This window comes from Cervus elaphus, chromosome 1 (genome assembly GCF_910594005.1).
Source record: "Cervus elaphus chromosome 1, mCerEla1.1, whole genome shotgun sequence".
Classification (NCBI taxonomy): domain Eukaryota; kingdom Metazoa; phylum Chordata; class Mammalia; order Artiodactyla; family Cervidae; genus Cervus; species Cervus elaphus.
In genome coordinates, this window is record NC_057815.1 from 97,704,421 (window position 1) to 97,776,509 (window position 72,089).

The following is a 72,089-nucleotide window of genomic DNA, read 5'->3' on the forward strand; positions in this document are numbered from 1 at the left end:
GAATCCAATGACTCTCTAAGGATAAAATATAAAATAATGATACAGTTCAGTTAGTTTGTTAAAGTCTGGGAGATCTGGAAACTCAACAGTCGGGAAAACCTGTTCTTTTTAACCAGACCATGGGACCAAAAATTTACATCCTGCTTCTGAAGACATAAATTGGTTAGAGCTGATAACCCTGCTTATCCCACAAACTATTTCCTTTCTTGCCCCTTGAGGTTTGAGGTTTCCAGGAACATATCAGCATTAAAGTACTTCTAACCATTCCATCTTGATGATTGTATTACCTGCATACAACCATAAATTTCTCGGACATGACCTGTTGAACACAGACAACAGAGAGGAATGTATATTGGTTTTTCCATATTGGCTTTTACTCTGCAACATTGAATATTTGGTAACTTTATTATTGCCATATATTCTCACACAATTCTCACATCAAATGTGTTCAGATGCTTGAAACAGCAGAAATTCTTTTTACAGTATGATCCCACTAGCTATGTCAACTAGGGGTAAATTTTCCAGACTTAATGAGGGAGGGAAAGAGGGGCTTGACTTCCATAGTATCAGAAATTGCTACTGACTGTAACATGGATTTTGAATATCATCCCCATCAGAAATGCCCACTGGAAACTACATACAAAGTGTTGCATCATCAGAATTATAAGTTAATAGCTCTGAAGGGGCCACACACGGCATTCCACCTCTCTTTATTGTTCAAATCATGTCCTCCTATTTAGACTACAACAGTGTTCTTGCTGGAGAATCCCAGGGATGGGGCAGCCTGGTGGGCTTCCATCTATGGGGCCGCACAGAGTCGGACACGACTGAAGCAACTTAGCAGCAGCAGCAGCAGTGGACCTAGAATGTGATCAGTAACTTATTAGATAATAAGCACTGAAAGAGGTGTTACTCAAATATTAGCTGTATCAGACTAGTCTTCCGGGAAGGCACAACTAGGCCAACCGTATACTTGTTTCTGTCCAAAGACACATCCTCTGTGTGTCCGTTCTCATTCCGGCCAGAAACACAGAATGGACATCAATGACCACCATGTCTGGATTATGCTGCGTCAGAATATTTGGGCGACAAGGTTTACACACTCCTGGGGCCTCTGTCAGGGGTATCTCTCCTTTAGGGTCAGAAGCCTGTCAGAAGCAGACAAGAAGCAACAGGTTCTAAATCTTGATGCTTCATGAATAATTCAGTTCAGTTCACTCGCTCAGTCATGTCCAGGTCTTTGCAACCCTATGAACCACAGCACACCAGGCCTCTCTGTCCATCACCAACTCCCAGAGTCCAATAATTGTTAATAGATTAATAAATGATGAGCCCACTCCACATGGAGGATAAAAACAATGAGTCTCTAGGACTTAAAGATATTGTGTTTGTGTAGTTTGATTCAGTTGTTGGTCCATTTTGGCATATTATCTGGGACAAATTAAGTCTTGTCAAAGGCAGAATGAACTTTGTTGCTGTCCATTCATATAAATATTATTGAGGGTTAAGGGAGGTCATTCTAACAAGACAAATCCATCGGAAATCTCAATCTGTGACCTCAGCAACACCCTCTCCTCTTCTGCAACCTTTTCAAGGCAACTTTGATTTCTTTGTTCCTCAGACTGTAAATCAAAGGATTCAACAGGGGAATCATCACCGTGTAGAAGACTGATGCAAATCTGTCAAAGCTGGAGGAACCACCAGAGGTGGAACTCAAATAGACAAAGATACTTGAGGTATAAAAGAGAGTGACTGCTGTCAGGTGGGAAGCACAGGTGTTGAAAGCCTTGGACCTGCCGCTTGCTGTCGTGATCTTCATGATGGAGATGACAATGTAGACATAGGATATCATGATGACTAAGGCATTTATTATCCCAAAGATCATTGTTAATATAGCAGTCAAGAGTTGTGCAGAGAACGTGTCAGTGCAGGACAGAACTAACAGCTGGGGCATGTCACAGAAGAAGTGGTTGACGACATTAGGCCCACAGAAGTGGAGCTGGACCATTGCACACAATTGGGACATAGAGCCGGAGAGTCCAGCCAAGTAGGATCCCAGCACCATCCGACCGCAGAGAGTGGGCGACATGATTGAGGAATAGAGGAGTGGGTTACAAATGGCAGCATATCGGTCATAAGCCATGGCGGTCATGAGGCAAGACTCACTCAGCCCCATGGTGGAAAATACAAAGTACTGAACAACACAACCCACGTAGGTGATCATTTTCCGCTCCTGAAAGAAGTCGTAGAGCATCTTAGGGGCTGTGGAGGTCACATAGCAGATATCTATGAAGGACAGGTTACTGAGGAAGAAGTACATGGGGGTGTGGAGGTGGGAGTCCATTCTTATTAAGATGAGGAGGGACAGGTTCCATGTCAGGGTCAAAATGTATATCACCAGGAATAGGACAAAGAGCGCTACTATGATTCTGGGAAAATCTGAGAAGCCCAAAAGGATAAAATGCGTGATCTTTGTAATATTTCCTCCCTCAATCATTGGCTTTGTACTCCTAAAATCAGAAAAGAGACAAGAGAATGCATCGCTGGCTCAGGTGACATGATAGCATCACAGTTCTCATCTATGCCATGTCTTTCTTCCATTGAGCACTGGATAAAAGGAAATGCTCCACTGCCCTGGAGAAAAGATCTCAGCTTTTCATCTTGAATTGTCAGGAAGTGCCTCCTCAGTGTTTCAGGTTCTCAGTGATTTCATGAGGTCTCATGATAATTAAAAGATATATTTAAAAAGTTGAAAACTTTTTTAAAAAGCAATACAAATCTTGTGACTATTATATATAAGGAAGAGATCATTGATTAAAATGCAGGGTTTTTCAAAGACCTCTAATAATGTATAACTGCTGCTTTATAATAATATAGCATAACTGGACCATCGCAGGATAAATTTGAAGCAGCTCTTCTCCTAGATGATCATCTAGAGAGATTTTTTATATTTTCTTCTTTTATCCATAGGAAAGTGACTCCATTTATAATTACCTCTCAATCTTTTTACAAATATATCTATTACAGTGGCTTCTAAATGGCCTAGAGAAGTATATCATGATATGTAATTCTGACTTGTTCGCAAGATACAGCATGTATGCCCATTTCAGTTATGTAGTAAGTGTTCTTAGGGAGGACATCATGTAAAATATCTCAAAAATAAGCTAGTACAACTCACTACTGCCCCCCCCATTGGCCTATTTTTTTGATACTTTTCTTCTTAGGAAAGAGCATAGAACGGTGGTTAAGGTTTCAGATATTAGAGTCTTAGTTCTGAGTGTCATAATCAAGATGGCAGTATAGATCATTCCTAATTTCAGTTCCCCTCACTTAAAAAGAAACTAGCAATTATTCATAGGAAGGATACCAGTGTGAAAATTCTAAAACACAGCGACGAATGTGAACCACCTCTCTGGACCACACTGACCAAGAAGGACCACATTAGGGGAGTAGAGAAGTTCCTCCCTGACAGCCTTGCCTTTCCCCACTACTGGTTCAATGTCACGACAAGAAAGCTCTTCTTGGTCTCTGGTTTTCCTGCCAAATTGGACAACCTAGAAAACATAGATAAATTTCTAGAAATATACAACTTAGGAAAACTGAATCAAAGAGAAACAGAAAGGCTAAACAGGCCAATAACGACTAAGGAGATTGAATCAGTAATTAAAAACCTCCCAGCAAAGAAAAGCCCAGGACCAGAAGACTTCATGGTGAATTCTATCAAACATTTAAAGAAGAATTAATTTCAATCATTGTCAAAGTCTCCCAAAAAGTTAAAGAGAAAATACCATTTCCAAACTCATTTTGCAAAGCCAATATTACTTTGATACCAAAGTGAGATAGGGAAATTACAAGAAAATAAAATCACAGGTCATTACCCTTGATAAATGGAGATTTTTAAACTCTCAACAAAATACTAGCAAATAAAATTCAGCAGCACATAGAAAGGATCATACACCATGATCTGGTAGGGTTCATTCTTGAGATGCAAGAATGGGTCGATCAATCAATGTGATACACTGCTTTAATAGAATGAAATGTAAAAATCACATAATCCTCTCAATAAATGCACAAAAAGCATTTGACAAATTCAACATCCAATCATGACAAAAGTTCACAAGTCAAGTGTCGAAGGACTTCATCTCAACATAATAAAGAACATAGTAACATGCCTTCATCTAACATACTCAGAGGTGAATGACTGAAAGCGTCACTCATAAGATTAGAAATAAGACAAGTAACTAACCATTTCCACTCAACATAGTGCAGGAAATCCAAGCGGGGTCAATCAGGAATGAAAGATGAATAAGTAATAAATATCAAGAGAACTGGAAATAACTGAAACTGTTTTTCTTTATAGACAACATGATTTTTTTTTTTCTTTCAGTTCTGAGCCTTTTTTTTTTTTTTTCCTTTACCTTGGAGAATTTTTTTTTTCATTTATTTTTATTAGTTGGAGGCTAATTACTTTACAACTTTGCAGTGGGTTTTGACATACATTGACATGAATCAGCCATGGAGTTACATGTGTTCCCCATCCCGCCACTCCCTCCCACCTCCCTCTCCACCCGATTCCTCTGGGTCTTCCCAGTGCACCAGGCCCGAGCACTTGTCTCATGCATCCCACCTGGGCTGGTGATCTGTTTCCCTATAGATAATATACATGCTGTTCTCTCAAAACATCCCACCCTCGCCTTCTCCCACAGAGTCCAAAAGTCTGTTCTGTACATCTGTGTCTCTTTTTCTGTTTTGCATATAGGGCTATCGTTACCATCTTTCTAAATTCCATATATATGTGTTAGTAGGCTGTAATGATCTTTATCTTTCTGGCTTCCTTCACTCTGTATAATGGGCTCCAGTTTCATCCATCTCATTAGAAATTATTCAAATGAATTCTTTTTAACAGCTGAGTAACATTCCATGGGGTATATGTACAACAGCTTCCTTACCCATTCGTCTGCTGATGGACATCTAGGTTGCTTCCATGTCCTGGCTATTATAAACAGTGCTGCGATGAACATTGGGGTGCACGTTTCAGATCTGGTTTCCTTGGTGTGTATGCCCAGAAGTGGGATTGCTGGGTCATATGGCAGTTCTATTTCCAGTTTTTTTAAGAAATCTCCACACTGTTCTCTATAGAGGCTGTACTAGCTATATTCCCACCAACAGAGTAAGAGGGTTCCCTTTTCTCCACACCCTCTCCAGCATTTATTGCTTGTAGACTTTTGGATAGCAGCCATCCTGACTGGCGTGTAATGGTACCTCATTGTGGTTTTGATTTACATTTCTCTGGTAATGAGTGATGTTGAGCATCTTTTCATGTGTTTGTTAGCCATCTGTATGTCTTCTTTGGAGAAATGTCTGTTTAGTTCTTTGGCCCGTTTTTTGATTGGGTCATTTATTTTTCTGGAATTGAGCTGTAGGAGTTGCTTGTATATTTTTGAGATTAATCCTTTATCTGTTGCTTCGTTTGCTATTATTTTCTCCCAATCTGAGGGCTGTCTTTTCACCTTACTTATAGTTTCTTTTGTTGTGCAAAAGCTTTTAAGTTCCATTAGGTCCCATTTGTTTATTTTTGCTTTTATTTCCAATATTTTTGGAGGTGTGTCATAGAGGATCCTGCTGTGATTCATGTCGGAGAGTGTTTTGCCTATGTTCTCCTCTAGGAGTTTTATAGTTTCTGGTCTTACATTTAGATCTTTAATCCATTTTGAGTTTGTTTTTGTGTATGGTGTTAGAAAGTGTTCTAGTTTCATTCTTTTACAAGTGGTTGACCAGTTTTCCCAGCACCACTTGTTAAAGAGGTTGTCTTTTTTCCATTGTATATCCTTGCCTCCTTTGTCAAAGATAAGGTGTCCATAGGTTCGTGGATTTATCTCTGGGCTTTCTATTCTGTTCCATTGATCTATATTTCTGTCTATGTGCCAGTACCATACCGTCTTGATGACTGTGGCTTTGTAGTAGAGCCTGAAGTCAGACAGGTTGATTCCTCCAGTTCCATTCTTCTTTCTCAAGATTACTTTGGCTATTTGAGGTTTTTTCTATTTCCATGAAAATTGTGAAATTATTTGTTCTAGTTCTGTGAAAAATATCGTTGGTAGCTTGATAGGGATTGCATTGAATCTATAGATTGCTTTGGGTAGAATAGCCATTTTGACAATATTGATTCTTCCAATCCATGAATACGGTATGTTTCTCCATCTGTTTGTGTCCTGTTTGATTTCTTTCAGCAGTGTCCTATAGTTTTCTATGTATAGGTCTTTTGTTTCTTTAGGTAGATATACTCCTAAGTATTTTATTCTTTTTGTTGCAATGGTGAATGGTATTGTTTCCTTAATTTCCCTTTCTGTTTTCTCATTGTTAGTGTATAGGAATGCAAGCGATTTCTGTGTGTTAATTTTATATCCTGCAACTTTACTATATTTATTGATTAGCTCTAATAATTTTCTGGTAGAGTCTTTAGGGTTTTCTATGTAGAGGATCATGTCATCTGCAAACAGTGAGAGTTTCACTTCTTGTTTTCCTATCTGGATTCTTTTTATTTCTTTTTCTGCTCTGATTGCTGTGGCCAAAACTTCCAAAACTGTGTTGAATAGTAGTGGTGAGAGTGGACACCCTTGTCTTATTCCTGATTTTAGGGGAAATGCTTTCAATTTTTCACCATTGAGGGTGATGCTTGCTGTGGGTTTGTCATATATAGCTTTTATTATGTTGAGGTATGTTCCTTCTATTCATGCTTTCTGGAGAGTTTTAATCATAAATGAGTGTTGAATTTTGTCAAAGGCTTTCTCTGCATCTATTGAGATAATCATATGGTTTTTATCTTTCAATTTGTTAATGTGGTGTATTACATTGATTGATTTGCGGATATTAAAGAATCGTTGCATTCCTGGGATAAAGCCCACTTGGTCATGGTGTATGATATTTTTAATATGGACAACATGATTTTTAACACAGAAAATCCTAAAGACTCCACCCCAAAACTGTCAGATCTTATGAGCAAATGTAAGTTGCAGTATACAAAACCAACAGCTAGAAATCAGCTGCATTTCTATTACTTAGCACAAATTATCTGAAAAAAAAAAAAAAGACAAATAAAGAAAACAATTCCATTTAAAGTAGCATCAAAAAGAAAACACTCAGGAATGAATTAACTTAGGAGATGAAAGATCTCCAAAGTGAACACTCACTATAAGACATTGACAAAACAAACTGAAAAAACACAATAGAAAGATTTTCCATATTTATGGATTGAAAAAATGGATATTGTTAAATTGTCCATAATGCCCAAAACCATAGATAGATTCAATGCAATACCTATCAAGATTCCAATGACATTTTTCACAAAAATAGAACAGCGATCCTAAAATTGGCATGGCACCACAAATACCCTGAACAGAGAAGTAATCCTGAGAAAGAGACCAAAGCTGGAGACTTAATGCTTCCTGATTTCAAATTACACTGCAAATTTATAGTGGTTTCATTTTTAAGTGAGATTATATCAAACTAAAAAGCAAAAGAAATAAACAAAAGGAAAAGGCAACCCATGAACTGGGAGAAAATATTTGCAGAAACATATCTAGTAAGGAATTAGCATCCAAAATACATAAAGAGCTCATGCTCACTAGAGAGTTATTTACAATTATTACAATAGCCAAAACATTGAAACAACTTACATGTCCACTGAGAGGTGAATGGATACAATGGCCATACTACCCTGAGTGTGTTTGATCTTGTCTGAAAGGTGAATGAATTTAAAAAATTACATATATATATACCCACACACATACCTATATATGTGAAATATTTAGACATGAAAAAGAAAATCTTGAATAGAAAGTCAAGAGGTAAATCCATGAACCTATGGACACCTTATCTTTGACAAAGGAGGCAAGGATATACAATGGAAAAAACACAACCTCTTTAACAAGTGGTGCTGGGGAAACTGGTCAACCACTTGTAAAAGAATGAAACTAGAACACTTTCTAACACCATACACAAAAATAAACTCAAAATGGATTAAAGATCTAAATGTAAGACCAGAAACTATAAAACTCCTAGAGGAGAACATAGGCAAAACACTCTCCGACATGAATCACAGCAGGATCCTCTATGACACACCTCCCAGAAATTGAAAATAAAAGCAAAAATAAACAAGTGGGACCTAATGAAACTTAAAAGCTTTTGCACAACAAAGGAAACTATAAGTAAGGTGAAAAGACAGCCCTCAGACTGGGAGAAAATAATAGCAAACGAAGCAACAGATAAAGGATTAATCTCAAAAATATACAAGCAACTCCTACAGCTCAATTCCAGAAAAATAAATGACCCAATCAAAAAATGGGCCAAAGAACTAAACAGACATTTCTCCAAAGAAGACATACAGATGGCTAACAAACATATGAAAAGATGCTCAACATCACTCATTACCAGAGAAATGTAAATCAAAACCACAGTGAGGTACCATTACACGCCAGTCAGGATGGCTGCTATCCAAAAGTCTACAAGCAATAAATGCTGGAGAGGGTGTGGAGAAAAGGGAACCCTCTTACACTGTTGGTGGGAATATAGCCAGTACAGCCTCTATAGAGAACAGTGTGGAGATTTCTTAAAAAAACTGGAAATAGAACTGCCACATGACCCAGCAATCCCACTTCTGGGCATACACACCAAGGAAACCAGATCTGAAATGTGCACCCCAATGTTCATCGCAGCACTGTTTATAATAGCCAGGACATGGAAGCAACCTAGATGTCCATCAGCAGACGAATGGGTAAGGAAGCTGTCGTACATATACCCCATGGAATGTTACTCAGCTGTTAAAAAGAATTCATTTGAATCATTTCCAATGAGATGGATGAAACTGGAGCCCATTATGTAGAGTGAAGTAAGCCAGAAAGATAAAGACCAATACAGTATACTAATGCATATATATGGAATTTAGAAAGATGGTAACAATAACCCTATATGCAAAACAGAAAAAGAGACACAGATGTACAGAACAGACATTTGGACTCTGTGGGAGAAGGTGAGGGTGGGATGTTTTGAGAGAACAGCACCAAACCATGTGTATTATCTAGGGTGAAACAGATAACCAGCTCCTGTTGGATGCATGAGACAAGTGCTCGAGCCTGGTGCACTGGGAAGACCCAGAGGAATCGGGTGGAGAGGGAGGTGGGAGAGGGGATCGGGATGGGGAATACATGGAATTCCATGGCTGATTCATGTCAATGTGTGACAAGAACCACTGCAATGTTGTAAAGTAATTAGCTTCCAACTAATAAAAATAAATGAAAAAAAAAAGGAAAAAATGAAAAAAAAAGGAAAAAGTAAAAAGAAAATCTTGGCATTGGCAACAGCTTGGGTAGATCTTGAGGGCATTCTGCTAAGTGAGATCAGTCACACAGAGAAAAACAAATACTGCATTATCTCCCTTTATGTGGAATCCAAAATAAATCTCATTTTAAAAATTCAGATTGTGCTTGACAGAGGCAGGAGCAGAAGACGGAGGAACTGGTTAGAAACGAGCAGAAGATGTAAACTCCAGTTAGAAGGCAAGTCCTGGGGACTCACTGCACAACTGATGACATTACTTAATAATACTGTACTGCATATTGGAAAGTTTCTAAGAAAATAGACCTCAAAGGACTTCATAACAAGGAATGATATCATGTCCATGGAAGGTGATGAATGCTAGCCATTTTACCATGGTAACCGTTTGGCAGTACATGCGTGTATCGAATCATTATGTTGTGTACCTTGTCACTGGCGTTTGCTTGCTAAGTCGCATCTGACTCTGTGACCGCAGCACACCAAGCTCCTCTGTCCTTCACTTCCTCACGGAGTCTGCTCAAACTCATGTTCATGAGGTTAGAGATGCCATCCAACTGTCTCATCCTCTGTCACCCTCTTTTCCTCTTGTCCTCAGTATTTCCCAGCATCAGGGTCTTTTCCAATCAGTCAGCTCTTTGATTCAGGTAGCCAAAGTATTGGAGCTTCAACTTCAGCATCAGTCCTTCCAATGAATATTCAGGGTTGATTTCCTTTAGGATGGACTGATTTGATCTCCTTGCAGTCCAAGGGACTCCCAAGAGTCTTCTCCAACACCGAAATTGAAGTGTATCAATTCTTCAGTGCTCAGCCATCTTGATAGTCCAACAGTCACATCCATACATGACTACTGGAAAAACCATAGCTTTGACTATACAGACCACTGTCAGCAAAGAGATGTCTCTGCTTTTTAATATCTGTCTAGGTTTGTTGTAGCTTTGTTTCTGAGAAGCAACATCTTTTAAATTTGTGGCTGCCGCCACCATCCACAGTGATTTTGGAGCTCAAGAAAATAAAATCTGTCACTGTTTCCACTTTTTTGCCATCTATTTGCCACTAAGTAATGGGACTGGATGCCATGATCTTCATTTTTTGAATGTTGAATTTTAAGCCAGCATTTTCACTCTCCTCTTTCACCACATCAAGAGGCTCTTTAGTTTCTTTTTGCTTTCTGCCATTAGAGTGATATCATCTACATATCTGAGGTTGCTGATATTTCCCCCAGCAATCTTGATTCCAGCTTGTGATTCATCCAGCCTGACTTTCACGTGATGTGCTCTGCATGTATGTTAAATGAGCAGGATGACAATATACAGCCTTGACATACTCCTGCCTCAATTTTGAACCAGTCTATTCCTTCAAGACTGGTTCTAACTGTTGCTCCTTGACCTGCATACAGGTTTCTCAGGATACAAGTAAGGTGGCCTGATATTCTCACCTCTTTAAGAATTTTCCACAAGTTGTTGTCATCCACACAGTCAAAGCCTTTAGCACAGTCAATGAAGCAGATGTTTTTCTGGAATTCCCTTGCTTTTTCTATGCTTCAACAGATGTTGGCAATTTGATCTATGGCTCCTCTGCCTTTTCTAAACCCAGCTTGTACGTCTGGAAGTTCTTGATTTACATGCAGCTGAAGCCTAGGTTGAAGGATTTTGAGCTTTACCTTGCTAGCATGTGAAATGAATATGGTTGTATGATAGTTTGGATGTTCTTTGGCATTGCCCTTCTCTGGGATTGGAATGAAAAGTGACATTTTCCAGTCCTTTGGCCACTGTTGAGTTTTCCAATCTACTGGTATATTTTGTGCAGCATTTCCACAGCATCATCTTTTAGAATTTTAAATAGTTCAGATGTAATTCCATCACCTCCTCTAGCTTTGGCCATAGTAATGCTTCCTAAGACCCAATTGACTTCACACTCCAGGATGTCTGGTTGTGGATGACTGACCACATCATCATGCTTAACTGGTCACTAAGAGTTTTCTGTACAGTTCTTCTGTGTATTCTTGTCACCTTTTCTTAATCTATTTTTCTTCTGTTAGGTCCTTGCCATTTCTGTCCTTTATTGAGCCCATCTTTGCATGAAATGTTCCCTTGGTATCTGTAATTTTCTTGAAGAGATTGCTAATCTTTCCTATTCTTTTGCTTTCCTCTATTTCTTTGCACTGTTCACTGAGGAAGGCTTTCTTATCTCTCCTTGCTCTTCTCTGGAACTCTGCATTCACTTGGGTATACCCTTCCCTTTCTCCTTCGCCTTTCACTTCTCTGCTATCTGTAAGGCCTCCTCAGAAAACCATTTTGCCTTCTTGCATTTCTTTTTCTTTGGGATTGTTTTGGTCACTGACTGCTGTACAGTGTTATAAACCTCTGTCCACAGTTCTTCAGGCACTCATGCTACCAGACCTAATCCCTTGAATCCATTTGTCACCTCCACTGTATAGCTATAAGGGAATTGGTTTGGGTCATACCAGAATGGCCTCGTGGTTTTCCCTACTTTCTTCAGTTTAAGCCTGAATTTTGCAATAAAGAGCTGATGATCTGAGCCAGAGTCAGCTCCCAGGCTTGTTTATGTGGACTGTATGGAGTTTCTCCATCTCTGGCTGCAAAGAATATAGTCCATCTGATTTCAGTATTGACCATCTGCTGATGTCTATGAGTAGAGTCATCTCTTGCGTTGCTGGAAGAGGATGTTTGCGATTACCAGTATGTTTTCCTGACAAAACTCTGTTAGCCTTTGCCCTGCTGCATTTTGTACTCCAAGGCCAAACTTGTCTGTTACTCCAGGTATCTCTTGACTTCGTACATTGAAATTCCAATCCCCTATGATGAAAAGGACATCTTTTCGTGTTAGCTCTGGAAGGTCTTGTACTTCTTCATAGAACCATTCCAATTCAGCTTCTTTGGCATTAGTGGTTGGGGCATGGACTTGGATTACTGTGATGTTGAATGATTTGCCTTGGAAAGGAACCAAGATCTTTCCTTCATTTTTGAGATTGCATCCAAGTGCAGCATTTCAGGTTTTTTTGTCGATTATGAGGGCTACCCCATTTCTTCAAAGGGATTCTTGCCTACAGTAGTGGATATAATGGTCATGTGAATTAAATTTGTCCTTTACCATCCACTTTAGTTCACTGACTTCTAAAGTGTCAGTGTTCACTCTTGTCATCTTCTGCTAGACCACATCCAATTTACCTTGATTCATGGGCCTCATATTCCAGGTTCCTATGCAATATTGTTCTTTATTACTCTGGAGTTTACTTTCACATCCAGACACAGCCACAACAGGGAGTTGTTTCCACTTTGGCCCAGCCTCTTCATTCTTTCTGGAACTATTTCTCTGCCCTTCCCAGTAGCATATTGGACACCTACTGATCTGGAGAGTTCATCTTGCAGTGTCATATCTTCTTACCTTTTCATACTGTTCATGGGGTTCTCATGGCAAGAATACTGAACTGGTTTGCCATTCCCTTCTCCAGTGGACCACGTTTTGTCAGAACTCTCTGCCATGACCTGTCCATCTTGGGTGGCCCTACATGGTGTGGCTCATAGCTTCATTGAGTTACACAAGGCTGTGATCTATGTGATGCTTTTGGTTAGCTTTCTCTGCTGGTGGTTTTCATTCTGGAGGCTGTGGGATTATAGTTCTTGCTTCTTCTGTCTGCCCTCTGATGGATGAGGATAAGAGGTTTGGGCAAACTTCCTGATGGGAGGGACTGGCCATGGGGGAAACTAGGTCTTGCTCTGGTGGGCAGGACCATGCTCTGTAAATCTTGAATCGAATTGTCTGCAGACGACTGGGGCTGTGTGCCCTCTCTATCAGCTATTCAGCCTGAGGCAGCCCAGTCCTTGAGTCTACAGGCTCTATGGTATGGCTAATGGAGACCTCCTCAAGAGGACTTATGCCAACATACCATGCCTCCCAGGACTGCGCCTGCCAGGGCCCCTGTACCCACAGCAGGACCCTGCTGACCGCGCCTCCACAGGAGACCCTCCGACACTCACAGGCAGGTTTGCTCAGCCTCCTCTTGGGATCACTGGGAGTCCTGGTGCACACAAGTTTTGTTTGTGCCCTCCAAGAGTCTCTCTTTCCCCTAGTCATGTGGAAGTTTTGCAGTCAAACTTGGAAGTTTTGCTATGCTACAAACTGCCTTCCCTTGTGCTAAAAGAGGAAATTAATAATAACCAAAAAAAAAAAAACAAGAAAATTTAGAAAAAAATAATTGGAAAGGACTTTTAATTTCAGATATTTAGAAGTCTTATGAACATTGGTATTTCATTATTCTTATAGAAATGGGCATATGCCAAAAGGATAAAGAGAACTTTAAGAATAAATTCAAATATGGCTAAGAATTTAATATATGACAAAGTTAGTTGATATAAATTGATAGAAAAGTCTTTCCTAAGTATTCTGTGAGGTCTGGCTTATTGTAAGTAAAAAGCACTGGGAAAATGAATAGATACACCTTTGTATAATCTTGGGATGAAAAACAAATCTCTCAAATATAACAATAAACAAGAAACTTTTAGAGAAAAAAATATGATATAACAATTAGAAACTTGGTTATGGTTGAAAAACCCACTTATATAATTTTGAAATACACAATGAAATGAGAAATATATTCAACAAATATACAAAAAGACAACATAGTAAGACCTTTAATATGAATACAAAGAGTATGTCACTAAGAGATGTGCATACAAATATAGTGATGATGAGTACAGAAAATAATTTTATCATTTCTGGAAGAAAACAATTATATAATTGCTCTCTCTCAACTTCTCTCTCTCTTACACACACGCATACAATACGTGTTCCAATTACAAATGCCAAAAGTAATCAGTGATATCATTTTGTTTTTCTTCTTTACACTTATCTGTTGGTTTTCAATTTTCTACAACTCATATTTACAAGAACAACTTATTAAGATATGCAAATCTCTAAACCTTAATTGTTAGGATAGAGAGAGGAAGAGGGAAAATGACAGAGAGAGAATTACAGTAAGAGAAGGACGGAGAATAGACTTTCAGACTTTCCTTTTATTAACACCTGCTGGCTGTGTGACCCCTGGCAAGTTTTAACATTTCTGTGCCTCAGTTGCCTCGTTTATAATGGGATTAATAATGCCTACCACCTCACAAGCCTGTTGCAGAGACCTAATGACATAAAGAGCTTATTAAAACCCTGTCCAAGTGTGATCTACTAAGGACATGGTCGTTTGGGAAAGTGGTACAGGGCACAAAATCAGGGAAGAAAGGCAGGGACGTTGCTGGATGAAGAACAAAGTAAGCAAAAGAAGACTAAAAGGGACGGTTATGTGCACCCTCCCTGTGCGTGGAATGGGGGCATCTCTGATATCTGCGTCACCTACCCTAGAGTCTCCAGTCCCCCAGGGTCTCCAAGGACGATGCTGGAGATCTACTTGACGTATTTCAAACGACCAGTGGAGTCAGAAAGAGAAAAACAATTATCGCATATTAACACATATGTATGGAATCTGGAAAGATGGTACTGATGAATTTACAGGGCAGTAATGGAGACGCAGGCATAGAGAATGAACTCACGGACACAGGCGAGGGGGGAACGAAGGAGGGGTGAGGTGAATGGAGAGAGTAGCATGGAAGCAAAGACACCACCACATGGAAAGCAGCCAGTGGGAATCTGCGGCGTGAATCAGGGATCGCAAACCCAGGATCTGTAACAACCTAGAGGGGAGGGAAGGGGTGGGAGGTGGGAGGGAGGCTCAAGGGGGAGCTCACACACGTATACCTGTGGCTAATTCATGTTGACGTATGGCAGAAACCAAAGCGACACTGTAAAGCAATTGTCCTTTAATTTAAAATAAATAATTTTTTAAAAGACCAATCGAATTGTACACGAGGACTTATTCCAATTAGTTAGCAACCAACTTGGCTTTACTCTTCAGAAATTATGACTCAAAACTATATATTGAAATGGAAATCCAATTGTTCTTATATAAAAGCAGATCCTCAAGGGAATAAATTAAATTAAAAGAGTCTTTGCAAAAAAGAAGAAAAGAAAGAGAGATGGTAAACATAGACAACTATGTTTGATCATACCTTATTCCCCTAAATTCAGGAAAATATTACCTTAATTCAGCATTCATTTAACCTTTCAGTTCAGTCTAGCTGCTTGGTCGTTTCTGACTCTTTGCCACCCCATGGACTGCAGCACGCCAGGCTTCCCTGTCCATCACCAACTCCTGGAGCATTTAACTTTCACAATGTGTTAAACTTTACAGACATGCCATTTGATTCTAAATGATAATTTGCCCCCATTTTACAGCTGAAAAACCACAAGACAACAGAGTTCAAGGCAGTATCCTTTAAAAATTGCAGGACTAAAATTCAACATTCATCCCTCACTGCAGAGTAATACCTGACATTTTAGGTTACAGATTACAAACCTTCCTCCACAAAAGCCCAACTGAAAGAATCAGATAGCTATGGAGACAACACAGAATCCACTGTTCTTTATAAATCATGCCCTCTCACCTTGACACAGTACCCAGGAAGACAGAGTTCTTCAGAAAGGTCGAAACTGTGTTTTTCTTTTGCCAAGAAATTTTCCTATTGCACCTCAGGACAGAAAATTTGGGCCATGAAATTGGCTGTCCATGGGCAGTCAGAGAGATGCCCTCACTGGGGAGACTCGTAAATGTGTTTTTAAGGGCAGAAGTGAAAGGAAAAAGACAACGAGGAGGTGAAAAATCTCCAGGTACTTTCTCTCTGGAGTCAAGGTTGTCATGGAGTTTTGTCCCTGCTAATTTCATACACCACTTTGCCATGTCCCTTCAGGTTCATTTCCCCCTCTTCCCCATATTCCTATGATGATCTCATAATTATAGCTTTCCCTTTAACAAACTTGGAATCATGTGAGCTGGAAGATTCATGGTGATCATCTAGTCCAGTAACTTCAGTTTCCCAGCTGGGACCTGAAGCCAGTGGAGCTAAGAGATTTGCCCAAGATGGCACAGATGGTATACCTATCTAAAATGAATGTGCTTTGTAAACAGGGTGTCTCTACGTATCAAGTTTATTGTATTGAAACTATTACCAGTTAGGTGTGCCATCTTGGGCAAATCTCTTAGTTAAACTGGCCTCAGATTGAAGTTACTGGACTAGATGATCACCATGTCTCTTCCAGCTCAAATGAATCCAAGTTTGTTAAAGGGAAAGCTACCAACTGATAGCTCAGTTGGTAAAGAATCTGCCTGCAATACAGGAAACCTAAGTTCAACACCTGTGTTGGGAAGATCCCCTGGAGAAGGGAAAGGCTACCCACTCCAGTATTCTGGCCTGGAGAATTCCATGCACTGTATAGTCCATGGGGTCGCAAAGAGTCAGACACAACTGAGAAACTTTCACTTCCACTTTCATATATATATACATACATACATCTTCCTAAATATCTGACCTGAATCAATCATCACAGCAGCCCTGTGAAGAAGATATGGTATTATTTACTATGCATAAGTGGGGAAATCAAGGCAATCAGGAATACAAGAAAACTATTCATGAGATATCCACAAATTATTGTGGTTACAAGTATGGGCATTGCTATCAGCAAATCTGGAGTGAATACCATCTCTTGACTGTTCTGTGATTTGAGCAAATTAACTTCTCTAAACCTCTAAATATTATCACCTATAAAATAGGGCTGATAATAGAACTGAATTTGAGAGCACTTATTAAGCTATTATGGGCTTCCCTGGTGGCTCAGACGGTAAAGAATCTTGCCTGCACTGCAGGAGACCCAGGTTCTATCCCTGGATGGGGTAGATCTCCTGGAGAAGGAAATGGCTACCCACTCCAGTATTCTTGCTGGAGAATGCCATTGACGGAGGAGCCTGGCAGGCTACGGTACACGGTGTCGCAAAGGATCAGACACGACTGAGCTACTAACACTTTTACTTTCATTTTCATTTATTATAAGAGTATGTAATCCATACCTTGCCTTCTGTTAATACCAGATGTAAGTTTTGGGTTCTGAGTTGGAGTTCTTTCCAATATATTAAGCTGTATTACTAATCCTTCATTTGAAATATCTAATTAAAATGATTCCCATAAACTTTTTTTTTTTTTGTCTTTTTTAAATTGGGGCTCAGTCAGTCAGTTCAGTCACTCAGTCGTGTCTGACTCTCTGCGACCCCAGGGACTGCAGCACGCCAGGCTTCCCTGTCCTTCACCATCTCCCAGAATTTGCTCAAAGTCATGTCCATTGAGTCAGTGATGCCATCCAACCATCTCATCCTCTGTTGTCCCCTTCTCCCCAAACTTCAATCTTTCACAGCATCAGGGTCTTTTCCAATGAGTCAGCTCTTCACATCCGGTGGCCAAAGTACTGGAGTTTCAGCTTCAGCATCAGTCCTTCCAATGAACACCCACGACTGATCTCCTTTAGGATGGACTGGTTGGACCTCCTTGCAGTCCAAGGGACTCTCAAGAGTCTTCTCCAACACCAGAGTTCAAAAGCATCAATTCTTTCAGCACTCAACGTTCTTTATGGTCTAACTCTCATATCCATATGTGACTACTGGAAAAACCAGAGCTTGACTAGATGGACCTGCGTTGGTAAAGTACTATCTCTGCTTTTTAATATTCCATCTAGGTTGGTCATAGCTTTTCTTCCAAAGAGCAAGTGTCTTTTAATTTCATGGCTGCAGTCACCGTCTGCAGTGATTTTGGAGCCCAAAAGTATAGTCTCTCCCAGTTTCCACTGTTTCCCCATCTCTTGGCTCAAACCGGGGCTCAAGTGCACGCTCAGTCACTGCAGTCGTGTCCGAGTCCTCCTGATTCAGGGATCAGGTGGTTGACTTTTCTGAGCCAGTGGATCAAAACTGCATCTCTTATGTCTCCTGTTTGGCAGGCACATTCTTTACCACTAGAACCACCTGGGGCTTAGGGACCCAGCCATTACTATGGATATAGAGGTGTTTTTGGAAGAGGGTATGGCAACCCACTCCAGTATTCTTGCCTGGAGAATCCCCATGGACAGAGAAGGCTGGTAGGCTGCAGACCACGGGGTCACGAAGAGTCGGACACGACTGAGTGACTAAGCGCAGCACAGCACACTTCCTTATCTACTTCAGCTAATCTTCCTGCTAGGGAGAAGGGGCTGTGTGGGCAAAGAGTTAATTACATGATTTAACTCCTGCCAATAAGGTAGTGTTTATATATTCCTCTGATTAAAGCTGCAATAGCTTAATCCTTTGAACTGAACAGATTCTTAACATAGCTTTGCAGACAGAAGACCAAAACAGACTTGGTGCACCATGGCCAAGCAATGGAGGACACGCTTCTGGTCACAAATCACACTTTGTGAAATTAAAGATGGGTTGTCGCCACACTAGCAGAAGCATGGCAGCTTTCATCCCCGAGGTCTGGCCGGGTCCCTGGAGAGTTTCTAGGACCACCTAAACCCAGTAACTGATAGCTGTGACTGCTTTCTATCTTCTTAGCTTCTCCCCTACTCTTAACCTTGAAAGTGACTTTTCTTTCTATCATTCCTTTCTGCCATCTCTTTTTCACAATCCACTCCACAAAAAGGCTCAGGAAGTCAGAAGGAAGGAGGAGGTTACTTGTGAATAAAGTAGACGACTTTGTCCTTCTCCTCTCGGCCTCTCCTTTCCTCTTCTTTCCTCTCCTCCCCCTTCTCTGTCTCTTTTCATCTTTCTCTTTCCTTCTCCCTTGTCATCTCGATGTATGTGTGTTTTTCACACTCACACACACATACACACTTTCTGCTCAAGATTAAGATTATAAAGTGTCTAATTAATTTGCATGTATTTAATTTTATACACTATTCTATTATATTTTTATTGATTATAAGTAAATGCTTAATTTTAAAAAGGAAAGAACAAAACAGTGAGTATAAGAATAGTGTGTTTGGTTTCCTAAGTTCTTGTCTTTTCATTACCCACCATATCTATCAGAACCCCTGTTTTCAGGGTCTGGTTTTGTCAGCCTGGGTCTAAGCACGGAAATAGGCTTTTAAATTAAACACAATGGCAGCTAAACACAATGGCACCAGCAGCCACCATGGAAAACAATGTGGAGTGGGTTCTCAAAAGACTAGATATAGAACTACCATATGACCCAGCAATTCCATTCATGAACATACATTCAAAAAATGAAAACACTAAGAAGAGATCCATGAACCCCAATGTTCATAACAACATTATTTATAATAGCCAAGGTGTGAAAGCAACCCAAGTGTCCATCAATAAATGAATGGGTTAAAAAGATGTGATATAGATATAATGGAATTCTACTCACCAAATTAAAAAGAAGGAAATTTTGTAATTTACAGCAAATGGATGGACTTAGAGGGATTCTTCTAAGTGAAATAAGTCAGAGAAGGGAAAATGCTATGTGATAGCCCTTAAAGGTAGAATCTAAAAAGTGAAACAAACTAGAAAACATGACAAAACCGAAAAGAGTCACATATATAGAGAATAAACTAGTGGTTGATGGAGTGGAGAAGGAAGAGGGAAAATGGAAGTGGTAAGATACATGGAAGGGGTTAAGAGAGAAAATTACTAGCTATAAAATAAATGAGCTACAAAGATGTATTACACAACAGAGGAAATTATAGCCAATATTTTATAGTAGCTATAAATGGAATAACAACTTCAAAAATTGTGGGCAATTATGTTGTACACGTGAAACATATAAAATATTGTACAACTATATCATAAATAAGTAAATCAATAAAAATAAAACATAAGAAAAACAAAATGAAAAAATAAACGTAATGCCTCCAAAAAACAAGGAAGCCGGACCTTTCCTTATCTCTCTACTTAGTTATTCCTGTGTCGTACATATATTCTCTTACGTATTCTTACCCCTGTTATCCTTATAAGAGTAATAACACCAGCACCAAAGTTACCCTTACTGATGCCCGCATGTGGCCCTCTATCACTCTCTTCTGGGCCTCTCCGATCTCTTTGTCCCTCAGACCAAACATAAAAGGGCTTTACACGGGGATAAGGATAACATGGAACACTGACATCACTTTGTCCTGTTTCTTGGGCTGGCTAGACGGAGGAAACAGTTACACAGAGAGGCCTGTGCCCAGGAAGAGAGTCACAGTTGTCACATGGCAGGCACAGGTGTGGAAGGCCTTGGCACTGCCTTTGATGGAGGAGATTTCCAGAATGGAAACTGCAGTGAAACCATAGGATCGGAGGAAAGAACCAAATCCAGAAAGAATCCCAGCCACAAAAATTAATAATAATTTGACCAATGAAGGGATTGGAACAAGACAAAAATAATCTGGGGCATGTCACAGAAGAAATTCCAGATGAGATTTGGCCCACAGTAGTAGAGATTAAAGCAAGAGACTGCTTGAACTAAGCTACCAAGGAAACCACTCCCAAAGGCCCCAGCAACCTTCTTCTGGCAAAGGCCAAGAGCGATGACGGCGGGGTACCACAGGGGCTGCCCACAGCAGTGGACCTGTCATAGGCCACGAGGAGCAAAGGCAGCACTCAGTCAGACCCCACCAGGATGCAACAAAGTCCCGGGCAGCACAGGCTATGAAGGAAATCATTTTTTCAATGTTGAAGAAATCTAAAAGCATCCTTGTTGTAATAGAAGAAGAATAGCTGATGTCAATAAAAAACAGGACACTGAAGAAAAAATACATAGGTGTATGGAGGTGGGAGTCCATGCTGATCAGGATGAGAAGACCCAGGTTACAGATGAGGGTCACAAGGTACATCCCTAGGAAGATCGGAAAGACATTCAGCTGCAGCTCTTTGTCATCTGAGATTCCCAGGAGAACAGACATGACCACAGAGGTGTGATTTCTGTCCCCTTCCATGGACTTGATTGGTGGCATCTGCTGAGAAAAACATGAGAGAAGCAGATGCTTTCGTTCTACAAACAAAAGTACTCTTCATATTTTTCAGTCTTGCAGCTGACTAGCTATCCAAGCTTGAATCATCAAAGTAAAGTTAACCTGTGCCTTTCATGCATAATCTACACCCTTAACTAGAAAATTCTCGTGAAGATATACTGTAATTCTTTTGGAGGGGACAATAGATAGTAAATGGACATCATTAGTATGTGTCCATTAAATGCATTAATGTCAAGTTTCCTTATTCCAGATTTTACAAATATAGGAAGATCAGAAATAGACCTAATTAGGAAAATCATCTCTCTAATATGGTGAAAGTTGAAGAAAGTGGGAAAAACCACTAGACCACTCAGGTATGACCTAAATCAAATCCCTTATGACTATACAGTGGAAGTGAGAAATAGATTTAAGGGACTAGATCTGATAGACAGAGTGCCTGATGAACTATGGATGGAGGTTCGTGACATTGTACAGGAGCCAGGAATCAACACCATCCCCAAGAAAAAGAAATGCAAAAAAGCAAAATAGCTGTCTGAGGAGGCCTTACAAATAGCTGTGAAAAGAAGAGAAGCAAAAAGCAAAGGAGAAAGGAAAGATATTCCCATTTCAATGCAGAGTTCCAAAGAATAGCAAGGAGAGATAAGAAAGCCTTCCTCAGCGATCAATGCAAAGAAATAGAGGAAAACAATAGAATGGGAAAGACAAGAGATCTCTTCAAGAAAATTAGAGATACCAAGGGAATATTTCATGCAAAGATGGGTTCGATAAAGTACAGAAATGGTATGGACCTAAGAGAAACAGAAGATATTAAGAAGAGGTGGCAAGAAGAACTGTACAAAAAAGATCTTCATGACCCAGATAATCACGATGGTGTGATCACTCACCTAGAGCCAGACATCCTGGAATCTGAAGCCAAGTGGGCCTCAGGAAGCATCACTACCAACAAAGCTAGTGGAGTTGATGTAATTCCAGTTGAGCTATTTCAAATCCTGAAAGATGATGCTGTGAACGTGTTGCACTCACTAAGCCAGCAAATTTGGAAAACTCAGCAGTGACCACGGGACTGGAAAAGGTCAGTTTTCATTCCAATCCCTAGGAAAGGCAATCCGCAAGAATACTCAAACTACCCCACAATTGCACTCATCTCACACTCTAGCAAAGTAATGCTCAAAATTCTGCAAGCCAAGCTTCAACAATACATGAACCATGAACTAACAGATGTTCACGCTGGTTTTAGAAAAGGCAGAGAAACCAGGGATCAGATTGCCAACATCCGCTTAATCATTGAAAAAGCAAGAGAGTTCCAGAAAAACATCTATTTCTGCTTTATTGATTATGCCAAAGCTTTTGACTGTGTAGATCACAATAAACTGTGGAACATTCTGAAAGAGATGGGAATATCAGACCACCTGACCTGCCTCTTGAGAAATCTGTATGCAGGTCAGGAAGCAACAGTTAGAACTGGACATGGAACAACAGACTGGTTCCAAATAGGAAAAGGAGTCCATCAAGGCTGTATATTGTCACCCTGCTTATTTAACTTATAAGGGAATGAGACATGAGACATGCTGGGCTGGAAGAAGCACAAGCTGGAATCCTGATTGCCGGGAGAAATATCAATAGCCTCAGACATGCAGATGACACCACTCTTATGGCAGAAAGTGAAGAAGAACTAGAGAACCTCTTGATGAAAGTGAAAGAGGAGAGTAAAAATGTTGGTTTAAAGCTCAACATTCAGAAAAGTAAGATCATGGCATCTGGTCCCATCACTTCATGGCAAATAGATGGAGAAACAGTGGAAACAGTGGCAGACTTTATTTTGGGGGGCTCCAAAATCACTGCAGATGGTGATTGCAGCCATGAAATTAAAAGACGCTTACTCCTTGGAAGAAAAATTATGACCAACCTAGACAGCATATTAAAAATCAGAGACATTACTTTGCCAACAAATGTCCATCTAGTCAAGGCTATGGTTTTTCCAGTAGTCAGGTATGGATGTGAGAGTTGGACGGTGAAGAAAGCTGAGCGCCGAAGACTTGATGCTTTTGAGCTGTGGTGTTGGAGAAGACTCTTGAGAGTCCCTTGGACTGCAAGGAGATCCAACCAGTCAATCCTAAAGGAGATCATCCTGGGTGCTCATTGGAGGGACTGATGCTGAAGCTGAAACTCCAATACTTTGGCCACTTGATGTGAAGAATTGATTCATTTGAAAGGACCCTGATGCTGGGAAAGATTGAAGGTGAAAAGAGAAGGGGACGACAGAGGATGAGATGGTTGGATGGCATCACCGACTCAATGGACATGAGTTTGGGTAAACTCTGGGAGTTGGTGATGGACAGGGAGGCCTGGCGTGCTGCAGTCTATGGGGTCACAGATAGTCAAACACGATTGATCGACTGAACTGAACTGAACTGAACTGAACTTGGGTTCCAAGATCTCCCTTCAAGGCATTAATCTTTTGAGACATTTTGACAGCAAGAGAATTCCTCTCTTTTTGCAAGAACCATTGGACTAGTATAGAAGTCCCTTCCATCCTTGGGATCAATAAAATAAATTACATCACCAAAGCATAAGAACAATCATCAGAGACCTCTGTCTGGCAGAAAGAAACACCAGGACATCAGAAACCTCCAGAAATGCTGAGTCTGACTGGGTACTGCAGAGGGAGTCTCGACTCTCCAATGTCATATTTGGAACCAGCTTTCACCACCACCACCCCCACTTCTGGATGGGACTCTGTATATGGATCACATTCAGAAAGACCTTCCAGAGATTTGGAATCAGGAAGAAGAAAAATAAATAGTTCTCTTTCCTCTCCTATAGCTCTATCTGTTTGGTTTCAAGGATGAAAGAAAAGGAAAGGGAGAATGAGAGAAAGAGAAAGTGATTATATGAAGAAGGGCAGAGAAAAGGAGGAAAAGAGGGAGAACTGGGCACAGTGTGCAGGAAAGTTTGAAAAGATAAATGAACCAATCTCCCCAAAGTACACACCAAGACATAACTCCTCACCTCCTTTCGCCCCACTTTGCTGTCATCTGTCTCCCAACATACTAGCGGAAAAGCAATTCTTGTTTTGTAGCCAAGACACTAGGGTGGACTAACCCCTGTCCTTTGGTCCTCAAGGTCTGGCTTCTCTGTCCCCAGACACTGCTTGGGAAGGACATCTTAGAGGGGACAGAAGAGGCCCGGGTTATTTCTAATATATTAGCTGTGATATATTAGAATTAATGTCTGGTCATGCTTCTACAAGTCTTTAATCTCTTCTTTTATCCCCATCCAACCCTCTTTATAAATTTTTCACTTAGCTGTATGTGACAGCTTAAAGATAGTATTTTTGAAATATTATTCAAGCTTTTACCTAATATATTCTTCACCATATATCTGATCACTCCTTTCCTTCAAGCAGATAAGTTATTAGGTTCTTGAGCCAAAGGGAAGAGGTGTAACAGCAAAAGGAATCTGAAGACTCGCGTAAGTGAGTCTTCAGGATGGCTTATAGACAGAGCCCCTCACCAAAAATGCACAAATGCCAAAAGAGCTTAGAGACACCATGAACAGAGAGACCCTGAACAAAAGATGGTTAGAATCTGAGTTGACAGGAAAAAAGTTAAGGGAATATGATTCCAATAGAATGTTTCCTTTACATTTATAATACTTTAAACATTTACTTATGTTAATTTAAATGACATTTTTGTTACCTGATTTTTTTACCCTGTAGTGTTTATTAGCTGCAGTATTTAAATAATATAGTTGATGCACTTTTAATGTGCTAGCAAGGGAATATTATTACTAACATCGAAAACATTTTCTACATCTGGGAGTCTATTTCTGTTTTGTATATACATTCATTTGTATTATTCTTAGATTCCACATGTAAGTGATATCATATAAAATTTGTTGTTTTCTTTTTTTTACTTACTTCACTTAGTATGATATATTCTCTAGGTCCATCCATGTGCTGCGAATGGCAATGTTTAACTGTTTCTTATGGTCCATCTTAAACCAATCTTCCATTGATTGGCACTTGCATTGTTTCCATGTCTTGGCTATTGGAAACAGTGCTGCTATGAGGTGCACGTATCTCTTTGAGTTGGAGTTTTCATCTTTTCTAGATATATGCCCAGGAGTGGGATTGCTGAATAATAAGGTAAATATTTTTAGTTTTCTAAGGAAACTCCATACTGTTTTCCATAGTGGTTGCACCAATTTACATTCCTACCAACAGTGTAGGAAGGTTCCTTTTTCCCCACACCTTCTCCAACATTTACTATTTATAGACTTTTTGATGATGGCCATTCTGACTGGTGTGAGATGACATTTCATGTGGTTTTGATTTGCATTTCAGATATTTTCTAATTATCTTGAATTATCTAATTATCTAATTGTCTTCAACCCTGAAACCCAGAGTAGGAATCAGTTCCACTCCAGCAATGATGGCTGAGGACAGAAAAGGTTATTTTCCCCTCAGACTAACTATTTTTTTCCTTCATGGTGAGTTACACCTCACTGTAATTGTTAAATAAAATTAACATAGAGGGCTAGAATTTCCATCAAAGACATTTAACTGGCTAACACAGGAAAGTCTCACATATGACCTTCTGTTGAAAAACTACCAGGGATGGCATGTATGATGAAAAACAATTCCAAAATCTTCTGAGATACAGAAGCCACAGACACCAAAAGTGTTAAACAGAGAAGGAATATTTGTTTTGCCTTCTGGTAAAAAGAGGGACTGCAAAGAAAAGGGTGTCACTGAGAGAAATAGTTCCAATGACACAGCAAATTATAAGCAGTGTGTGTTAGAGAACCCATGAAATCAGTAAAGGAAAGATTGGACTGGTAGGTGTGCTGAGATGAAGGACTTCTCACAGCCCACCTCTTGTTGATTAGGTTCAAGGACACCTCAGCTGCATCTCAGTCCCAGAATGAGTCTTATCCCAGTTGTATTCTATACTGGGGGTCAAGTTCAAGAATGAGATGATTCCTGCCAGGCTACTTCTTTAACTTCTAGTTGTTAGAAAATGAACTATGAATTTTATTGAGTCTGATATAAGGTCTTCCTCCCTCTGAGCCATATGGATCAATTTTGTCCCTTAGAGGTTTCTTAAGATGAAAACAGGGCTTCCCAGGTGGCACTAGTGGTAAAAAGAACCCACCTGCCAGTGCAGGAGACATAAGAGATGTGGGTTCAATCCCTGGGTCAGGGAGACCCCCTGGAGAAGCACATGGAAACCCCCTCCAGGGTTCTCACCTGGAGAGTCCTCGTGGACAGGGGAGCCTGGCGGGTTGCAGTCCATGGGGTCACAAAGAGTCGGACACGACTGAAATTACTTAGCATGCATACATGCATGCAAGGTGAAAACAATCTAATCTCCCTTTGCCTAAGAAGAAGGTTTCATTGTAGAAACAAGAATATACCACGCAATATCAACGTGATACTTTAGATATGCTGGGTTTTCTATTTATGTTGACATTAAAGTCCAGTCTGATGTGTGATTCTATTTCAGAAAAACTTTGTTTTGAGAGGGAGGAAACCTCTGTTCTTCCTTGAGGGCTCCCTGGGTTCCAGGGGCCTGTCTATTTCTAGAGTGTGGTCCCTCCAAAGTGTGTGGTTTGTCTGTCTTCCAACCAGATGGTGCCAGCCATCTAGTCTGGCAACACTGATGCAAGAGCCTGCCATGTCCAGTTTCTAAAAGTGCCAATCCATGGCTGCAAGAGTTTGCCATGGCTATTTTTTAACTTGTAGAAAAGACGGGTATCTCGTTCCTGGTCAGATCCATAAGCAGCATTGCACATAGGAGATCTGGGCCAGCATTAGAAAGGGGGAAGGAAGCAAGAAGAGTAAGGATGGGGAAAAAAGCAGCAAAGGTCAGATATTAACATTTGGCTTTTCTTTCCCAGTTATTTGGGAGATGTTAGAGACAAGGAGACACAATAAGAAATCAGGGAGAGTAGCTGTAGGTCAAACTGATGGGAGAATTCTCAGATACGTGGTTTATCTCCTTCTTGTAAGACTCAGACTGCCCCTGTTCAATTGTAGATCATGCTAAGTCGCTTCAGTTGTGTTCAACTCTTCTGTGATCCCACGGACTGTAGCCCACCAAGCTCCTCTGTCCATGGGATTCTCCAGGCAAGAATACTGGAGTGGCTTGCCATTTCCTTTTCCAGAGGTTTTCCCAACCCAGGGATAAAACCCATGTTTCTTGTGTCTCCTGCATTGCAGGCGAGGTCTTTACCACTAGCGCCACCTGGGAAGCCCCATCAGGAAGATTCAAATCAGCTATCTGGACACAGGAAGGGCAATGCAAATACAAACTTATTCATGTGGGTCATCATAGAATTCTAGGTTTGCCTAGGTTTACGGCCAGAAACATGAGACTAGTAATCTTTAGGGAAAATGTTTAAAATCTCATCAGAGCTCATTTAATGCATCAGTCACTAATTTGAGAGTCAGTGTGTGAGTATGTGTATGTGTGCACGTGTGTGTGCACATGTGTGTGTGTGTCTCTGTGTGATCATATATACCTACCAAAAATTAGAGAAATGTAGATGATACACATGGACAGTAATCAGATTTCTTGAAATGCTAAAAATCAAAGCACAAAATAAGATCACGATAGGAAACTAAAATGTGTGAAGGAAACATTTTAGAGACAAAATATTTCTTAGGCCAAAAGAAAGAAAAGCTGTCAGTTAATCAATCTGTAAATAATATATTGATTAAAAGGGAATATGGTCACTTAGAGGAGAGGAAAATGAATGTTTGGGGAGAAAAACTGGTAGGACCCTAACCCAGGGTCTCAGCCTGCTTGGACCCAGTACCTGGTGTTAATATACATTATCCACTTGGCTTTGATACCTTTCTCTCCAAATAGACTTTCCATTGTAATTTGCCTTTGTATGTGGTTTCTTTAACAAGATGAAGCATTGTGCCACCATCCCAAGGACAAGCATGACAGCTTTGCTTTTCCCTGAAAACTAAAAACCGTCTTCCAGCGTATGCAGGCAGCTCTTCTGAACTTGGCTAACTTCAAGCCATCTGGAAAAGATTTTGGGTTTTTGTGAAATGAGCACCACACCCTGGATTGCGGTAATTTTAGTAAAGTAGATTTATCTCTATCTGGCTAGCTGCTCCCTGGAGTCAGATGTACCTTGTCCTGTTTCCAATATCTATAAAATGCCTGATTCTCTTAGAGCCAAAAATATTCTGTTTGATGTATATCTGCATATATACTCCATAATGAATGCACTCCTTTGGGAAATTTTATTTAACATGTGGCTTACTTACCAGACCATTTTTGCTTTATTCAAACTTTGTGCCAATTCCTGTCTTAAGAACTAGATTTTTTTTGGTCATGCCTCGTGGCATGCAGGATCTTAGTTCCCCAAGCAGGGAACAAACCCATATCCCCTGCAGTGGAAGCACAGAGTCTAACCTCTGGAGCACCAGGGAAGTCCCTAGATTTCATTATTACTAATGAATGAACATTACTTTCTCCTGGGTAGTTGGATCAACTGAAGAAACATCTATCTTCTAAATGAGAAAAGAAAATTTCCATTACTAGCAAATATATATATATGACCAAACAAAAGAGATTTTTATAAAGATCTTATAGTCAGAATCTTTGTTCAGGAAAAAAAATAGAAATAATAATAGACCAGTGACAGCTTCACATAAATCCAAAGCATGAGGCTTGTGTACTGACTCTGGCAGTAGGAGAATTAGTGAAATGAAGCACATATAAAGAAAGGTGGAGGAAAATGGCCATAAGGAAAAGACAAGGTGTCCAGGGAGCAGCAAGAATTAGCACATAGCTATGACAAGCCTAGACAGCATATTAAAAAGTAGAGACATCACTTTGCTGACAAAGTTCTGTCTAGTCAAAGCTATGGTTTTCCAGTAGTCATGGGCAGATGTGAGAGTTGGACCATAAAGAAGGTTGAGCACTGAAACATTGGTGATTTTGAATTCTAGTGCTGGAGAAGATGCCTGAGAGTCCCTTGGACTGCAAGGAGATCCAACCAGTTCATCCTAAAGGAAATCAGTCCTGAATATTCATTAGAAGCACTGATGCTGAAGTTGAAACTCCAATACTTTGGCTACCTGATGTGGAGAGCCAACTCATTGGATAAGACCCTGATGTTGGAAAAGATGGAAGGTTCAAGGAGAAGGGGGCAGCAGAGGATGAGATGGTTGGATGGCATCACCGACTCAGTGGACATGAATGTGGGCAAACTCAGGGAGACAGTGGAGGACAGAGGAACCTGGTGTGCTGCAGTCCATGGGTTTGCAAAGAGTCATACATGACTTAGCAACTGAACAACAGCAACTTGATACCATGTATAATACAGATAACTGACTGTATATATAGCACAGGGACCTCTATTTGACGTACTGTGGTGAGCTGAATGGGAAGGCAGTCCAAAAGGGAAGGGTATCCATACCCACATGGCTGACTCATTTTACCATACAATAGAAACTATCACAACACTGTGAAGCAGCTACACTTCAATCAAAATTAATTTTAAAAAATTGGCACAGTGGTAAGATTTCCACACGTGGCCAGTTCTATGAGCTTAAGTTCTTTCTACTTCCCAAAGAACTGCTTCCTAATATACAAAAGAAGTGGCAAATGTGAGAAATTATAGGCATGCTTTTTACTGAGACTATTATGTCCCAATTTGAGTAGACATTATAAAGCTATGTGCTTTGTCTCTTTTTAGCACATTAACCTGAGTTTCTCCTGCTTTGAACAAAATTGACTAGTAATATTGACTAAATGGCTAACAATATGAGCTAACATTTGTTAAATATTATTATATACCAGGCAGGGGCTTTCCTGGTGGCTCAGTGGTAAAGAATCCACCTGCCAATGCAGGAGATGCGTGTTAAATTCCTGGCTCCAAAAGATCCCCTGGAGAAGGAAATGGCAGCTCACTCCATTATTCTTGCCTGGGAAATCCCATGGACAGAAGAGCCTGGGGGGCTACAGTCCAAGAGATTACAAAAGCTGGACACGACTCGGGGACTAAACAACAACAACACAACCACATACCAGGCACTTGGCTAAGCCCTTATCATGTATATTCTCACTTAATTGTTGCATCAATTCAATGAAGTAGATACAGTTATTATTCTCATTTTACACATGAGAAAAATAGGGCTTGTAAGTAACTTGCATAAGACCACAAAAATAAAGATGGCATATTTATATTAATAACCTTAAGTCTGATGATTTAAGAACACTTAGCAACTGTATAGGGCTTCTCTAGTAGCTCAGCTGGTAAAGAATCTGCCTGCAATGCAGGAGACCCTGGTTTGATTCCTGGGTTGGGAAGATCCCTGGAGAAGGGCATGGCAACCCACTCCAATATTCTTGCCTGGAGAATCCCCATGGGTAGAGAAGCCTGGTGGGCTACAGTCCGTGGGGTCACAAAAGAGCCCAACACGTCTTAGAAACTAAACAACAATCCCCCTCCTCAGGTTACAGTGCTATATTCTGGACCCACCTGAAGAATCTCCACCTTAAATACTGGACTAACAATTTTTCCAGTGTCTTCTGCCTACAGACACACACTCGTACTTTGATATTCCAAGTTGATCAGCCTTCGTCACGGTGACGTTTTCTGCTAATCTCAATCTATACAACTGCTGTTCATTCTAGAAACAAATAATGGCCAAACCTTTTTTCCAATAAGCAATAGGAAACTTGTTAGAGGGATATTGATAAAAAAAAAGGGGGGGGGGGCGTGATCAGCACAAATTATGTAGATCAACTAGTCCAAAGCCATGAGTCTGAACAAGTGACCCAGCTCACAGCTTCACTGCGAACGTTATATCAGGGTCAGAAAAAGCAATGCCCATGAGAAATTACACAGCTTTCCTCATGGCATCTTTAATGTCCTTGTTCCTAAGACTGTAGATGATGGGATTTACCATAGGCATCACCAGAGCAGTGAATGTGGACATCACCTTGTCCCGTCCAGGGAGTAACTGGAACTCGGTCGCGTGTACATGAAGAGGCCAGAACCGGAGAAAAGGGTCCCAGAAGCCAGATGAGAGGCACAGGTGGTGAAGGCCTTGGTCCTCCCTTTAGCTGACCTGATAGTCAGGACGGCAGTGCAACCACAGGAGATGAGGACCACAAGGACAGACAGCACCCCAACGCCCACAGCCGCGAGGAAGGTCACCACCCGGCGGGGGAAAGGATCAGAGCAGGACAGAACCGGGACTGGAGGAAGGTCGCAGAAGAAGTGGCTGATCACGTTGGGCCCGCAGAAATCGTTCCGATAGCCCGAGCAGGTTTCAATCACAGCACTGAGGAACCCACCCATGTAGGCCCCAGCCGCCTTCTTGAAAGAAAGGGTGTGGGATAGGAGGCCGTGCAGGGCAGCGGGCTGCAAATTCGCAGCCCCGCGGTCAGAGCCACTGCCGCCGGAAGGAAGCAGGCGTCAGCCCCAGCCTGCAGAAGACCCAGCACTGCGCGGCACAGCCCACCAAGGAGACGGTTTTCTGCGCTGTGCTGCTGTCAGAGAGCGCCTTGGGGGCCGTGGAGGACACGCAGCAGACGTCCAGGAAGGACAGGTTACTGAGGAAGACGTACCTGGGCGTGTGGAGGTGTGAGTCCACCCTGATGACGGCGATGAGGCTCAGGTTCCAGGCTAGGGTCGGGAGGTAAATGCCCAGTGAAGTCGCTCAGTCCTGTCCGACTCTCTGCGATCCCATGGACGGCTCCTCCATCCATGGAATTTTCCAGGCAAGAGTACCGGAGTAGGTTGCCATTTCCTTCTCCAGGGGATATTCCCGACCCAGGGATCAAACCCAGGTCTCCCGCATTGCAGGCTGACGCTTTACCGTCTGAGCTACTAGGGAAGCCCAAATGCCCAGAAATAATGCAAAAAGGAAAATCTGCATTTGGGACTGCCCTGAAAATCCCAGGAGGATGAATTCTGTCACAGAATGGTGCTGTTCCTTCCTCCAGCCACAGACCTGCTTCCTGCACAAAAGAGGGAAGCAATCCTGTGGTCAGTTAGACTTCGTTACCAGTGGATATCTCCTGTAATACCATACAGCTGACACCAAGTTTGGCCACCTGCTAGGCAAAGTCTTCTGGGAGCAAATCAGCCTGTGATAATCCCTTCCTACTATTTAAAAATCTGTGTGCTCTATACTTTGCTGACAAGAGTAGCAGTCTAATAGAGGAGAGAGAGACTGGGAGTCAGAAATCTGAATTTTGTTCGAAACTCTATTCCCAACTCACTGGAGACAGTGGAAAAGTCATTTAATCTTTTTATTTTCTCAGTTGAAGAGTGGAAGGTTGCGTCTCAGGGCTCCTTTAGGTTTGGGTTTCTTATGGCTTTTTAGACTTTCTGACTTGAAAATATCAACCCAGATTAACAATAAAGTTAAGAATTTCTTCTATTTTACATATATTTAGTATAAGAATCCAAAAAAGGAAGTAAATACAACTGGTTATAGTATTTTGCATGTTCCATTTTGAGGGAGGAGATTCAACCCATAATGAAAACAATCCATTCTTTTAGGTAGCAAAATTAAAGGGAAAGGGATATAAATATATATAAACACACATATGTGCAGTGTATATACATGTATCAGTAAATGCATGCTTAGAACTAGGCATTTTTTATAATTATATAAACTTTTAAAATATTTATTTTTATTTATTTATTTAGCTGCCCCAGGTCTCAGTCGTGGCATGCGGGACCTTCAGGTGCTGCATGTAGGATCAAGTTCCCCCACCAACCCAGACTTCCTGCTCGGTGAGTGTGGAGTCTTAGCCACTGGACCACCAGGAAAGTCCCTATAATAAGTTTTTATACAAATCACTGCATAAAATCATAAAAAGCTGAAAATTTGGACTAGCTTGATCAGCATCATTATGGGATACAGCACTATTTGCATACCTTTGGGTGTGAGGAGAAAGAAGGAAGCAACAGCAAAGCTGACTGAAATTGGCCAGGTCATGGAAAAGCAGAAACCAGTACTTTCTGAGCAAGAGAAGTTGGGAAGGATTCATTGCATATTTAAGGATAATACTTAGGGAGAGGCAAGGGGAAATTTGGATGTCATCAGGCCAGACCAAATTATTATTTTTAAGACATGAGGTAAGCCCATAAACACTCTGCATTAAGAAATACAGGCTGGCACTGACAATAGCATCAAAATGAAGAAATATAAATGGATGTAAAAAGGCAGAAGTGCCCTGGGGAAGACTTGATGGTAAAATTAAAGTTTATGTATTTTATTATTTTATGGAATTTGATTACCCAGGCATGTTTGCAACCATTGCAACCATTGATTGAACGATGATTGTGTTCATCATTCATCATATTAAAAATTGTTTCACATGAATAGATTCTCAACATCACTAACTGTCAGAGAAATGGAAATCAAAACCACAATGACATATCACCTTCCACCTTTTAGGATGGTTATTATTAACAATTGTTGGTGAGGAGGTAGAGAAAAGGGAACCTCTGCACACTATTGGCGAAAATGTAAATGAGTTCAGCCTCTATGGAAAGTAGTATGGAGGTTCCTGCAAAAAGAAAAACAGAACTACTACATGACCCAGCAATTCCACTTCTGGGTATATAGCCAAAGGAAATGAAATCAGTACCTTGAAGAGATATACTTCCATGTTCACTGCAGCATTATTCACAATAGTCCAGATTTGGAAACAACCTAAACTTGACAGATGAATGGATAAAGAAAATTTAAGATAGATAGACAGATAATGGAATACTATTCAGCCTGAAAAAAAGAAGGAAAATCTTGTCATTTGTAATGATGCAGACAAACATGGAGGACACTTTGCCAAATGAAATAAGCCAACACAGACAGTCAAATTCTGCGTGACCCCACTTACATGTGGAATCTTAAAAAGTCAAATTCATAAAAGTAAAGAGTAGACCAATGGTTTCCATGGGCTGGAGTGGGGTGGAGGGAAGAGAGAGATGTTGGTCAAAGGGTACAAGGTTTCACCCACACAGGATCAGTACTTGGGGGTCTAATGAACAGCACGGTGACAACAGGTAATGCTACTGTATATTGAAAGTTTTCTAAGGGGATCAGGTCAGTTCAGTTGCTCAGTCATGTCCAACTCTTTGCAACCCTACAGACTGCAGCATGGAAGGCCTCCCTGTCCATCACCACCTCCCGGAGTTTACTAAGAGGATAGATCTTAAATTAAATCTTCTCACACTAAACATTCACACAGGCACACAAACACACATGGGTAACTATGTAGAGAGGATAGACAAGTTATTTAACTTGATTATATTGATCTTTTTATAGTGTATGCATATATATGTATATAAACATCAAGTTGTACACCTTAACTATGTGCAATTTTTGTCTGTTAAAGATATTTCTATCAAATTGTTAAAAATAAGTAAGTACTATTCCTAGCTTTGTATTTGCTAAAAATTTTAAATCTCCCCACAATTATTCACTGCAATTCACTGAACAGTAAAAGCCAAGAAGACTAACTGTGATCCAGATAATCTTACAACCGCGTCTCATTTCACCACAGAACAGTGACTGCGGCCAACTTGCACTCTGAACACTAGACGTCCATCCTATGCACCTTTCACTGTAGTTTGTTCTTATTATGATTATTAAGTCCCTTTCTTTAAAGACATTAATTTAATAAATGTGTTGGAACTGATTTTCTTTTTTTTTTTTTTTATTAGTTGGAGGCTAATTACTTCACAACATTTCAGTGGGTTTTGTCATACATTGATATGAATCAGCCATAGAGTTACACGTTTTCCCCATCCCGATCCCCGCTCCCACCTCCCTCTCCACCCGATTCCTCTGGGTCTTCCCAGTGCACCAGGCCCGAGCACTTGTCTCATGCATCCCACCTGGGCTGGTGATCTGTTTCACCATAGATAATATACATGCTGTTCTTTTGAAACATCCCACCCTCACCTTCTCCCACAGAGTTCAAAAGTCTGTTCTGTACTTCTGTGTCTCTTTTTCTGTTTTGCATATAGGGTTATCATTACCATCTTTCTAAATTCCATATATATGTGTTAGTATGCTGTAATGGTCTTTATCTTTCTGGCTTACTTCAGTCTGTATAATGGGCTCCAGTTTCATCCATCTCATTAGAACTGATTCAAATGAATTCTTTTTAATGGCTGAGTAATATTCCATGGTGTATATGTACCACAGCTTCCTTATCCATTCAATGAGGTACCATTACACGCCAGTCAGGATGGCTGCTATCCAAAAGTCTACAGGCAATAAATGCTGGAGAGGGTGTGGAGAAAAGAGAACCCTCTTATACTGTTGGTGGGAATGCAAACTGGTACAGCCACTATGGAAAACAGCATGGAGATTTCTTTAAAAACTGGAAGTAGAACTGCCATACGACCCAGCAATCCCACTTCTGGGCATACACACTGAGGAAACCAGATCTGAAAGAGACACGTGCACCCCAATGTTCATCACAGCACTGTTTATAATAGCCAGGACATGGAAGCAACCTAGATGCCCATCAGCAGATGAATGGATAAGGAACTGATTTTCATATTTACAATTGCAATGTATTTACAAAGTCCTATGGTGTATAGGACTTTCACATTTATTTATGGTGTATAAGATTTTCATATTTACAATTGCAACGTATATACAAAGTCCTATTGACTTCCCTGGTGGCTCAGATGGTAAAGAATCTGCCTGCAATGCAGAAGACCCAGGTTCAATTCCTGGGTTAGGAAGATCCCCTGGAGAAGGGGATGGCTATCCACTCCAGTATTCTTGCCTGGAGAATTCCATGGATGGAGGAACCTGGCTGGCCACAGTCACAAAGAGTTGGACACGACTGAGCCACTAACACTTTCACAAAATCCTAGGCTAGTAATAAATATACATTCTTTTATTAAAGAAAGATTTGGGATGCTAATAAAAAAGAAAAACAAGAAGAACTGACAATTCTTCACTATAATATTGATCTATTCATCTTATCAAAGAGGAAATTAGATGAGTTCAGTGTTTCTTATCTTAATGAAATCTTCCCTACGAACGTAAGCTACTCAAAGGCAGGCAGAGAGTTGTATTTGTTCTGTGTGTTTATCTATCCTGAGTCCCTGGAACAGTGTCTGGGACATAGGCTCAGTAAATATCTGTTTAATGAATGAATTTTCTTCACTGTTTATTCATAGAGCTTAGCAGAGTGTTTGGCTTATAATAAGTGTTCAGTTATAATAATATAACATGTAACTGGAGGATTCCCTGTGGTACAGTGGTCAAGAATCTGCCTGCCAATGCAAGAGGTGCAAGAGACCCAGATTTGATCCTGGGATTGGGAAGATCCCCCAGAGGAGGAAATGGCAACCCACTCCAGTATTCTTGCCTGGGAAACCTCATGGACAGAAGAGCCTGGCGGTGTACAGTCCATGGGTCACAAGAGTTAGACATGACTAAGTGACTGAGCACACAATATGGGATACAAAATAAAATCACAACCATTTATTAGGGCTTACTGAGTACCAGGCACTGTTCTAAGGACTTGATTTATATTAACTCATTTAATCATCCCTGGAGATGAATAGATTTACTCTGCCCCTTATACAGATAAAATGTGGGAAGTGCTTAAATTTAGAGTTGTCATTTGTTGGGTAAGTGAGGCGGGAGGAAGGGAGCTAAATTTACTGAGTTACATCAGGCAGAAGTGTCCTGAGTTCTGAAGCCAAAAGAGAAGAATTATTGGTCGCTTTGCTCCAATAACACCTTTTACAAATTTCAGTCCATCTGCGTTCCACAATGCTCTATGTCTGTTTCATTAGCTCTACCTCTGGCCTCTGGTTCAGTCCGTTCTTTTATACTTTGGCCTCAGGCAAACAGTAGCATCTGCTTCTGGAATCCCTTCCTTGATTATCAGGTCTTCCAATGGCCCTTGATGCGTCATTACGTCATTACGTTAATGGAGACGGGTAGCCGCACTCTGCCTCCACGTGGGCTTTGTCACTCCTGGGTCCAAAGGTAAAAACCCAGCAGTCATCAGAGCTAAACATTGCTGAGCGCTCATTACTCTCTGGGGGTGGTGGAGAACAGGGCAACCACCGGTCGCCAGTGTCTCAGTCACAGCCCCTTGCCGTGTTCTCCTTGAGCTTCCCCTGATCCAGGTCCAAGGAGACTTCCTGCTGTGTTGGTGGGCAGCCTTCCACTTCAAGAGACCCTTCATTAACAGGAAACCACACACAAACAGACCGAGGCATGTGCTAAAATACAGTGCCTAAAGAACAAGCTTCTAACTAAGAGAGGTGGGTTCCCATTCTGGCTCTGTCATTTTATTCGTACAGACATGTAACAAGTTTTTAATTTTTTCCCAAGCGGTGTTTATTTTTTCCTTTACAAAAAAATTTTGTATAACGGAAAATTCCAAACACATACGCCGATAAAGAGATTAATATAATTAACCTCTATGTACCCCCTTGGTTAGCAATATCTTGTTTCATCTTTATCCTCTGACAGTCCTTTCCTGATGGATTGTTTTGAATCAAACCCCAGATATCTTACCATTCCATCCACATATATTTTTTTAATTGGACTATAATTGCTTTAGGATGTTGTGTTAGTTTCTGCTGTACAACAACATAAATCAGCCATATGTGCACATATATCCCCTCCTTCCTGAGCCTCCCAACCCCCCCATCCCAGCTCTCTAGGTCACCACAGAGCATCCAGGTGGCCCCCCTGGGCTAAACAGCAGGTTCCCACTAGCCATCACTGTGGCATATGATAGTGTATATGTCCATGCTACTCTCTTAATTTGTCCTATCCTCTCCTTCCCCCATTGTGCCCACGAGTCCACATTTAACAAAATTTTGAATCTTTTAAATATCAATTTCCTCACTTTTAAAACTGGTGTAATAATTCCTACCTCAAGTAGATTGATGTGATCCTGAAATGAGATGTGAATAAGCACATCTTAGCATAGAGCTAATGAAAAAAAATATATAGATATAGATATCTCACTCAGTAATGTTAGCTGAAAGTAAAAGTGAAGTCTCTCAGTCATGTCTGACTCTTTGTGACCCCATGGACTGTAGCCCACCAGGCTCCTTCATCCATGAGATTTCCCAGGCAAGAATACTGGAGTGGGTTGCCATTTCCTTCTCCAGGAGATCTTTCTGACCCAGGGATTGAAGCTGGGTCTCCCACATTGTAGGCAGACGCTTTACCCTCTGAGCCACCAGGGAAGTCAACTCTATCTCTAGGGTCACAGCCAAGAGTTCTTCCCTTCCTATCTGATTTTTGCTGTGACTTAGTTTCATCCTGATGAAAACAGCTCCTCAACGCTTTCACATGTTAGGTGCTGCTCCCAACATTGTTACAACCTGGTTGCGTTGCTTTGGGTGAGTCTGTTAACCACTCCCCTTCACCCCTGCTGGGCCTGAGGGAATTGGGCTCCCTCTCCAAGAATTTCTCAGGCTCCAAAAGGCTGAAATTTTGAGAAACTGATTTTTCGTTTTTTGAAAAATTTTTGTTTTTTGAAACTTTCTATATAGGAATGTGCTCAGTCATGTCCAACTTTTTGTGGCCCCATGGACTGTAGCCCACTAGACTCCTCTGTCCATGGGATTCTCCAGGCAAGAGTAGTGGAGCGGGATGCCATTTCCTATTCCAGGGGATCTTCCCCACCCAGGGATCGAACCTGCATCTCTCGTCTCCTGCACTGGCAGGCAGATTCCTTACCTCTAGTGACACCCGGGAAGCCCTTACATCGGGGTAAAGTTTACCAAAAGAAGTTCATCTGTTTCATGGAGATCAAGTTAGCAATCTTCAGTCTGAAAATAAAAATGAGCTGACAGAAATAGTTCTATATGAAGGTGAAAGTAAAAGTGTTAGTTGCTGAGTCATGTCCGACTCTTTGCAACCCCGTGGACTGTAGCCTGCCAGGCTCTTCTGTCCGTGGGATTCTCCAGGCAAGAAACCCACTGGAGTGGGTTGCCATGCCCTCCTCCAGAGGATTTCCCTGACCCAGGGATCGAACTCAGATCTCTTCTGTTTCCTGCATCAGCAGGTGGGTTCTTTACCACTAGCACCACCTGGGAAGCCCTTGACAAACAGTAATAAACAAATTCAGGGGAAATTTTTAGTCATGCAGATTGTTCAAAGAAAAGCAGATAAGTGACCCCCAGAATAGACTGTGAAGGAGAGATGGCAAGATTTTCTTGTCAAGAGAAACATTCTTTGCTAGGCTTGAAGATAAACTGGTCCAGGAAATCCAAAGGCTAGGAGAGTCAAACTCAACTAACTATGAATGAGTTTTGATACTGAATTCAGATCTGGGATCGTTTAGAAGGTAAACCTCTAATTATGACCTATACATTTTCTTGGGATTAAAAAAGGCTGATAAAAGAGAGTGCTAATAGATTTCATCTGCCATGCAAACTCTGATTATGGTGATAATGATTATCTACAAAGAAGGTCAAGTATAAAGATCAAATTATAAATTAGCAATGTCTACACCGGCCAGGAAAATGTAGAGTAGGGACACGCAGTGTATGTGTCAGGCTTCTCTACAAAAAGTTTAAGAATGAGAAATAAAGTTGCCTTATTTAACTCACCTAAATAAAACCATCGAAATGAAATGAAAGTCATGTCTGACTCTTTGAGATCCCATGGACTGTATGGTCCAGGCCAGAATACTCCAGGCCAGAATACTGTATTCTGAATACTGAAGTGAGTATTCTGAATACTGGAGTGAGTAGCTGTTCCCTTCTCCAGGGAACTTTCCCAACCCAGGGATCGAGCTCAGGTCTCCCACATTGTGGGCAGATTCTTTACCAACTGATCCACAGGGGAAGCTCATGAACACTGGAGTGGGTAGCCTATTCCTTCTTCAGCAGATCTTCCCCACCCAGGAATCGAACCAGGGTCTCCTGCATTGCAGGAAGATTCTTTACCAACTGAGCTACCAGGGAAGCAGATATAACCATAAACTCTCCATATCCTTACTTTAAAATATAAAATTTCAAATATGGTTAAATTAAAGAATTTAAAGCAGTTTAAGCAAGCATCAGAATGTATGAAAACACAAAAAGCAAGGAAACTCCACATAGAATTACAAATACTTAGGAAATATTTCTTTGTAATTCAACCCAAAATTTAACTCACCAAGATTCTACGCCTCTTAGAGTTTGTTTGCTGGCAGCTCCTCCTAAAATAGGATTTGCTTTCATGCTTGTTTAACATTTTATTATGCCTATTTTTAAAGGATACATTAAGTGTTTCAAAGCAAAACCCAAAGGTGCTTGGAGGTAAAATACAATCTTGATTCTCAAATTGGAGTTTAAAAGTTATCTCATTAAGTATTTCTTCCACTGGCAATAAGTAAAAACATTAAGCTAACATAGATTCAAAGTCTTTTCGCTGGGCGTTCCAAAGATAATGTCGTGTTCGTCTCTCAGTTGTGTCTGACTCTTTGTGACCCCGGCTGGGGCCCGCCAGGCTTCTCTGGCCGTGGGACTCTCCAGGCAAGAATACTGGAGTGGGTTACCATTTCCTTCTCCAACCAAAGATAAGATACAATAGTGAAGGACATTTAGAGGTTTGGGAGGGCTTTAAATCATATATGCAACCAGTCAGTGCTCTGTGTTGACCTAAATGAAAAGGAAATTTTAAAAAAAGGGATATATGTATACATATATAGATTCACTTTACAGTAGAAACTAACATAACATCGTAAAGCAACTATACTCCAACAAAAATTAATTTTTAAAAAGCCCTAAAAAAATTTAAGGGTTTCCTGGATAGCTCAGTTGGTAAAGAATCTGCCTGCAGTGCAAGAGACCCTGGTTCCATTCCTGGATCAGGAGAGCTTCTAAAAAAAATTTTCAACTTCCACTTAACTACACACATATATATATATTTATATATAATTATATATTATATTATATATAATATAATATATGGAATATATATATGGAATATATATATATTCTTGCCTGGAGAATTCCATGGACGGTATAGTCCATGGAGTTGCAAAGAGTCAGACACAACTGAGCAACTTTCACTTTCACTTTCATATACACAGAAGCACTAAAGAAGACTTTAAGAGCTCAAACAACATTGTTACAACTGAGATAACTACCCTGCTGTTGTCCATCAGTAACTAAGTCCTGTCAGATTCTTTGCAACGCCATGGACTGTGGTATGCTAGGCTTCCCTGGAGTTTGCTCCAACTCATGTTCATTAAGTCAATACACCATCCAACCATCTCATCCTCTGTCATCCCCTTCTCCTCCTGCTCTTAATCTTTCCCAGCATCAGGATCTTTTCCAGTGAGTCAATTTTTTGCATCAGGTGGCCAAAGTATTGGAGCTTCAGCTTCAACATTAGTCCTTCCAATGAATATTCAGGGCTGATTACCTTTAGGATGGACTGGTTTGATCTCCTTGCAGTCCAAGGGACTCTCAAGAGTCTACTCCACCACCACAATTCAAAAGTATCAATTAACAAACCATTATAGAGATGTCAACTAGTTTAGACCCCCTATGGCAGGGGTCCCCAACCTCCCTCTCTAATGCCTGACAGTCTGACATGGAGGTGATGTAATGACAGAAATACAGTGCACAATGAACGCAACGCACTTGAATAATCCTCCCGAAACCAACACCCCCCACACCCCCATCCATGGACACATTGTCTTCCTTGAAACCTGTCCCTGGTGCCAAAAAAGTTGGTGAACCACTGCTTATGGAATGTTGCTGCCACCTCGTGGAAGTGTGCATGAATTGTAGAATGAGTTTGTTTTTTTTTTTTCTTAGAATCATAAATTTTATTTTTTTTATTTTTATTTTTATTAGTTGGAGGCTAATTACTTTACAATATTGTAGTGGTTTTTGCCATACATTGACATGAATCAGCCATGGATTTACATGTGTTCCCTATCCCGGTCCCCCCTCCTGCCTCCCTCCCCATCCCATCCCTCTGGGTCTTCCCAGTGCACCAGCCCAGAGCACTTGTCTCATGCATACAACCTGGGCTGGTGATGTTTCACCCTTGATAGTGTATTTGTTTCAATGCTATTCTCTCAGAACATCCCACCCTCGCCTTCTGCCACAGAGTCCAAAAGTCTGTTCTGTACATCTGTGTCTCTTTTTCTGTTTTGCATATAGGGTTATTGTTACCATCTTTTTAAATTCCATATATATGCGTTAATATACTGTATTGGTCTTTATCTTTCTGGCTTACTTCACTCTGTATAATGGGCTCCAATTTCATCCATCTCATTAGAACTGATTCAAATGAATTATTTTTAATGGCTGAGTAATATTCCATGGTGTATATGTACCATAGCTTCCTTGTCCATTCGTCTGCTGATGGGCATCTAGGTTGCTTCCATGTCCTGGCTATTATAAACAGTGCTGCGATGAATATTGGGGTGTACATGTCTCTTTCAGATCTGGTTTCCTCGGTGTGTATGCCCAGGAGTGGGATTGCTGGGTCATATGGCAGTTCTATTTCCAGTTTTTTAAGGAATCTCCACATTCTTCTCCATAGCGGCTGTACTAGTTTGCATTCCCACCAACAGTGTAAGAGGGTTCCCTTTTCTCCACACCCTCTCCAGCATTTATTGCTTGTAGACTTTTGGATAGTAGCCATCCTGACTGGCCTGTAATGGTACCTCATTGTGGTATGGATTTGCATTTCTCTGGTAATGAGTGATGTTGAGCATGTTTTCATGTGTTTGTTAGCCATCTGTATGTCTTCTTTGGAGAAATGTCCATTTAGTTCTTTGGCCCATTTTTTGATTGGGTCATTTATTTTTCTGGAATTGAGCTGTAGGCGTTGCTTGTATATTTTTGAGATTAATCCTTTATCTGTTGCTTCATTTGCTATTATTTTCTCCCATTCTGAAGGCTGTCTTTTCACTTTGCTTATAGTTTCCTTTGTTGTGCAAAAGCTTTTAAGTTTCATTAGGTCCCATTTGTTTATTTTTGCTTTTATTTCCAATATTCTGGGAGGTGGGTCATAGAGGATCCTGCTGTGATTTATGTCAGAGAGTGTTTTGCCTATGTTCTCCTCTAGGGGTTTTATAGTTTCTGGTATTACATTTAGATCTTTAATCCATTTTGAATTTATTTTTGTGTATGGTGTTAGAAAGTGTTCTAGTTTCATTCTTTTACAAGTGGTTGACCAGTTTTCCCAGCACCACTTGTTAAAGAAGTTGTCTTTTTTCCATTGTATATCCATGCCTCCTTTGTTAAAGATAAGGTGCCCATAGGTATGTGGATTTATCTCTGTTTGCAGATGACATGATCCTCTACATAGAAAATCCTAAAGATTCTACCAGAAAATTACTAGAGCTAATCAATGAATACAGTAATGTTGCAGGACATAAAATTAACACACAGAAATCCCTTGCATTCCTATACACTAACAATGAGAAAACAGAAAGAGAAATTAAGGAAACAATACCATTCACCATTGCAACAAAAAGAATAAAATACTTAGGAGTATATCTACCTAAAGAAACAAAAGACCTATACATAGAAAACTATAAAACACTGATGAAAGAAATCAAAGAGGACACAAACAGATGGAGAAATATACCGTGTTCACGGATTGGAAGAATCAATATTGTGAAAATGAGTATACTAACCAAAGCAATCTATAGATTCAATGCAATCCATATGAAGCTACCAACAGTATTCTTCACAGAACTAGAACAAATAATTTCACAATTTGTATGAAAATACAAAAAATCTTGAATAGCCAAAGCAATCTTGAGAAAGAGGAATGGAACTGGAGGAATCAACCTGCCTGACTTCAGGCTCTACTACAAAGCCACAGTCATCAAGACAGTATGGTACTGGCACAAAGACAGAAATATAGATCAATGGAACAGAGTAGAGTGAGCTCTAAGAGGTGACTGAGGGACTACAGGGAGAAGGAGATGGCAACCTGCTGCAGTATTCTTGCCTGGAGGATCCCATGGACGGAGGAGCCTGGGTGGTTCAGTCCACAGGTTCGCAAAGAGTCAGGCATGACCAAGCAACTGAGCAACAACAATCAGGACTCAAATCCACAAGAGAGTGAACGTTGCTCAGCCTGTCCGACTCTCTGTGACCCCATGGACTGTAGTCCATGGAGTTCTCCAGGCCAGAATACTGGAGTGGGGAGCCTTTCCCTTCTCCAGGGGATCTTCCCAACCCAGGAATCAAACCGGGGTCTCCTGCATTGCAGGTGGATTCTTTACCAGCTGAGCTAGTGGGGAAGCCCTAAAATCCACATGAGAACCCAGCATTTTGACTTGCTGGTGGCTCAGCTGGTAAAGAACCTGCCTGCCGATGCAGGAGATGCAAGAGAGGGGGTTTGATCCCTGAGTGAGGAAGATCCCCTGGTGAAGGAAATGGCAATCCATTCCAGTGTTCTTGTCTGGGAAATCCCATGGACAGAGCAGCCTGGCAGGTTATAGCCCATGGGGTCACAAAGAGCCGGACACGACTAGGCACACACACATGCTATATGCCATCAAGCTCTAAGTACTCTACCATGAGCTCCTTAAGTATGTGAGCTCAAAACGTTCATGTACTTTGATTTTTGTAAATAAATCAGACCAGGCAGATGGAGAATTCCCTGGGCATATTGTAAATGATGAGTAACATTAATAAACAAATACATTTTGAGAAGAATAATGTGATTGAGAACAGATACATTGCAAGTTCACATTCACAGTACTATTTTAAACAAATCATATTGTTTAATTCTTAAAAAGAGGCATCAAGACAAAATGAAAGAGCAATCTCAAACAGAGGGCATCATAGAATTTTTAAAAAAGGACTAAGGTTATCACACGGCATAGGATTGAATCCCACCTAGTTCCATCTGTGTAGCCTTGTGACCTTCAACTGACCTCACATAAGTGCATGCTTCATCTGTGAGATGCATTCAAACATGTCAACATTGGATATTTTTGTGAGGATCATATGATGTACAACCTATATGAAAACCATTATATAAGAGCTATTCAAATAGGACAGATTATCAATGTGATTTTTAAATCCCCATTTGTCTCCAAAGAAATACTGCCAACTATAATATTCTGATACCAGTTTATTAGAAATGTATGATAATCTTTATTATTGTTGTTCTGAAGTAACTATATACTTTCATTAAATATGAACTATATGTTTCGGTTAAAATGCCAACTAATTTGGACATAGTTTTAAAAAGACTTCATTTTCAGAAAATCTTGGCCTAGTGATTTTTATAAACAATGACCTTTGCTATCCCTGTCAATTTTTATTATTCTGAGATTAGGAACACTAATTATTTAACACTAATTAGATTAGGAACACTAAGTATCTGTGAATAATGTGAACATGATACTTCCAGAAAACAAGTGAATATATTACACTCTTTGGAATAGCTAGATAAGACAAGCTCAAAATGAGTCATTAGGAAATTATGTGTTGATTAGCAAATAAAATGAAAGTGTCCACAACCAGGTGGCTCAGGGGTAAAGAATCCACCTGCTAATGCAGGAGACACAGGAGGCATGGGTTCGATCCCTAAGCTGAGAAGACCCCCTGGAGTAGGAAATGGCAGCTCGCTCCAGCATTCTTGCCTGGAGATCCCATGGACAGAAGAGCCTGGGCTACAGTCCATGGAGTCGCTAAGAGTCAGACAGGACAGAAGAGACTAAGTACTGCTGCATGGTGATCTTGTTTTCTCCTGCAGAGTGTTTATCTTATCCTTTGTGCTCCGCAGCCACCCTGACTTTGCTCACCAAGTAATACCAGCAGAGATTTTTTTTTTGTAAGAAGAGATCTTGATTAGCCTTGGGGGATCAGAGGAACTGGCCACTGGGATAGAGCTTAATAAGCAGTGTCTTCAGAGATTTTATATGAATATATGTTCTCCACACCACCCCAGAGATCAATTAAGTACAAATCTGTAAATCTGGGTGACGCATTCCTTTCTCTTTTGAAAAATATAAGACCCTCCAGGGCAAATATAATAAAACGTCTCCAAGGAGAAAGAAAAGACCCTTTGTCAAATTCACCCCTAACCCCAGCTTTTAAACACTTCCCAAATGAGCCCAAGTACAGATGTTAGTTGATACCAGAGAGCTTCTTAAAGATTACGTCCTCCCCTCTTCTTCCTGTATATCCTTTCTCTCTACTTTTCTGCCCGCAAATACACATTAGAAGCAACAAGCGGATATTTTTATCTTTGGTGAGCAAACCAACCTCAAGCTTGCTCTTCAAACCTGTTAGCACTTTGGGAACTGGAAGCAAGTCCTGAAGCAAGATCTGATGCCTTCCAAAGCAGATCGCGAGACAAGCGTAAGCTGAGTGACAGGCAGAACAAGAGGGAGGGGTGAGTGCGGTCATTCACCTTTTACTTTCTGTCTTCATGCTCGCATTCATCTTACCTTACAGAGCACACTTTCAAAGTGCATCCGAGACGTGCAAGCCGATTGTAGATGAGGAAAGAGCTCTTTGGCTTTCAGTTTTCCCCCATGGGCCTCTCAATTCTGCCTGTTTTCCCCCAAATTTATCCCCAATCTTGTTTCTACCTTACTTTTCCTTTAATGGGTTCTGGAACTATATTGAGTCCTTGCAACTGGGAAGATAATTAAGAAGACATAAAATTTCTGAAGGAATTGCTATACCCTTGAACATGGGCCCAGTTATGAATAAGTAGTCTGCAAAGCAACTTGGAAGGGCTGTAATTGGGCCAGACTACATGTGGCAGAGTTTTGAAACACTGCAGAGACCTCAAGCCTCTGAAACTCTCCTTCTCTTTTTTGACTGAAGGCTTGAATTTTGCCATCTAAGTCCTAATTCTTGGGTGAAAGTCTGGGTGCCTTTTGAATTCTCACCTTACATCAAGAGGGACTCATTCACGTCCACCAATCATTGGTACCTTCAGATGATAGACAGACCTAGAAAAGAAAGACCTTAAGGGCACTGGGTTCTTGCCCAGTGACAAGAAGGATGATGGGAAGATCACAGAAAACTAGTTTGGCTGAGGTTCCCCTTGACATTGTTGCCTTGTTTTTCTTGCATTCCCAACTGACTCTTTGTGACCCCATGGACTGTACAGTCCATGGAATTCTGCAGGCCAGAATACTGGAGTACGTACCCTTTCCCTTCTCCAGGAGATCTTCCCAACCCAGGAATCGAACCCAGGTCTCACACATTGCAGGATTCTTTATCAGCTGAGACAGAAGGGAAGCCCCTGTTAAACACAGATTAGGCTTATTTGGTTACAAAATTTAACACTTTCTTGAAGATGTTTCATAAGAGATAAGTTGAGTCACAAATCAGTTCAACCAGATCCCATCAATTCCTGAGTGTCTTCCAGGTGCTAGGTTGTTTTTTTTTTTTTTTTAATATATTTATTTTTTGTTTTTAACTTTTTATTTTGTATTGGAGTTTAGCTGATTTACAATGTTGTGATAGTTTCAGGTGGACAGCAAAGGAACTCACCCATAAATATACATACATATACATATACATACATATACATATACACACATATACATACACACGTGCATGGATCCATTCTCCCCCGAACTCCCCTCCCATCCAGGCTGCCACATAACACTGCGCAGAGCTCCCCGTGCCACACCGTAGGTCCTTGGTGTTTATCCATTTCAGATACAGCAGAATGTCATGTGCTAGGTTTTTCATTTTATGGCATTATTGTATCTTCACCGTGGCCTTGAAGGCTCATGGTATCCACAGAAATGCAGCTCCAGCATTTATAAATCCAACGAAGTCACTGGGCCCCTCAAACTCTGAAAAACAGGCCTGGCGCTGATTATACCTACACCACAGGTTCATGAGCAGGAGGAGATTCAGAGCAAACTGAACCTCCCAGGGTTTCTTGCCAAAATGAAAGAGATTTTCTTCCTCTCCCACGGAAGGAAGCCATTCTTCGTGAACAGAGTTCAGTGATGTAAAGTGCTTCACGCAGCCCTTAAGATACCTTCTTAAAAAAAAAAAAAAAAAGATACCTTCTATTTAATGTTCCAGAATAGCATTCAAGGCATCCATATGTTGGAACAAACCCTTGGATGAAGTTTACCTCTTGTTTCAATTTGTCTGGCTTCACTTTCTGATTAGGGAGATGGGGAATTTCATTCCTAAATATGAAAACCTTCCCTCCCAATCAGTTCAGTTCAGTCGTTCAGTCATGTCCAACTCTGTGACCCCATGAACCTCAGCACACCAAGCCTCCCTGTCCATCACCAACTCCTGGAGTTTACTCAAACCCATGTCCATCGAGTTGGTGATGCCATCCAACCATCCCTCCTAATGGCAACATTCAAAACAGACTTTGAGTTGACGTATCAACCCTCAGATTATTCAATTCTTCAATCTCACCCCAGACACTTCTTATATACCTAGATGGGCCATCAGTGAATTCCTTATTTCTGCAAGAGAGCACACTTTAACCTATCATGTGAGGCGGGAGTACTCACTGATGGTAACGATGACAGTGCCAGGTTATTCAGCAAGCATCCACTCTCAGAGCCCATGGACCTTCCCCGCGTTGTCTTAGGCAATAGTTACACAACTCTGTTACGTGTCACTGTTACCCCTGTTTTGCAAATGAAGAAACTGACCCTCGGAATGGCTACCAGAACTGCTCAGTCCCCCACCACTGGCAAGTGGCTGAGTCAGGATTAGAACCCTTAAACTTGTCCCGAAGCCTCACCAGTGTCATAACCACTACTGTATCCCACTCCCCTTCCTTCTAACCTGAATGGGGACCCCCAGAGAGCCTGAAGCACATCACAAGCTCGGGTCCCTACTTAGAACAGGGAGAGCTCCAGCAGAGCCGTGTCTGTTTGCCTCCAAATTTCTCCATGTGGCTCCATGCCTGCCACAGATTATTCTAAACTTTCTTGTGGGTCCCTTTCTTCTTGACAAGAGGGAAAAATCCTCTCCTGATTCTCAGAACTCTACATACCTGTCACAAATGGATGCATAACCTCTGAACACAGGATAAAGCTGAAAACCACATTGGTCAATATACGATATTTAGTTTTCTGTTTCTGACCTACTTCACTCTGTATGGCAGTCTCTACATCCATCCACATCACTAAAAATGACCCAGTTTTGTTCTTTTTACAGCTGAGTCACACTCCATGTATATACGTACGACATCTTTATCTGGCGGGTGAGCGTGGGAGGGAGGCTCAAGAGGAAGGCAATGTGTGTACACATGCGGCTGATTCACTTTGCTTTACAGCAGAAACTAACGCAACACTTAAAGCAATTGCACTCCAATAATTTAGATAATTAATCAATTAAAGGCTTTGGGGGAAAAAACACATTGGTAAGATTGGGATTGCAAGAGATCTCCTAAACTGTACAAATGATGGCATGGTGATGGCTAAGATGAAGCTCACATGGTCTCACTACTCAAATTTGAGGACTTTGGTCCTGAAAAATCTGCAGCAGGAGCTACTAAGTGGGAGGAGGGTGGACCCCAATTCTAAGAGCATCTCTCTGTGTAAGTTCCAAGAAGAAAATGAAGAAGGTCTATGAGACCTTGACAAGCAATGGATAGATAATGGATTGATTTATGAAAGACTGGGGATATTAAAATGAAGTAGCTCTCCTAAACTGTGCAAGAAAAATTCAGAGCAAATGGAGAAAGTGTTATTTCCCAAAGAGTGAAGCCACTGTCCTGGAATAATTTCTCTAATAACTGTAAGTTATAGAGTCTGTGTTGCAAGATACTAACATGCTCGCATATATGCATCTACTTTCACTTGAAAAGAATATACCAAAATGTAAGTACTGTTATTTCAGGAGATAGAATGTCACACTTTCCAGTTTCAAGGTTTTTTTGCACCAATCAGGAACAGCACATGGTTTTTAGGGTGAGTATTTCACAGTTGTTTGCTGAGCAAATTATTTTGCAGTTCTCATATATTGCTTTAAGATTCATAAAATATTTTCCTTTTCAAAAATAAATGAAATTTATTGGATTTTCTATATTTTAAGAAGTAGAATAGGCTGAAAATATGACTTAAAAGATAGTGAAGGTAATTTGGTTGACTTCTAAATTGTTTGGGATAAAACATGAAGAAGCATTAAGATGTATTCCAAACATTTAAGGCTCATTCACACTCTGACCACACTTTTCCTGGTGCCTCCTGTAGGGACAGGACCTCAGCTTAGAGAGGGATGGCAGAAGTTCTCCTCTGATTGACATGGAAAGACTGAGATTGCATGTGGATGTGTGAGATACTGATGAGAATTCTTACAAAGTGGGGTTAAATGGAAGTCCCTAATCTTGAAAGATGCTTCATACACTGGAAATTCTAAGAATATAATTGAAGATGGTTTATAATTGAGGCTTTAAACAATAGCAACAACAAACACTTGTAGAATGCTTACTATGAGCCAGGAATATCCTAAAGCAGATTAGAAAGATGATAAATAAATAGATAGATAGAGGGACTCCCTGGTTGTCCAGTGGTTAAGAATCCTCCTGCCATTGCAAAGGACACAGGTTCAATCGCTGGTCCAGGAAGATTCCACCTGCTGTGGGGCAACTGAGCCCAGTCAGCACAACTACTGAGTCTGCATCCTGCAACGACTGAGGCCCATGCACCTAGAGCTCGTGCTCTGCAACGGGAGACACCACCACGAGGAGAAACCCGGGCACCACAGCCAGAGAGCAGCCCCAGCACGCTGCACCTGGAGAAAGTCTGCATGCGCAAAGACCCAGAGCAGCCAATTAAAAAAAGAGAGAAAGTTGATAGATACGCGTGCATGCTAAGTCTCTTCAGTCATGTCCGATTCTTTGTGACTCTATAGACTGTAGCCACCAGACTTCTCTGTCCATGAGATTCTCCAGGCAAGAATACTGGAGTGGGTTGTCATGCCCTCCTCCAGGGGATTTTCTCCACCCAGAAATCGAACCCTCATCTCTTATGTCTCCTGCATTGGCAGGCAGGTTCTTTACCACTAATACCACTGGGAATCTCTGATAGATAGATAGATAGATAGATAGATAGAGCTATTATTATCTCTAATTATACAGGGTGTCATAGAGAATTCAAGTGACATGCCCAAGATCACACATCTATTAAGTGGTAAAGCTGGGAATTGAATCCAGATAGTCCAAATCCAGGGCCCACATTCTTAACAAACAGCTTAGAGAGGTAACACTGAAGACAACTTTGAGACTGACACCACATTAATATATTCAGACCTAATATTTGACAATTAGGAGCATTTCTATGCATGTCTGGCCTAATCCTTTGGATTAAAAACATTCAAAATGCCTTACAGATTGTTTCCCAACTAAATAGCTGAGCCCCGTCCCTATGTTGGCTTCTCCATTCCAATACTGAAACTGGAATAATGTTAAGTAAACAGTTATGTCAGGGCATGATATAAGTCACCTGGGACACAGAAAACTGTCCTAATAATAACTTTCTTTATGGACTTACTAGATGCCAGTCACTTTATATATGTTGACTTATTTTATTCTTAAAACAAACACCTTTTTAATATTTATTTTTATTTACTTATTTATTTGGCTCCCCAGGGTCTTAGCTGCAACCTGCAGGCTCTTAAGCTGTGAGATAGGAGATCTAGCTCCCTGACCAGGGTTTGAACCCAGGAGTGTGGAGTCTTAGCCACTGGACCACAGGAAGTCCCACAGATTTTAAAAGGATATTGAAGTCTATAGATGTTAGCCATCTCACCCTAAGTGACACAGCTACCAAATGGTAGAGGTAGGAGTTAAACTCAGGGAGTCTGCATCCAAAGCATAAGCTCATATAAACCACTCCATATTATATTAAAATTTAAGACATTTGACTTCTAAGGGAGAGAGAGAGAGAGAATCGTTGCATTCTCTGTGTTGTAATTATCTGTGGTAATTCTCTGTTGTAATTCTTTGTGGGTTTCCCTGATGGCTCAGCCAGTAAAGAATCTGCCTGGAATGCAGGAGACACAGGAGACGCAGGTGTAATCCCTGGGTCAGGACGATCCCCTGGAGGAGGAAATGGCAACCCACTCCAGTATTCTTGCCTGGAAAATCCCACAGATGGAGGAGCCTGGCAGGCTACAGTTCAAAGGGTCACAAAGAGTCAGACACAAATGAAGTGATTTAGCACTCACACATGTAACTGTCTGTAATAATCTGCCTTCCTCTTATGCATTTAATAATTATTTGCTGACATCATTTGTCTTGTGGGTTATTATCATGATCCCAGGTCTGCATCTTGTCCTCCTCCATGGGAAACACGTCCACAACTAAAGCCTGGAACGGCTCATCAGTGACCATGTTCATCCTCCTGGGGTTTGGGGACCATCCACAACTGCAGGCCCTCCTCTTTGTGACCTTCCTGGGCATCTACCTGGTGACCCTGACCTGGAACCTGGCCCTCATCTTTCTGATCAGAGGTGACAGCCGTCTACACACGCCGATGTACTTTTTCCTCAGCAACCTGTCCTTCGTGGACATCTGCTACTCTTCCGCAGTGGCTCCCAAGATGCTCTCCGACTTCTTCCGGGAACGGAAGAGCATTTCCTTCCTGGGCTGCGCCGTTCAGTTCTTCTTCTTCGTGGGCGCCGGTCTAACGGAGTGCTTCCTGCTGACGGCGATGGCGTACGATCGCTACGCGGCCATCTCCCGCCCGCTGCTCTACTCCGCCATCATGTCCCGGGGCCTCTGTACCCGCATGGTGGTTGGAGCCTACGTCAGCGGCTTCCTGACCTCCCTGGTCCAGTCCAGTTCCATATTTCGGCTCCGCTTCTGCGGACCCAACCTCATCGACCATTTCTTCTGTGACCTCCCACCGGTCCTGGCACTTTCTTGCTCCGACACCTTCTCCAGTCAAGTGGTGAATTTCCTCGTGGTGGCCGTCGTTGGGGGCACATCGTTCCTCATCCTTCTTGGCTCCTACGGTCACATAGTGGCTACTGTCCTGAAGATCCGCTCGGTGCAAGGTCGCAGGAAGGCCCTCCACACGTGCGCCTCGCATCTGATGGTGGTGACTCTGTTGTTTGGGACGGCCCTTTTCATGTACCTGCGGCCCAGCTCCAACTACTCGTTTGGCAGAGACAAGGTGGTATCTGTGTTCTATTCACTGGTGATCCCCATGCTGAACCCGCTCATTTACAGTCTGAGGAACAAAGAGATCAAGGATGCCCTGTGGAAGATGCTGGGGAAGAAGAAAGTGTTTTCCTAGGTCATGACTGAAGACATATGTCTCCAAGCTGCCAGAGACCTAAATGGTTCATGATAGCCTCTACCTCTGGCTTTAGGTAAGTGACATGTTTGTGTGCATCTTGAAAATGGAAGCACCTCCTTCCGTATTTTCTCGCCATTCCAGTTGGTCATCTGTCTACTGACCCCACTGGGGATCGTCAAAAGGAGAACCTACGGTGTAGCGCAGGGAACTCTACCCAGTGTTCTGTGGTGACCTAAATGGGAAGGAAATCCAAAAAATAGGGGATATGTGTAAACATATGGGGATTCCCAGATGGTGCTGGTTGATTTTAAAAACCTGCCTGCCAATGTGAGAGATGTAAGAGACGTGGGTTTGATCTCTGAGTCGGGAAGACCCCTCCTAGAGGAGGGCATGGCAACCCACTCACATATTCTTGCCTGGAGAATCCCATGGATGAAAGAGTCTGGTGGGCTACAGTCCCTGGGATCGCAGAGTTGGACAGGAATGAAGAGACTTAGCACACACATAAACGTACAACTGCTTCCCTTCGCTGTACAGAAGAAACTAACAACATTGTAAAGTAACTCCAATAAAAGTTAATTTTTAAAAAAGAGAAAGAGATTACTTCAGAAAAACAGAAAGAAATTCCCCAGAATAGCCTATTCTCACAATTGGTATCACAACCACCACCTTTTATGGGGCACCTGGTGGCTCAGATGGTAAAGAATCTGCCTGCAATGCTGGAGGCCTGGCATCAATCCCAGGGTGGGGAAGATCCCCTGGACGAGGGCATGGCAACCCACTCCAGGATTCTTGCCTGGAGAATCCCACGGACAGAGGGGCCTGGTGGGCTGCAGTCCACGGGGTTGCAAAGAGTCGGACACAACTCAGCGACTCACACTTTCACTTTTTCAGTTCATAGACTCTAGACCCTCCATTTGATCTCATGAGAGAGTCCTACATAGAAGCAGAATAAAATGTAGCCTCTACATCGTTTTATCTGAAGAATCTGCATGTATGAGTCTACTATCACAGCTGTAACTAATCACCACAAACCTAGTGGCTTAAAACAATACAAATTTATTATCTCATAGGTCTGCAGGTAAGAAGTCTTTTAGTTGGGGACCGCGGGGAAGCGGGGTTGGGCAGGGGGTGGTGTTCAGCTCCATGGGGTCTTTGTTGTGGCACAGACGTGCGGACTTTCTTAGCTGAAGAAGTGAAATGAAGTGAAGTCGTATCCTACTTTTTGTGACCCCATGGACTGCAGCCCACCAGGCTTCTCCGTCCATGGGATTTTCCAGGCAAGAATCCTGGAGTGGGTTGCCATTTCCTTTTCCAGGGGATCTTCCCAACCCAGGGATTGAACCCAGGTCTCCCGCATTGTAGGCAGATGCTTTTACCATCTGAGCCACCAGGGAAGTCTTAGCTGAGTCACGTGGAATCTTAGTTCCCCGACCAGTGATGGAATCCACATCCGCTGCATTGGAAAGCAGATTTTTAACCATTGGACCACCAAGGAAGTGTGTGTAGGCAAGGGGTCTCACCGGGTTGAAATCAAGGTATCAGCAGGGCCACCTTCTTTTCCAGAGACTCTGAGGTAGAATCCATTTCCTTGCCTTTTCCAGCTTCTAGAGACCACCCACATTCCTTGGCTTGTGGGCCCCTCCCCATCTTCAAAGCCGGCGATGTCACATCTGCTCTCACCTGGAACATTCTCTGTTCTTAAAAACTGTTTTGACTAGACTGGGCCCATCCATATAGTCCAGGATAATCTCCTCGTTTCAACACTAATAACTCTTGTAAATCAACTATACTACAATAAAATTTAAATATTATTTTAAAAAACACGGATAACTCAATCACATCTGAACAGTTCCTTTTGCCTAACAGGTCATTGGAAGGATGTTGCTGAAGCTGAAGCTCCAATCATTTGGCCACCTGATGTGAAGACCTGACTCACTGGAAAAGACCCGGATGCTGGGAAAGATTGAAGGCAGGAGGAGAAGGGTATGACAGAGGATGAGATGGTTGGATGGCATCACCAACCCGATGGACATGAGTTTGAGTAAACTCCAGGAGTTGGTGATGGGCAGGGAGACCTGGCATGCTGCAGTCTGTGGGGTTGCCAAGAGTCAGACACGACTAAGCGATCACACAACAACAATCTATTAGCAGGTTCCTGAAATTAAGACCTGGGCATTTGGGGGAAGGGGCATTATTCTGCCTACATTGCTCTCTGTTGTTAGGAGTTTTGTTCCTATTTATTCATTTATTTCTGGCTACCCTGGGTCTTCATTGCTGCACATGGGCTTTCTCTGGTTGTGGTGAGCAGACGCTACTCTCTACTTGAATTGCAGGGTCTTCCCATTGCCATGGCTTTTTCTTGTTCCCTGGGCTCCAGTTGCCACATGTGGGCTCAGAAATTGAGGCACACAGGCTTAATCGCTCTACAGCATGTGGGACCCTCCCCGACCAGGGATCGAACCCATGTTCCTCGAATTGGTAGATGGATTCCCAACCACTGGATGACCAGGGAAGTCCCTAGCCCTCTTAACACTTGTCATTTTATTGATTTGAGTTTATGAGGCTAGCTCTCAAGAATATTCCCGAGCTCCCCACTGCCTCCACGTGGAAGTCCTTAACCAGCACTGCAAAGTCCCTTCTGCTTTTTGGTGCCCCTCTCCAGCTCTTCACTCCTCACTCCATCCCCCAGCACCGTGGCATCTGGGCAGCATGATGTCCCAGGTTGTTTTTCCCTCAAGCTCCATACACAAGGCATTTCCTCTTCCCTCCATCCAGATGGCTTCTCATCCTTCAGGTCTCTGCTCAGACAGCACTTCCTCCATAAAGATCTGTCCACCTCTTCCCCAGCCCAGAACATCATGGTTCACCCAGTCGATGCACTAACAGTACTGTTGGGAATCTCTCTTTCTGCAGCTTGTAACCTTACACTAGACTGTGTGCATGCTCAGTCATGCCCAACTCTTTGCAACACCACGGACTGTAGCCCTCCAGGCTCCTGTGTCCATGGGATTTCCCAGGCAAGAATACTGGAGTGGGTGGCCATTTCCTGCTCCAGGGGATCTTCCCGACCCAGGGATCGAACCTCATCTCTTGCGTCTCCTGCATTGGCAGGCAGATTCTTCATGACTGAGCCACCTGAGAAGCCCTTACACTAGTCTACAATTTCCTTAAGGACAGTGAGTGACTCTTGTTCACTATTGTTCTTTCAGAACCTACCACAGTGTCTGGCAAATAGTAGGGACATACTAAATATTTGTTTGATAAATGAATTATTCACTGTCCTAGTAATGTTGGCTTTTGCAGAGTATGGTGTTTATATTATTTCCTTATCATGTGGCTAACAGTGAATCTCAGGGTCTGATGATTGGGAAGAAATTAATTATCTCTGCTTTTAGAAAATGTAAATGAGAATGTGTCCGTGACACCTCAGAGAGTGATTAATTTGTGAAGCTGTGGATTTTTTGCAAAATCCTTCCTTTGTAGAAATACTCACAGGGTAAATGTAGCTAATCATGTGCAAGGATGTAGAGAACCAGCTGCCTAAATGCACTTCTAACCATAGACTTTGAAGCTCCTTCCCCTACTGTCTAGAGCTGTGGATATTAACACGATAATATTTCTAGAAGAGAAATTCTTAGAGGTTACAGTCCTCTCCAATCTCTTTTTGTCTTCTCACTTCAAGTGAATGAATGCTAAGTTGCTTCAGTTGTGTCCAACTCTTTGCGACCCTGTGGACTGTAGCCCGCCAGGCTCCTCTGTCCGTGGGATTCTCCAGGTAAGAATACTGGAGCGGGGTGCTGTGCCCTCCTCCAGGGGATCCTCTCGACCCAGGGATCGAACCTACATCACTTGCACCTCCTGCATGGGCAGGCGGTCCTTTACCACTAACACCTCTTGGGAAGCCCCCTCACTTCAAGTATCTGCCCACAAACACACACTCCCAGCATCAGGAGGAAGGATAAATGAGCTTCAAGTGTTCTGTCTTATTAGCAGCTTGGGCCCCGGGAGGAGCTGCATGTGCCTGATGAGACAGACCAGCTGGGGGTGGCTGCCCACCGTCAGCGGGTATTTGCTCTGTGTAACGATGCACCACCCAGGCTCGTCTATGACCTCCTGGATGTCTGAGTCTCAGCCAGATGCAGGGACTTCTTTAACATTTCTTTTCCAGGCACGACTCTAGTTTTTCCTGCCTTCCTATAAACTCAACCCAAATTTTCCCCTTTCCTCTTCTGTTCCTGTAATGACATCCTCTGATGAGTCTCCTGAACCATATTTGAAACTTAGCTCCTAGGGGGAAAAAGACTTTAAAAGAAAACATTTCTGAGGAGGTTGCTTGCTTTAGACCCCTCCCCAAAGAATTAGTAAGCAGCATATTAGTAAGCAGTGACTCAGTGGTAAAGAATTCGCCAATGCAGGAGACAGTTTTGATCTCTGAGTTGGGGGAAATGGCAACCCCCTCCAACGTTCTTGCCTGGAAAGTTCCATGGACAGAGGAGCCTGGTGGGCTACAGTTCATGGGTTTGCAAAGAGTCTGACGTGACTGAGTGACTGAGCTCATATGAATATATTCTCAGTACCAGGGAGATCCCTAATATCCACGTTGTTTGCACCTTACTGCCTGGAATTCTGAAATTCATCTGTTCGTTTAAGGCTGGTCCTCTTTTAAAGTGCCAACGTTTCCTTTTTTAAAAAAGGGTATTCTTTAAGTTTCATGGTCATTTCTACAGGAAGGATCTGAAAAGGGAAGCTAAGCAGATCTGTAAGCACCTAAGATAAAGGGAGACGCTGCACCGGAAGAGGACGAGGTCCAGACCCGGAGAGGGCACGCTCATGGGCGACCGTCCGGACTCACTGTCTGACTCAGCTCGGGTTAAAAGGCACGGGTATCAATTTATGCCGTGTCATTCTCACAGCCAAATCCAGTCAAACCCAAACTGGCAACCCAAATGGTCAAGCTCAAACTTAGCCACAAATTTTAAGACATTGAAAACTGGCAAGAGCTGATTACATGAGGTAATACATGCAAAACATTCTGGGTCTTGCACACCAATAAAAATCTGTTTTATTGGTTTAGGTATGTCTATCTAACTGAAGAAGGATCAGTCCCCAAGATGCTTTCCACCACTCCCCATGATGTACATAAAAGGATTAATGTTTCCTGACTGTCTGCTATTCACGGAGCATTGGGCCAGACACTTCACAGTTGCTCTTTGATATAATCAGCAAGGTGAACAGTTCTCGATGACCAAAGTTCGAATTTCAATGGTCGCCAACTCTGACAATTCGTGGACGTCACTTATGCTCTCACATCTTCATTCTCTAACTCTGCCAAGTTGATACCACCTCTCATATGAAGTTGATTACTATTTAATTATCACATCTACTTTACAAAAAAAAAGATGTGGGAATTAAATTCTATACATGTATGCAATTTGTGTTAAATTCCATTTCTTTGTGGTCATCATTTCACAATATTTATGAATATCAGATCATTATTTTGTGTACCTGAAATTAATAGAATGTTGACTCAGTGGACATGAGTTTGCGTAAGCTCTGAGAATTGGTGATGGACAGGGAGGCCTGGCATGCTGTGGTCCATGGGGTCACAAAGAGTCGGACACAACTGAGTGACTGAACTGAACTGATGTCAATTATATATCCATAAAATAATGTAATATCCAAAATAAAAACAAATACATAAAAGAGAATAGAGGGGATTTTTTTAAAGGAACCAACTATATGTTTTCTATGAGAAATCAGCTTTAAGTTCAAAGACAGAGATAGATTAAAAGTAATGCAAAGGAGAAAGATATACCAAAAGAAGGCTGGAATAGGTATAATAATTTGAGATAAAACAGACTTCACAACAAGGAAAATTATCAGAGATAAAGAAAGAGTCTTCATAATGGTAATGATAAAGGGGTCAACTCTCAAAGAATTCACAACAATACTTAATGTGTATATACTTAGCAACAGAATGTCAAAATATAAGAGGCAAAACTGATAGAAATACAGGGGAAAATAGACAAATCCACTGTATAGCTGGAAATATCAATATCCTTCTATCAGCAATTGATGGATCCAATAGGCAGAAAATCAGTAAAGATATAGTTGAACTGAACAGTACCATTAATCAATGGGAGCTAATTAATATTTATAAAATATTTCACCCAACAATAGCATAACACACATTCTTCTTAAGCTCACATGGAACATTTACCAGGACAGATCACATTCTGGACTATAAAACATTTTATTCTCTTCATAAATCATACAAAGTATGCTCTAAGTGGAGTTTAACTACAAAGAAACAATAACAGAAAGCTAGCTCGGAAAATTCCAATAGAGATACATGTTGCTTAGTAACGCTTTAATAACTCCCATTGCGTCTGCAGCTGCCAGCTTCTCCAGTGAAAAGTACTTTTCCTACAAATATCTGATGCTATTCCCCCTGCCGACTGTTACATCATTAGACTTCCAGTCCCACGTCTCAGGGAGCAGTGTAGATGATGCACGTGTTTGGGTGAAGATGGGGAACCTGGCCGGCTCAGCTTTCTAAAGCAAAGGTGGGTGAGCGTGTCCTGAAGACACCACGGCAGGCAGCTTCAGCTTGGCACATGTATAATTTTATGATTTCCATAGTGTTCCATGTCCCGTCCCTGAAAAGTAGAATATCCATGCGCATTTCTTTTTTTTAAACTTTCTATTTCGTATTGTGGTCTAGCCAGTTAACACAGTTATGTTATGATAGTTCCAGGTGAGCACTGAAGGCACTCAGCCGCACATATTGCATGTGAAACTCGTGAAGCAGGTGTGTCATTTAGAACTAAAAGCCTCAGGTTGATTAAAATCTGTTGTTTCTCAGGTAAAATATTAGACTTCTCAAGACACATTCTAATTGGATTATTTTTTGTATTAAAACATTCTGTAGAACCTACTTGCAGGGCATGAATAGAAAGATGGATGGAGGGGAAGGACTTGTGGACACAGCGGGGGAAGGAGACGATGGGGCCGATTGGGAGAGTGGTGTTGAAATACACACCCGACCATGTGTAAGGCAGATTTGCTGTACCGCACAGGGGCTCAGCCTGCTGCTCCGTGATGACCTGGGGGGTGGGATGGGGAAGGGGGTGGGGGGAGGCTCACGAGGGAGGAGACGGATACTCAGGGCTGATTCACACTGTTGTATGGCAGAAGCCAACACAACAGTGTAAAGCAATTATTCTTCAAATAATTTTTTTTTTAAAAGAAATACTAGTGTAAAATTCTTTTTTAAAAAATTCTAAAAACACTTACTGAGTATCTACAAAGTGTAGGAAAGTAACCAGCACAGTGTCTTTCTTTAAAAAAAAAAAAAATAGTGATTAAAAAAAAAAAAATAGTGATTAAAAGTTAGCTGGGAGCAGAGAGAGAAACACAATGATATCACGACATTAGCATTATGATGATATTATATAATGCTTTGAAGTTTACAATGTACTGTCTTGTGAGTTGGCATTTAATTGATTTGCACAGAAGCAAAAGTGAATAAGGGGTGATAGAGGGAAGTTTAGATGAGACTGGAGATGACTAAAGAACAATTTCTTGTTGGGTGACTACTTCGTATCAGGCACTGGCCATCTTTTCATTCAATCATCTATTCAAAAAGAACTGTTGAATATCTGAGTTCTACAAGGCAACTGTGAGGTAACAAGACAGAAAGGCCACCGTTCAATGTTAACTTGATCTTGGGCCTGATTGTCCATTCAAAACCATTTAAGAGGAACAAGGGGAATCATTTTAATCCAAAAGAGAAGCCAGCAGTATCTTTGATCTCATTTTCCAGAGATCTGATTTGGTGGTCCTAGATTCCTGGATGCCTCCAGCCAATGCCTCGTGGAGCCAGAACACACCAAAGAGTAATTAGAACTGTCACCCCCCCATCCCTCTTTCCTTAATAAGATATCTTTCTTAGGACAATTTTACAGAGAAGGAAAAGAAAAATACAAGAAGCATAACATCAGAGCTCAAATTAATGGGGAAAATTTTTTACTTCAAGTTGTAAGTATGTGAATGAGGGGTTTTTTCCTGATTTTTGAGATTAGAAGCCATTTACAGTCTTTTTATTTTTTGACAGGTAAGAAGTGGATATATTTAGAAACACTCCATAAGCAGAGTATGGGGCATCTTGAAGGCAAGAGAGAGCCTACAGTCATTTCTTAAAATAGGGAACAATAGAATGTCTTTTTAAAGTAAAACTACCAAAATCCAATTACCCACAGATAATGGTATACATCTTTCCAAATTTCTTCTAGGCATGTAGTTTTTTTTCCAAAAAATAACATTATGTGATATAGTCAGTGCTTCAACCTTTTGTTAAAAAAGAATCTTACCATGTCTAAGAATAAAGTTCTACATTATAAACATGAATGGCTGCAAATATTGAATTACTCTATTGTGCCATAACTTATTGAACCAATTTCATAAATCAGACAGTAATTTAAATTCTAGTCTCTTCTAAACTGCACTGTGATGCCCTTTCTTTGTACTCATGACATTAAGTATTTTGTTTATTCACTTTTTAGCATTAATTCTTGCAGTAGAATTTTTGACTCAAAAGATTTGCAGATTTTCAGTCTTGACACATGCTTCCAGAATGACCTCAGAAAGTGTGTCCCTGTATACACTCCTAGTAACCATAGATGGAGGTGTCTCTTTCTCCATATCAATGCCGACAATGGATTGCGTCATCATAGGCCAATCTTCTAGATGAGAAGTGGTATCTCATTACACTTTTAATTTGTGCTTATTTGATGAATGGTATGACCAACTCTATTCCCCTCTGAATCGTGACTCATTTTTGTTTTAAAGTATCTGCTTCTTACTAAATGGTTAGAGCTCTATATACCTAAAATATTAAGCCTATTTTATATATTTTTTTACATATGTTTTCTCAAGTTTTTTATTTATTTTCCAAACCATGGAAGTTTCTTATTTTTTACTGGAGTCTGATTTTTTGCTTTGTTGTGTTAGTCTCTGCTGTTCGTGTGAATCAGTTATCTGTGTACGTATGCCCGCTCCTGCCTGAGCCTCCCTCCCAGCCCCCACCCCTCCCCTAGGTCATCACAGAGCAGGGTGCTGAGCCCCCTGCTTCACACAGCGTCTTCCCGCTCGCTGTCTGTTTCACACATGGCAGTGCACATATGCCAATACCACTCTCTCGACTCGTCCTCATATCTCAGCTAGCCAAACTAATCATCTTCTTTGTAATGCTCACAAAGCTCTTCTCTCCCCCAAAATAAAATAAAAATTACTTCGACTTTATCCTAATATCTTAGCTTATTTTTTGATGTTTATGTTCTTAAGATGACAAAATCTTCAGTATTCCATCTCCCTAAGCAGTTAAAAAGTATTATCATTTACTTCAGCTCACAGTATCTACTTATAAAAAGAAATCAAGTATTCAAACACAATTACAATAGAGTTAGGCTGCTTGTTTCCCCCCCCCCCCAGGTTCATAATTTATTGTACAAATTGAGTATCACATAATGAGTTGACATTAGCTTCTTCAGGCATCAGAACTTAACAGATGAGGTACAATTCGGAGTCTGATTGTCTTGTTTTCACTGCTGGAGTTTTCATTTTAGATATTAACCTGAAGTATAAGACTATCAAAGCTTGAAGTATAAGGCTATCAAAACAGTACCTCCATATGTGTGTATGCATATGAGTGCGTGCATGCACATGCGTGCTCAGCCAGGTTCCTCTGTCCGTGGGATTTCCCAGGAACGAATACTGGAGTGAGTTGCTATTTCCTCCTCCAGGGGATTGAATCCATGTCTCCTGCATTGTAGGCAGATTCTCCATCACTTCAGTCGTCAGGGAAGCCTCATTCTGTACTTGGCCAGTACACAATTCATTGTCCCTGTGAGAGTGTAAGGGATGAAATAGGTTTTCATACCAGTGAAATGGATTGGGTATCTGTTTCTGGACTGCCACAGTTTCAAGCTTCCAGAAGGCACAAACTCGGGAACCTGTGTCCTTCAGCGTAGGCAGCTGCCCCTCGGGCCCCTAGGCTGTTTCTTTACAATATCTTAGTTATCATTTAAAATTAGAATAGCATATCATTTGACCCAGTATGTTTATGTCTAGCTTTTCATAGGCACACAAAAATGGATTTACAAAATGTTGAGAGCAGCATTATTTGAAAATAATAATTGGGGCCCAACCAAACCAACTAAGGGCTTCCCAGGTGGTGCATGGTAAAGAATCCGCCTGCAATGCAAGAGACACAGGAGACGTGGGTTTGACCCCTGGATCAGGAAGATCTCCTGGAGAAGGAACAGCAACCTTCTCCAGTATTCTTGCCTGGAAAATTCCATGACGGAGGAGTCTGGCTACAGTCCCCGGGGTCACAAAAGAATCAGACATGACATAGTGACTAGGCCACAACTGTAGAGCGCATGGAACTCTGCTCAGTGTTGGGTGCAGCCTGGATGGGAGGGGAGAATGAATCCATGTGTATACATGGCTGAGTTCCTCTGCTGTTCACCTAAAGCCATCACAACACCGTTAATTGGCTACACTCCATTACAAAATAAAAAGTTTAAAACAAGACAAAGCAACAACAACAAAAAAAACCCAATATGTGATCGATGATGTTGCTGCCTTAGGGCACCATGCTGCTCACCTTGATGTATCTTTTCCAAAGGGAGATCTGGAAGAACGTGCTCTCCATCATGGGCCAGAGCAACCACACCACCGTGAGGGAATTTGTCTTCCTGGAACTCACTCACTTCCGGGAACTGGAGCTTTTCCTGTTTGTCATCTTCCTAGCTGTGTACATCACAACCGTGCTGGGCAATGCCCTCATCGTGGTGACCATCACCTGGGAGTCCCACCTCCACACCCCCATGTACTTTCTCCTGCGGAACAAATCAATCCTGGACATCGTCTTTTCATCCGTCACCGTTCCCAAGTTGCTGGTGGACCTCTTAGCAGAGAGGAAAGCCATCTCCTACAATGGCTGCATGGCACAGATCTTTTTCTTCCACTTTGCTGGAGGGGCAGATATTTTTTTCCTCTCTGTGATGGCCTGGGACAGATATCTCGCAATCTCCAAACCCCTGCATTACGTGACCATCATGAGGAAAGAGGTGTGGGTGGGATTGGTGGTGGCTTCCTGGGTGGGTGGCGCTTTGCACTCCACTGTCCAGATTATTCTGATGCTTCCGCTCCCTTTCTGTGGCCCCAGCACCCTGGATGCCTTCTACTGCGACGTGCCCCAGGTGGTGAGACTGGCTTGCACCGACACCTTTGCTCTGGAGCTCCTCCTGATCTCTAACAACGGGCTGGTGACCCTGCTGTGGTTCCTCCTGCTCCTGGGGTCCTACACTGTCACCCTGGTGATGCTGAGATCTCACGCCAGGGAGGGCCGGAGCAGAGCTCTCTCCACCTGCACCTCCCACGTCCTGGTGGTGACTCTTCACTTTGTGCCCTGTGTTTACGTCTACTGCCGGCCCTTTACCACGCTGCCCATGGACACAGCTGTGTCCATCAATAACACGGTCATCACCCCCATGCTGAACCCCCTGATCTACACCCTGAGAAACCAGGAGATGAAGGCAGCCATGAAGAGACTGCAGAGGAGGCTTGGGCCTTTTGAGAGCAATAAACTAGGATGAGCCATCAGATTGAGGCTGGAAATCTAATTTGAGCCTAGTTTGAGGTTTTCTCAAACTATTAGCCTAAGAATCAGACAGCTATCTCTTTGTCCACAGTCATTTCTGTATATCCCCACATCCACTAAGCTCTATTAGAGAATCTCTATTAGAGAGACTCTAAGAACAAAAGGGAGAGATGATATTGAACATCAGCTCTTGGAGTGGGGACTGGGGAGAAGTATGAGGTATAAAGTTGAAATCAATAACCTAAGTGCTATCTTTCCTCACTTTTACCATTTGTGATATGGAAATGACACTGTCTACTTACAAGGTTGTTGTGAGGATGAAACGTGATCAATGCTGAGAGGACTATGGTTGTAAAGGCCCACACCACTCCTGGCATTAATCGGGCATACAATCTATGTTCCCTATGATGTTCCCCTTGATCTACATCTCTATTCCTAAATACACCTGTGTGCATGCATGCTAAGTCGCGTCAGTCATGTCTGACTCTTTGTGACCCTGTGGACCGTAGGCTGCCAGGCTCCTCTGTCTGTGGGTTTCTCCACACAAGAATACTGAAGTGAGTTGCCGTGTCCTCCCCTAGGGGGATATTCCTGACCCAGGGGTTGAATCTGTGTCTCTTATGTCTCCAAATATGTATGTGTATATATATATATATATATATATATATACACATATATATATGATGGAATGGGGGGCTTCCCAGGTGTCACTAGTGGTAAAGAACCCACCTGCCAATGCAGGAGACATAAAGAGAGGAGGGTTCAATCTCTGGGTCAGGAAGATCCCTTGGAGGGGGGCATGGAAATCCACTCCAGCATTCTTGCCTGGAGAATCCCATGGACAGAGGACCCTGGCAGCCTATGGTACATAGGGTCGCAAAGAGTCAGACATGACTGAAGCAACTGAGCAAACACATAGAATGCGGATGCATTTATTTCATATATTTTCTCTCTAACGACTGCTATTTCCAGTGATTATTAAAATAATCGCTTTTTGATTTAATATTGTGAGTAGAGAATCTTCAATATATTTCACCAGTTAGTGAAAAGAGAAGAAATACATTTTGAGTCAGATGTATGCATGAACAAATCTAGAAGTAGACCAAATATTTCCCGTCTTCTGGTTCATTCTACTTTCTTTACACTGAAATTAATCTCAAAAATACTTGTATAGTTTGGGGATATATCTGCACAAAATGCACATTTATTTTATGTTAACCTGAACTTCCTGCTTTCTTCCATCCCTACTTTCCATTTCATCTCCAGAGCTTTCAGAGCTGGAGCAAAGCTATAGTTTTCATCTACGTATGCACAGACAATTTAGAACAAATCTGTGTGGTACAAAAAAAAATTACCTAAGAAGTAACTTTTGACTCACTCAAGACCCATTTTGTGTACCAGGAAAGGAAAAAAAAATAATAACATATTGCATGCAGAGCCATTTAAGAACAGCCACTGGGTCTGTGTTATAAACAACCTCTCTCCCAAGAATAGGATTCCAAGAAAGTAGATATATAAGGAGACAATAAATCTCCTTTCTGTCTCTATGCTCACATCAAATTCCACCCCTCTGCCTCCAATAGTCATTCAAAAATAGACCAATAAGTTCACTTGTACCCACAAACTATGGACACCAAGGGGGAAGGGGAGTTGGGATGAACTGAGATTGGGACTGCCATATCTACTATGTACAAAATAGATAACTAATGAGAAGCTAACTAACGAGAACCCACTGTAGAGCACAAGGAACTCTACTCAATATGGTAACAAAAGGAGACATATATATATACATGCGGCTGATTCACTTTGCTTTATAGCAAAAACTAACACTAAACTCCAATTTAAAAACAATAGGCCAATAGAATAAGGAAGCTGAGGAAATTGCAACACACAGCAATTTTTTGCAAATGTTTATGATCGGTTAATATTTAGCTAAAAAGGTCTTCGTAGGTGACCACACATCTGTGATCTTCTCTGAGTCTTAAAAGACAGAGACATTGGGTCAGGAATCCTAATCATACTGCCAGTGCTTCTCAAGCTTTTTAAAATTATTGCCCCCTAAAAGAGCTTTTTTAGATATTTTTCCTAATTACTCTCCTTCAAGAAAATTTAATACCAAAGATACACCAGAAATCTTTTTGTGTTCTGAAGTTGTCTGAAGAAGTTCAGCTCACTAAAACATCCCAGATTTTTTTGGCTCTCAAGAACCAGTTTTTGCACCCATGGGCATCATACCCACATTGAGAATGAATGATCATATGACATTAGTTGTTGTTCAGTCACTCGGTCATGTCTGACTCTTTGCAACCCCATGGACTGCAGCACGCCAGGCTTCCCTGTCCATCACCAACTCCCGGAGTCCACCCAAACTCATGTCCATCGAGTTCCATCGAGTAGGTGATGCCATCCAGCCATCTCATCCTCTATTGTCCCTTTCTCCTCCCATCTTCAATCTTTCCCAGCATCAGGGTCTTTACTAATGAATCAGCTCTTCTCATCAGGTAGCCAAAGTATTGACATTAGACCTTTATAAAAATGTTTCCCCGAAACTTGGAGACTCACACAATATTAACGTATGTAGACACCACCCTTATGGCAGAAAGTGAAGAGGAACTAAAAAGCCTCTTGATGAAAGTGAAGGAGGAGAGTGGAAAAGTTGGCTTAAAGCTCAACATTCAGAAAACTAAGATCATGGCATCTGGTCTCATCACTTCATGGGAAATAGATGGGGAAATAGTGGAAACAGTGTCAGACTTTATTTTTTGGGCTCCAAAATCACTGCAGATGGTGATTGCAGCCATGAAATTAAAAGATGCTTACTCCTTGGAAGGAAAGTTATGACCAACCTATACAGCATATTTAAAAGCAGAGATATTACTTTGCCAACAAAGGTCCGTCTGGTCAAGGCTATGGTTTTTCCAGTGGTCATGTAAGGATGTGAGAGTTGGACTATAAAGAAAGCTGAGCATGGAAGAATTGATGCTTTTGAACTGTGGTGTTGGAGAAGACTCTTGAGAGTCCCTTGGACTGCAAGGAGATCCAACCAGTCCATCCTAAAGGCGATCAGTCCTGGGTGTTCACTGGAAGGACTGATGCTGAAGCTGAAACTCCAATACTTTGGTCACCTCATGAGAAGAGTTGACTCATTGGAAAAGCCCCTGATGCTGGGAGGGATTGGGGGCAGGAGGAGGAGGAGACGACAGAGGATGAGATGGCTGGATGGCATCACCGACTCTATGGGCATGGGTTTGGGTAAACTCCGGGAGTTGGTGATGGACAGGGAGACCTGGCGTGCTGCGATTCATGGGGTTGCAAAGAGTTGGACACGACTGAGTGACTGAACTGAACTGAACTGGAGAGTTATGTTGTCTGGGGTCTTGCAAGAATTTGGAAGGTGTAGTAGAAATTGGGCATTTTCATGTGTGTGTGCACTTGTGTGCAGTAATGACTTGGGAACTGTATAATAACGCCCACTGGAACTCCAGCACTAGCAGAAGAATGTCCATTCTGTCTCCACACTCACATCCAATAAAACCCCCTTTACTAACTCTCATGTCAGGCTTGGTCCTGAGGGACTAGGGAGCTCAGCAAGGGCACTTTGGGAGAAGGAGAGCCATGATGACGTGACTCCCTGAGGCTGCCTTTTCCAACATGAAGGTTGAAGAGAAGAGGTTGACATCCAGAATAACTAACCATTAGAGGAACTTTGCCTTCTAATGTGCTATTTCCCCAGCAGCACAGACACTGAGGCCCACCCACCCAGTCTCAGAATGTGTGGATTCCTGCTTGGATACTGAAGGATTTAGGTAAGGACATTGGGCCATCAGAGTGTGAAGCTGTGGATTACACATAAATGGTATGAGCATGAAAAATATACCTGGTGTATCATATGCTGCAAAAATAGCTGACAACTTTAATGACAAAAAAAAAGTGATGTTAAATATTGGGAAAGCAGGAATCTCTTCCTAAGAAGTTAAAGAGATGGGGTCACCATGGTAAGAGAGAAAGCAGTTTGTGTTCGATGGAATGACTGAGTCGCATAAAAGGGGTAGAATTTTTTCCAGCTTAGGGTTTGTCCATAGGGACCACAGAGCCTCTTTCCACAAAATGGGTGCTTCCTTTAAAAGAGTGATCTTAACCACAAATTCTCTTAAAAAACTATGGAGGTTTCAAAGGCAGCCTCATATCTGAACATTGCCTGTGGCTCAATGGGTCTCTTTTGTCTTTGCTCTGGAGGCAGCTTTATTTCCAAACCTGATGACCCAGAACTAAGGCCTCTGTCTGCGTGTTTTCACACAAGTTCATTGGAACAATAATAAGCAAGTTGGTTCAAAGAGAAGCTGTTCTTCTATTGAATAGCATTTTCCTGAGTGACTCACACACACACACACACACACATACCCCTCGTAAGTAACCCTTCAGGGAAGATACTGTTTGTTTGGATTGGCAGAGGCAGTGGGGTGGCAGAAACAAGTAACTGGAACACCTATTACCGGAAAGTCCCGGGCACTTTGCACAAAGATGATTACAGTTTATTACTTGTGCTGCCCATTGAAGTAAGTGTTCTGCTTCCCCGTCTACAGAGGGGAAAATTAAAGGAAAATAAAGGACTTGCTCCAAGTGACAAAGGAGGAAGTGATAGAATTCCAGTCCTGATTCTCCTCCAAAGCTCTTAAGACTGTCTTACACTACATCACACTGGATGGTACATAACACTGCATCATTCTAGACTGTTCTTACATTTTAGAACTGAGGATCCGAGGCACAGAAAGGCAACAGAAACTTTCTCAAGGTCACAGAGCCATTTTATAGCCTGGAGCAGAAAACAAATCTCTGCTATCCCTAAGGCCAAGTCAAAGACATTAACAAAATGGTTTCTTATGTTTGTCTAGATCCTTTTTCCTCATTTTCACACAATCCGAAGCCAAGGCTTGTAAATCCAGATGTGCACTTACCAGTGAAGTTTATTCATTAATTAAAAAAAAAAAACTACTAAGCACCTAACATGTGTCCCAGACTAAGGAAAGCTTTGATGACATTAGGTTAAATGAAATACTGAGCAGACAGGATGGACTTGAGATATAACAAGGAAATATACTGAACTTAGGAGAGACAGAAGAAATTAGATGGAATAACCTGTTATAGGTGCCAGATGAGAAGTCAGTGCAGGGAATTATGAGTCATAAAAGGATATCAGGAAAATGTTCACAGAAGAGGAGACTCTGGACCTGAATGTTGAAATCGGTTCAGTTCATTCACTCAGTCGTGTCCAACTCTTTGCAATCCCATGGACTGAAACAGGCTTCCTTGTCCATCACCAACTCCCAGAGTCTGAAAGATCACTGCTCATCAATGAGAAGATCATGAGAGTGGGGAGGACACGGTAGGTGGGGAGAACAAGAGGAAAACAGATCCAAAATTGTGGGCCTTCCCTTCTAGTAATACCAGTCCTTCAAAATCATCTCTGATGTCACCTATTCCAAGAAATCTCCCCTAACACACTGAAAGCGATGTTCTATGTTGTCCGCTGCAGGATATAGATTTCCTTTGCCCACGAAGGAATGAATTTCCCTTGAAATTTGTGAACTATTTGTTAATCTCTAAACACTTCATCTTTTTCCTGTGCTCAGTGTTCTTAGAAGACTTTGGATTTGAGCTTATATTCCAAAATGTGGCAAAAAGCATGCATCATGCAGTTCTTTTACTTTTTCCTCAAGCACCCATCCTCTGAGATTTGGAAATATTTTCCTCATTCTCTTATTCTCTTCCCCTAAGACCACATGACCCTTACCTCCAACTGACCTTGACATTTACAGGTTAAAGGAACCAACAGTGTAACAGCCAAGACTGGCCAGATGGGATTTAAAACTCAGCGGTGACTTAGGCACAAGGAAATCTGATTGTATGTGTGTTGGCTTTGAAAGCTAATCTGAAGTTTTACTCATGGGCCTTTGCCAAGATTTAATAAAATCCTGTCATCACGTATAGGTTTCAGCTTTAGACATTTGTTAAATGTTGTAGAATAATTCAGAGCTGATTTCATTTTTTGGAGTTTGAAAGTCTGTATAATTTGGGAGTTTTTGGTGGTCAGAAGAGGATATACATTTCTCCGATAATAGGAAATGAAAGTGGGTGAATTAAAAGTATCTTATTGAATTAAAAAAAAAAAAAAGGTGTGGGCCAGAAAGAATTTACATAATACTTTAAGACCTGAAAAAATAAGCAAATAAATAAAGACCTGAAATAGGATCAAAGAAAACAAAGCATAAGATAATAATCAAGATGGAAAAAAGTCTTGGATGCTATAAGAGGAGTTTGAGCCTTATCTTGTAATAATCTATAAGGGAAAATAATCTGAAAAAGAATAGGTAGATAGATGTATAACTGGATCACTTTGCTGTATAGCTAAACTAACACAACCTTTGTAAATCAACTATACCTCAATAAAAAGAAAAAAAGAGGAGCTTGATCTTTATTCTGTAGATAATAGGGAACCATTGAAAATTTTCAAACAAAGGAATAAAGAGAGCGGTCGCTCAGTCATGTCCAACTCTTTGCGACCCCATGGACTGTAGCCTACCAGCCTCCTCTGTCCATGGGATTTTCCAGGCAAGAATACTGAACTGGGTTGCCATTTCCTTCTCCAGAGGATCTTCCCGACATGGGGATCAAACCCAGGTCTCCCACAAAGGAATAAATGAGCCCATTTGTGACTTATAAATATTAATATATTAATATTTCTTGAAACAACAAAGAGGATGAATTAGAGACAACTCCACCAAAGGAAAGACTAGTTAGGGAATTCCTGCAACAATCTAAGCAGAAATGATAAGGGTTTAATGAGGATGAAGTTAAGGGAATGCATGAGAGACATGAAGAAAGTAGCATTTTCAGAAGAGATTCGACAACGTGTCTAAATTCCTTGCAAGATGAGTGACTCAGGTAAGTCTCTTGGATGAAATGTGCTACTTAATCAGTACATG

At 41.5% G+C, this 72,089-nt stretch overlaps 3 protein-coding genes and 1 pseudogene across 3 annotated transcripts; 2 read left to right on the plus strand and 2 right to left on the minus strand.

Annotated features, from left to right (window-relative positions):
* Nucleotides 1-1,558: 1,558 nt before the first annotated feature.
* LOC122679253 (olfactory receptor 5AN1-like) lies at nt 1,559-2,497 on the minus strand. The gene has a single exon (XM_043879795.1). The coding sequence runs from the start codon at nt 2,495-2,497 to the stop codon at nt 1,559-1,561; it is 939 nt and encodes a 312-aa protein (XP_043735730.1).
* A 28,584-nt stretch (nt 2,498-31,081) lies between these two features.
* Nucleotides 31,082-46,617, minus strand: LOC122703443 (annotated as a pseudogene).
* Nucleotides 46,618-52,475: 5,858 nt separating this feature from the next.
* On the plus strand, nt 52,476-53,432 carry LOC122679308 (olfactory receptor 5A1). Its single transcript, XM_043879923.1, has one exon. It carries the CDS (start codon nt 52,476-52,478, stop codon nt 53,430-53,432), a length of 957 nt encoding a protein of 318 aa, XP_043735858.1.
* Nucleotides 53,433-64,156: 10,724 nt separating this feature from the next.
* LOC122679365 (olfactory receptor 4D6) lies at nt 64,157-65,101 on the plus strand. The gene has a single exon (XM_043880037.1). It carries the CDS (start codon nt 64,157-64,159, stop codon nt 65,099-65,101), a length of 945 nt encoding a protein of 314 aa, XP_043735972.1.
* The last annotated feature ends 6,988 nt before the right edge of the window (nt 65,102-72,089 follow it).

Bases quoted from the DNA above. Each gene is read 5' to 3' on its own strand.
- LOC122679253 (XM_043879795.1), bottom strand. From the start codon at position 2,497: ATGATTGAGGGAGGAAATATTACAAAGATCACGCATTTTATCCTTTTG.
- LOC122679308 (XM_043879923.1), top strand. From the start codon at position 52,476: ATGGGAAACACGTCCACAACTAAAGCCTGGAACGGCTCATCAGTGACC.
- LOC122679365 (XM_043880037.1), top strand. From the start codon at position 64,157: ATGGGCCAGAGCAACCACACCACCGTGAGGGAATTTGTCTTCCTGGAA.